Raw genomic sequence first — 72,089 nt, 5'->3', positions numbered from 1 at the left:
ATCTACACACATTGGCTTATCATTGCTGGGCAAAAAAAAAAAAATATATATATATTTATATATTAGTATGTTTGGTGCATGATGTAATACTTAGATGGGATTATTTCAAGGAAGATTTAGCTTGTTTATTTTTGATTTAAAGCCTTTTACAGTTTTACATTCATTTCTTATAGTAGGGGGAAGCTTGTTCCAAACTGTTGGCCCCATGTACCGTATTGATTGTTTGCAAGTGTTAATTCTGCAATATATCGGAATATAAGGAGAATTACTTCTTGTTGTTAGGCTACTTGATTGTTTACACATAAGTATATCATTGAATGTTGTGGGAAGCAGCTTTTTTGAATATTTAAACATGAAAGTTGCAATCTCTGTAGTTTTCATGTGGTTAATTGATTTTAAATTATTGAGTTCCATTACACCTTTTATGCTTTCTCTGCGGTCAATGTCAAATACAGTACGAAGAAAGTTATTGCATGTACGTTGTAGCTTTTGCAATATAGTTTTGTTATCATGACACCACGTTGAGATGCAATATAATATCTGACTCTCAACTAGAGTATGGAATTCGTTTAATTCTAGTAATTCTAGTATGGAATTCGTTGCGATCAAACGGACTATTACGAAGTGGATCGTTAAAGCGGTTTCAATTATCCGATTTCATATGCATTTTGAAACCGGTTAGACTCTACAACCGGTTATTCTATATTCGGTATTCTATTTTGCCCATCCCTAATACCAATGTAATTTTTGTACCAGCAAAGGTTGTTTAACTCAATAATAGAGTACCATTAGTGATTTATCCATTAGCTATACTTAATCATTGTAAAAGTGGAGCAAAGAAAAAAAGGATTTAAAAAAAGAGTTGTTGAGCAATTATACAAAGCATTCTTCAATTTCTAAGTTTTTAAAATATACTAGTTGCAGTAAATGCAGTAATGACACCAGTGAATCTACTTCTTCGACAACATCTTCAAACTCCAGCTGCTTGCAATGATGTTAGATCAATAGCAGAAATGCTCGATTTCCTCTAAATGTGATGTGCTGGCTAATTTTTACCCAAATGACCTAAACGCCAAGTCTTTGCTCGAAGAGCTAGTGTGCGTACAAAATGTCTATTCAGTTAAATTTGGTGTTGATGATAAGAAATCCCAGATAAGTGTTTTCTCAAACGGCCCTGGCCATAGCATTTTTGCATGTATTTTACATCATTCACTATATGGCCCTAATGAACTACATGGCATGCTTAGTGTGCGCTATACCATAACCTTAAAATTGTTTTACAACATGTCTTTACTCTGAGCTACTAGATGTGGCATGCAAATAGCAAGTGCAGTGGTTTTCATTTTTTTATTATGTTATATATGATACTTCATATTTAACTTATTGAGATATACATCTCAATGTGCTTTTTTCCTTGGATTGAGTAGCTGTATTTATTTTTCAATATGTTTGTATAACATGACTGAGGTATTTCACCGCAAAGTATTAAGATGCATGATTGCATGGTTTACGTACTTGATGCATGATGTCTTCAATAATAACACCTTCACTTGTTTTCAAAATTTCCCCTTGTTGTCTTGCCTGTTGTGGCTTAGTTTCATGTACGAATCCATTTCTAGCCTGCTTGATTATGTTTTAACTTGCATTTGCAGGAATGAGGCAAACAATTTAATTAAATGCTGTTCTGCCACTGTATAGAAACTGACTCTGACAGAGAATATTGCCCATCTTCAGTTGCAGGGTTACTTTGAGTTTGGCAGCCAGCAGTTTTAGTAAAAACTTTTTCTGAAGTGAACCTGCTGGACATTTTGCAAGCATTTCAAACAACTTCAATCTAGGTACCTACTTCTGAGTTCAGATGGATTCCGACCAATTTAAGCATAATAAGGAGTCCTTGCTGGTTGCTGCACAGGTACATTTGGTTGGGTTTGTTTCTTTTGCATTGTTATATTTCATGCTTAAATATTCCCATAAAACAATATGCATACATTTCATGAAAGTTGAGCATTGTGTTTTTGATGTATTTTCATTCATGCTTTGTATGCATATTTATGCAACCAAGTAAAAGCAAACCGATTTTCTTAAATCAAATTAGATCAGTAGCGTAGCCAAGTGAGAGTTTGGGAGTTACACCTCCCCCCCCCCCTTGGAACGCGTGTGATGTCACGATATTGAAAATCATGCTTTCAGTCTTTTGTGTTTTCTAATCAACACTAAATTAGTATGGTATAGGATCTTAATGCTCTACAGCTGTTTAGTATCCATAGCAGTCTGCAGCTAACTCGTACAGTCCATGGAAACACTGCAATATCCACAGCTGTGAAAAATTGCACTGATCTTTTATATATAGCTGATTACATTGGTTCGTTATACAAAACTTGAATATATCAGAAATGAAGTAAGTTCACTGTCTTAATGCCTTTTGTCTGATACCGTACTCATCGAGATGTATGGCGTCTGTTTACATTTTCTAAACTTTGGGTTAACTTTAAAGCATAAAACTTGGTGGCTTACCGGAATAAGATTGTTTTTTGATCAACCCAGGACAAAATTAATCAATAATAAAACTGTAATAATCTGGCAAAAAAGCGATCAACCTATGTCTCTAAAACAAAATTTGCCTAATTTTAAATGAAACTACATTAAAAGAGCTAGTTACCAAACATTCAAATATCTCAGCCAGGAATTAGCAACAAGAAAACATAGAGACTTAGCTTTATTTCTGAAAAATGCTCAAGAAAACATGATCTTATCCTTTTGCTATGCCACCGGACAGCACCATTTTACAGTAATATTCATACCCAAATTTTTGTTGAACATGCTCTCAGAATGCACCAAATTCAAAGTAATTTTTCAAAATTTTCTGGGGGAGGCCCCCAGACCCCCCGCCGCTGGGTGTAGCCTTCGGCGAGCACGCCCTCAGGCTTCGCCTGCCGGCCGTCAACACCCCCCTCCCGTTTCTAAATACGTTACTGAATTGGATCATTGTCCTTGGGGCCCGCAAAACATATTCCGCACAGGGCCCGCAATACCCTAAGACCGGCACTGAAGTGAGCCAGATGATTTAGTTGTTATTGCGAAAGTGCTGAAATAAATAAAGAAAAGGCTACAAAGAAAGCTTAAAGTTAGATTCAGATCACCGTTCTGTCGTGCTACTGCGAATAACTGGATGCTTAGTTCCAAATCTCAGTCAAGAAAAGAAAGAATTTAAAGAAAAAGTGAGTTGTTCTGAAAACCCCCCCCTTTTTTTTTATCCCCACCCCCATCCTAGTTAACTATTTCCACCCCAATCAAACCCTGGGATCTGCAATTCCAGCCCGGGCTTGGTATCCCTATCTTTTCCCCCGAAGAACAAGGTTTAAGAAGAAAAGGAAAAACATTTCACAAGAAAGGAATCATATAAAACTGTAATTATCTATGTCGTGTTAATTGTGTACTACAGTAATTGCTATATGTTCATTGTTTAACCTAAATTTAGCTTTATCGAGTTTTAAATTAATTCCTAGCCTATTTTTCCATTTCACTTTGTTGTTTCATTTTTTAACCTTAATTCTAATCAGTTAGTATCTTGCTACTTAAATTAATTAATTCGTAGACTTGTGCCTCTATTGCAATAATAAATCCATCCGAAAATCCTTTTTTTTTACCCAAATTAAACACCCTTGTTCAATTAATTTTCGAAATCTCGGCATTCAAACTCCTGCATTGGTAATCTAGTGTTGCCAGTTGTCTGCCAAATCTTCCTTTTCTTGCATCTGAAACACGCATCTTCCATAACTTCCTTTCTCCTTGAAGTGTTCACTTGAATCATAACCTTATCTTGTTAAAATTCTATACCGTATAATTTGAACAATAATCCTCTCTTTAGCTTTAAAGTCTTTTGAACAATTGTTTATATCGATCCTAACTAATCGTACTTCAAATCAAAGGGTCACCCTATTTTTTGGTTTAAGTTTTCAGTAGTGACGTCACAATTGACTTTTTAGTCAATTGTTCTCAAAGCATTTTTTTAACCTAGCTCATCAAACTTATTTGCAGTACCGTAATTAACTGATATTCAAAGCCTAATTGCATTTAGTAACGTTGAGTCTATGTAAAAAAAATAATTATCAAATTTTAAGTAGTAACCTCTGATTCAACCCTCTTGTAATCCGTCAGTAGTTCTTTGTTTTTGTAATCCGTTACCTTTAATTTCTAAACTTTGAGCTGTCGCTGTAAACTCCGAAACATCTTAAACTTAACCAACTTTTTATATATTATATTTATACATTTTCTACTGATTATGTCACGCCCTTTAAGTCGCACAGGTTCAAAGACTTTTCAAGATAACCTGGCCGGTGTTGATTTTACCTCCCCGTCTGCTGAGTCCACTAGTTTAGGCTGGCCGACGAGGAAGCAGGTTCCTGTGAGTGGGCACTCAGTCCCACTCAACCCAGATGGTGAAGCCTCACCGGTAGACTCTATTGCTTTCACGAACTCGTTGCTTCGTCGTGGCGACGAGTGTCCGATCCGTGATCCCACACCACACAGTGGCTTACCTGTCGCATGCTACGAGTCAGCTCCACTATATCTGAGGTCGAATAGACTGCAGTCCGTCTGCCCTATTCGCCTCACCCTCCCCAATCTATTCCCCCTTCTCTGTCCTTTCTCCACTTGCAGGAGGGCATCTCGACCTTACCGAGATGTGCAGGCGTATCAGGACCATATGCGAGTATTCCATGGTTCGCGCGCCGAGTTCCTGATCACCTGTAGCAGGTGCTGCCGTGTTCTCCCTCGAGCTTACAAGCTGGATGGGGCCTTAGAGCACTGGCGATCCTGCCCCAAGGGCCTTCAATTGCCAACCTGCCTTCCCTGGCCGAGCAATGACCCGACGCCGTCGGAGAGCCAAAACAGGCCCCCTATGATGACCAAGCCTGGGCCTTCCTACGTCTCTGTTGTTAGGCATGGAAGGCGCCGGCCCTCGACTGCAGGCGCATCGGTCGAGGGGTCATCCCTTCCTTCCTCTTCCTCTGTCATCCGCTCTCAAGTCTTCTGGCGCCAAGGCCTGGATAGCACTTCCACTTTGCCCCCCCCCACCTGACTTTATACCAGAACTTTTCCGTACTGTTCTATCCCATTCAGGCAAGACTTCGCTCAGCCCAGCTGATGCTGACAGCTTGCCTGATCTAGATGTGCTGTTTCTTCCTCGCCTGTCTTCGGCCGGACCTGGGTCGGAAAGTGGGGACTCTTCCGACTCGTCGAACAGCAAATCTCTTTCCTCTTCCTCCACTTCCTCGCCTGATAGCCCAACCACGGACGGTTACAGCCCTACTGTCAGTGCGAATCCTTTTCTATATGCACCTCTGCGCAAGCCGACCTCCACCGGAGCCGTGGCAGTGGACTCGCTCGGTTTATCCAAGCCGGCTTCGCGCCCATCTTCCCTGCCTCGGACGGCTACCACCGGAGCTGAAGCTGGGGACTCAATCAGCTCTTCCAAGCCGCCCATGCAGACCTCTTCTTCCAAGTCTCTCCAACACTACCCATCTCAATCCTCCTTATCTTTTAATCCTGTTTCCATCTGTCCTATACAATCTTGTACCTCGACGCTGTCTGCCGAAGCCCGACCCTTTACCCCACCTACCCAAACCACCCACAATGAATTCCATTTAACTATCTCTTCCCAAACCTTGACTCGACCCCGAAGCGACACCATGGCATGCAACCAAGCCACGCATGACCCCGGACTCCCACAGACTACCCCAGGGATGTCCATCACACCCAACACTCAACGATCCATCCAAGACCCTGTTGAACCGGTCAGGGAAAGTAAGACGAAGAGCTCCAGGCGGGCTCTTTGCAGTTTAGTGAACCTTACTTTAGCGGGTGGCATAAATTTCGACCAGTTCTGCATTGAATTGGAAGAGTGGACCGCTGGCACTTCGCCGCCCAAGAGGACACGTCCTCGCAAACCACGCTTCAATCGTGGCGCCCGGGCTCGCGCGGCTCGCCGTCGTTCGAACGGGGGTTCTCCTCGGTCGGACGGCGGGGGTTCGCGCGGGAACGGAGCCCGATATCGTAGGGGAGTGGAGTTGCGAGCCGCCTTCTCGCGGGACGCGAAGGGAACGGTCCGTCGGATTGTTGAAGGAAAAAACTGCGACCTTCACTGCGAAATTCCCCCTCAAGAAATTGAGGAGAGATTTCGACGTGACATGACCGCTCCTAAAGCTGGGAGTTGCTCGCGGATGCCTGAGTGGATGAACGCCCACCGTTACGAGTATGGCAATGTAAACCTCTCCCTCATCGATGACGGTGAAGGTCCCATTACGGCCCGGGAGGTGGAGGCGGTCCTCCAGTCGCTTGATGTCGGTTCCGCCCCTGGTTCTGACGGATTGTCTTACGGTTTCTGGAAGACCCTGGACCCAAGAGGGGGACTCTTGGCCAGCCTTTTCGAGACCTGCCGGATCAACCGTCGTGTACCGGACCAGTGGAGAACCAGCAGGATCACACTCATATGCAAAGACCCTGAGGGTGATCTGCACGACGTCAGCAACTGGCGGCCCATCTCCATCTGCCGAAACATATATAAGATTTACGCCGCCGTATTGGCCCGACGCCTGCAGCGATGGGCGGTGGAGGGGAATGTTATCAGCCGAGAGCAAAAGGGATTCATGCCCACGGAGGGCGTCTACGAGCATGTGTTCATGCTCGACACCATCCTCTCGGATGCACAGTCACGCAAAAGGCCTGTGTCGGTTGCGTTTCTGGACATTCGAAACGCCTTTGGCAGTGTCCGGCACGAATGCATAGCCGAGGTCCTGCGTCATTTCGACGCCCCCACAGACCTTATTGAGTGCATCTCCGACATATACGTCGCTAACACCTGCACCGTCCGCTGTGGCAATGGTGAAACCGACCGTATCCCTGTGGGGCGGGGAGTCCGTCAGGGCTGCCCGTTGTCTGGGCTGCTATTCAATTTGGTCATCGAGGTGCTCCTCAGGGGCGTCCGTGACAAAACGGATTGCGGCTACAACCTTCCTGCTAAAGAAGACATCAAAGTACGTTGTATGGCATATGCAGACGACATCTGTCTCGTCTCTTCCGATCGCGAGCAGATGATCTCCCTCTTATCTACTACTGATCCCTTCTCTTCCTGGTCCGGGCTACGGTTCAACCCACGCAAGTGTGGCACCTTATCCTATAGGAAAGCGTCGGCGTCCCGTCTGCGGGTCGACCCGGAACCTTTCTCCCTAGCCGGGGAGGAAATCCGAGTCATCCCCAAAGGCGAAACGTACAAATATCTTGGCGCTCGAACCGGTTACGCCTCGGATGCGTCCCTTACCCAACCTTTCATCTCCACCCTGGAGAAACACATTTCCTCTTTAATGAAATCTTTCCTTACTCCAAGCCAGAAACTTCTGGCACTTAATTCTATCATTCTTCCGTCCGCGTCATACCATCTGCGAGTGCGGCGCTTCAGACAGTATGAGCTTCTGAAGCTCGATCGACTGGTATTGCAGTGTTTGAAGGTGGCGTGGCGCCTTCCCAGGTGGGCGTGCAGCGCTTTCTTTTACTGTAAGCCTGCATTGGGGGGCTTTGTTGTGTTGAATCTGTGTCGCGAAAGCGACACGCTTTCGATAGCCCAGGCCTTCAAGATGCTGACGTCTCCTGACGACCGTGTCTCTGCCATCGCTTTCGGGCAGCTTAGGCGTTGTGCCAGTCTGAGGTTCGGCACTCCAGATCCTACCCCGTGCCAGCTAGCCAGTTACTTGAATAAGGACCCCCCTCCTGAAGGTGCCCGTTCTCGACCGTGCCCAACTGGCGAAAGCTTGTGGGGCCGCGTCCCGGCGGCTACCCGTCGTCTAAATGTACGTTGGTCCGCACGCCCGGATGGCGGTCTCGAGTTGACCGCGGGGAGCTCCAAAATCACCCCTCCCCTAAGAAAAAAAGTGGTTCCGACCCTCCACCAACACAATGATTTGTGGTGGAGGAGACAGTGGGAATCCAAACCTGACCAAGGCAAGACGGTCAGTGCCCACTGTCTGTCCGGATTTTCGAACTCTTGGACTCGGCGACCGGAGCTCCTGGATCACGCGAACCGTGCATTTGCTTATAAAGCCCGCCTAAACCTACTTCCCTTGAAATCAAAACCAAGCCATGGCCACCCATATAAACCTGCCATATGTCGCGCGTGTGGGAAAGCGGAAGAGACTCTCCCTCATATATTGAACCACTGCCCTACCGTGATGCCTGTTGTCACGGAACGACACAATTCAGTATTGTGGGAGATCGTGAAGCATGTACCTGCCGAATGGCAACCCTTGCTTACCATAGATAGTACGGTTCCACAACACGTGGAAGCGGGCGGTGCTGATCTGCGCCCTGACATTGTCCTGCAACGCCCTGACGGTGTCACGGTTGTATGTGACGTCACTTGCCCGTTCGATTACGGCGCGGATTCCCTTCGAAAAGCCGCCGACAGGAAACACGACAAGTACGGCGAGTTATGTGTAAACATATTGGAAGACAGGAAGCGCCCTTGCAGGGACGTCCTGTCACTTCCGTTCGTCGTAGGCTCCCTCGGGAGCTATGCTCCGTTGAGCTCTCGGGCTTTGGCGGCCTTGGGTGTTCCTGCTCGTGGGGTAGCAGAGGTGGCTAGAAAAGTGGCCTCTCTCTCAATCGAAGGTTCCCTCCGTGTCTGGAAAGCTTGGAACGCCGGGCTCACTCGTGGAGGGGCTACGTCATAGAAAAGACGATTCCAGCGATCAGAAGCTCAATTCCCCAACAACAGAAGCTCTGCAGTAAGCATCCGAGCGCGCAAGACAGCAAACCTCAAAACCCGCCAGTAATTGTGTGACGTCATAGTATGTTAAATCCATTGTTTCATTATCAATTTACCTGTAAACAATTGTTGTTTCATCAGCATGCTGCAGCTCAATGAAGAATACAATCATCATCAATAAAATAAAAAAGCAATATATGAATTAAGTATATATTGCATATCGTGAATGGACTCATATCATCTATCAATGACGTAATATCATTAACAACACTGGATCTGTATTTTCATATTTCAATATTTTAGACTATCACACACTACCTTCTCCCGATACGCTGCTCTTTCCCACTCGGATCAACCTCGCGTTGCTTTTAACTCATCGATAAACATGATTTCCTGATCAACTCGATGCAACCTCCAAAGTTTCATCCCACTATTCTATATTTTTCCTGGTAACGTAGCCTAGTCATATCTACGCTTCGATCGCTAGTCCCCCCGACCCATCTGGGCGAACCTGCCTCAACGTCTGGCCAGTGCACATCCGTGCTCGTTGGTTCAACGTCAACACTTTTTCGGTAGGTAAAGCATACAATATATTCCCACTTACCATCTTTTTTTTTTTTACACCAATTAATTGAGCCTTTGCTCCAGATTTTATATAATTTTCGTCTCCCACGAGTATTCAAATCGTCCTTGTAGCTAAGCATCTCTTCCTCGTGGGAGACCCCAAAGTTTATCCGGTCTGCCTACGGGCAGACCGGGTATAGGAGTTAAACGTACCTGTGTTACGGTCACGTGATGGAGACGTGGGCGCTGCCTGGCTTTATAAAACTTCTGTCGGCCGGCCCGTCGTGAGCTGACCTTTTTGCGTTTGCAGAAAGCAAAGCCCGTCTCCCTGGCCCGTTCCGCCATTCTAACTTTTGCGGACGAGTCGCACAAAATTCTCGATCCACACTTTCCTTCCACAGGTACCTAGACTCCCCAGCCTGGCCCCCGCGACCTAAGCTGGTGGACTTCCCTTCCGGGTGCATCGCTACCCCATAATCACGCCGCTCCCCGCCTCCACGGGGCGTGGCAGGCCGGTTCTTTAAAGTCTCTGACCTGGCTATGTTTATTGTGTTCTTCTCGTCGTGTCAATTATTTTGTACTCGTGCGTCGTTGATCGAAATAAAACAGTTCATTATCGTCTCTGACCTGGCTATGTTTATTGTGTTCTTCTCGCCGTGTCAATTATTTTGTACTCGTGCGTCGTTGATCAAAATAAAACAGTTCATCATCAATAGAAACACCTTGCGCGGAAAAAAAAAATAGAAACAACTGTGTGCAAGAAGCAGCTCTTAATGATGACTTTTGTCTCCATTTCGTTGTTGATGAAAAAAAACTGAAAAGTACACACAACTACTTCTATCAAATTCAGGAGAAAATAGCCCTCAGTGGTCTGCCTTGGTGTGACTTAGTCAGAGATGGGCAAGATCACCAGTATGGGTGATCTTGAAGATCAAGATCACCAAGAATAGGTGATCTTGAAGATCAAGATCACCAAACTATGTGATCAAGATCGTGATCTTGAAGATCAAGATCACTTTCAAGATCACTTTTTGTGTACTTGAAAAAAATGAAGTTTTTGATCAATGATGTTGCAAAAAATAATTACTATAAGCAACCTGGGTAAAGATATATAGTTGGTATTGCTAACTTTTACTTTTAACTACTCGATCGCTGGCCAAAGAATTGTAATAAGTTAGTGACTGTTGCTATTAAGCCTATCAATTGTTGACGTAGTTTGCGTAGAATCGCAACGTCACACCCAAGGCCGAGGTTAATTACAGCAGTAGGCTACTGAAAAAGTCGCAAAATTTGCAATTAGTTTTATACTTTTTATTTATAATAAATAAATAAAAATAAACTTTGAACTGCATCATTTTTTACCAAATTTTTGTCTGATTCATGTGACAGTTTTTATACGTGTTACTAAGTAGTTTTAACTTTCACTGTATTATGTTAAAGTTTATTGCACCATTTATCCATCTGGCAACGTTGATACTGTTGTCTGCTATCAAAAAAGTTCAGAGGTTTGCGGTCAGACAAACCGCTCCATACTCAGACCCTAAACAAGTCTTGGTCTGGTTGATTTGCTGCAATACACCACTTTACATGACTAAAATCGGCTAGATTCTAAATTTTTTAACACCGCCATTCTAGACTTTTGAAACATCTAAAATTGGGTCAAAGAAAGCAAACATTTCTTTAAAATTCACACATGGAAATTGTGAACAAAGTTAAATCATATTTATTATACGTCAACATAAAGTAGTACACGGAAGTTGACTTCTTTATTATCGTGCGCGGACATTTTGCCGAAAGACATTTTGCGGAAAGACATTTTGCCGAAACCCATTTTGCCGAAAGACATTTTGCCGAAAGGACATTATGCCGAAAGACATTTTGCCGAATGGACAAATTGCCGAAAGGACTAATTGCCGAACGGACTAATTGCCGAAAGGACTAATTGCCGAATGGACAAATTGCCGAAACAATTTGGAAAAAAATTACTTTGAAGTGACACAAAGTCTCGTTACTATGCAAGCAGTGCTTTTGAAATAGAATTATTTTGCTGCTGTTGTTTGCTTAAAAATTACTTTGAAGCAACACCAAGTCTCGTTACTATGCAAGCAGTGCCTTTGAGCTGGTAATTATTTTGAAGTGACACCAAGTCTCGTTACCATGCAAGCAGTGGCTTTGAAGTAGTAATTACTTTGCTACTGTTGTTTGCCTAAAAATTGCTTTATATACAGTCCCCACAGTTTTGGAAATCAGTATTAGTTTAAGTGACACCAAGTCCCATCTATAAGTATATATGCACTATGCAGTCTCCACAGGTTTTGGAGATCAGTATTAGACGTTTGCTTATATAACACTTCTGTCGGATACTTACGCGCTGTCGCACATAATTTGTGAGTGAAATCTGTTTGTGAATGACATTTATGTGTTATTAGGTTATGATAATACATTATAATGCATTTGTATAATTTCGGCAATTTGTCCATTCGGCATTTAGTCCTTTCGGCAAAATGAGTTTCGGCAAAATGTCCATTCGGCAAAATGTCTTTCGGCAAAATGAGTTTAGGCAAAATGGGTTTCGGCAAAATGTCTTTCGGCAAAATGTCTTTCGGCAAAATGTCCGGGTACCTTTATTATGACCAACACAGAAAACTTTTTCAATTTTGAAATGGCAACACTGACCAGATCAGATGGAGACTTTAAATCGTCTTTTGTTGGACACATATCACATTAACAGTGGCTTAATGTTAGTATAGTTGCCACTAACTACTTTGTACAGTAGGCCTACGAGTTCTAAAAAAATGCCTCTATCTAGTAAGTAAACTTCAATTTTAAAGTGATCTTGATCTTATTGTTCTTCAAGATCAAGATCACACAAAAAAAAGTGATCTTAGATCAAGATCAAGATCACCAAAAAAATAGTGATCTTGAAGATCAAGATTAAGATCACGCCCATCTCTGGACTTAGTTGCCTATACTTCAAAGTCTTTATTTATTGAGCGAATACACTTCGATATAATGTTCTGGACTGCAAAAATGGTACCTTCCCTTGCAAACTTTTATTTTAGTTTTGAGTTACCATATTTGGCTGAATAATTGCTTTTATGGTGATAATGTGATTATGTAACCTATTTTGTGTTCATGACTTAAAAATAAATCAGAAAGATGGTGTTAAACTGGTTTTAATATGAACGGAACAATCTGTGCAGTAGGCTACTGTAGTTTGTCTAGACTTTCAGCGCAAGCTTCAACCCGTCACGGTCTGTTGGTTCACCGTGGAATCCCTCTATTCTATGGGAGTGTTCCAGACAATTGTTCACCTAATCAAACGTCATATAAAAACCGTTCAGGTCTACTGAATCTTAGCGTATTACGTCATGGAATTTTTCCTAAAAATGAGCCAAAATTGCACCATCGTTCGTAAGACTTGTGTCAAACCTGTTTAAACATGAAACATTGGATCACCACCTTTGAACACCTGTTAGAATTGCGTGACAATGTCTTTCATTATTGCGTCACAGTTACTGTTTACGTGAGTTTGAGATATCGCAAATTATTCTAGTCATTTTAAAATTGTTGCTTGAAGAGGTTAGTCGCATGTTTAACTGTTTTGCTTAGTGCTTGTCAGCTGGACGAAAATTTCCGTCTTTTATCCAAGTAATCTGTTCTGTAGTGACAAGTTTTTAGTGGTGTATCGCGTTGCACCCCATTTTCGACAGCTTTGAGGCTATTTTTACAGAAATACAATTCTCGAATAGACGTTTCCTGAAGAGTGTTTCTTTTCGGTCATTACATGCAGACGAACGGATCTGGGAATGTTATGTTACAATTTTCCCACGAAGAGATTATGGTTTACCGCTGTGACCATAAAAAATAAAAGACGTGACTTGTTAGCTGGTAGGCCAAGAAGCACTAGAAGCACATAAAGAATAAAAGACGTTACTCTGTCTAGTGTTTGGTGCAGAAGCAAAAGAAAATTAAAGACATTTCTTCTCAGTTGGTACTGAAGAACTTCAAGCTAAAAATTAAAGGCGTTTCTTTGTTGGTTCTGAAGGAAAACAACTTTGACATTCATTATCAAGAAAGAAGATTAAAGACAATCCATCTGTGCTTGAAGATTCAAGTGAACGAATCCAAGCAAGTTTTGTGGAACTTTAGGACTTCATATACCCGTACAACTACGGTATTGTGCATTTAAGTTCTTTTTTGTATTTTTACGGTCTTTGCAGTTAAGTTTTTTATAACTACTGTAATAATTTTGTGTGTTTGTGCAACTTCATTTTTTAATTGGTAAATTTAGCCTCAACATTTAATATGTCTACACTCGGTGGCGACAGAGACTCGGCCGCCGTCGACTCGACTGAGTTTAAGCCTGATGATGTTCTTTGCGGTCGGGCAGGCCATTCTGGGGAGGGACCCAGTAACGATGAGGCTAAGTCAGTTCGAGAGGCCCGGCATCTTAGAAGGGATATTTTGACTCAAATTGGGGAACTTTCTGTAGCCCTAGGTTCTTTGAGTGATAAGCAGGAACTGTTAATTTTTCGATCTAACTTATCTACTCTAGAAGAGGAATTACGGCATTTCCATACTCTTTTGAGTAAAATTTTTAACTCTGCAATTTTGGCAGAACTTCGTGATAGGGTAGATCCCGAATTTAACTCGTTGAAAAATAACTTTGAACAAAAAGTAAGTGAGTTCACAGATATGTTGGATGCTGACATACATCCTGAGGATAGCGCCTCAAATGTAAGCACTAGGATGTCTAAGAGTTCGTCTCGGATAGTTGCACAAATTAACCTACAGCTAAGACGAGAGGAGCTCCAGATCCAAGCTGAGGCCGAAGCAAGAGCTGCTGAGGCCATCGCGAGAGCTGAGGCCATACGAGCTGAGGCCGCCGCGAGAGCTGCTGAGGCCGCCGCGAAAGCCGAAGCGAGAGCTGCTGAGTTCGCACTCAAAGACGCTCAGTTGAGGGCTGAACAACGTAAAGAGGTAGTTTTAGCTGAATATCGATCAGAGTTTGGCTCCCGGCGTAGTTCTAAGAAGGGCTCTTCTAGCCATTCCAGAAATGAACATCAATCGCAGTTTAATTTACATAACCTTTTCCAGACGCCTGTTCAATCTGTAAGTGGACCAGTACAATCCACATGTTTTCAAACTGTTTCAGGAGGTCTCGGGGCCGCAGCTAAGGATCTTCCGAAGGATCTAAAGCCAAAGCCTGCGAATTTTAGCCGAACTCTTCCCCCAGAGCGTACAGGTCACGGGCCCGCCATTAGCAGTAATGCTTTGCCCCCTTCACAGTTTTCTGCGCCGCTAGGTTTTGATCGCCCAGCTACACGTAATTTGGGTGGTTGTGAGAGGCGTATCGCGTCTCCTGATTTTAACGTTTCTGAGGATCGTGATCGGGCTGTGCATGTGACTGAGCCCCCTCAGCCCCTTAAGGGATATAGCTTGCCTTCTCCCGCTAAATGGAGTTCTCAACAACAGAATAGCTTTTTTGAATACCAAAATAGTAGGACGTTTTTCGATAAGGCGGCCTTGATTGGTTACGATGGTACTAATATGCCATTTATCTTCTTTAAAAATCGTGTCACGGCCTTAATGGCAGCTTCGCCCTTTAAAGGAACTCGTTTGACTTTGTTACAAGCAGCTTGTGTTAGAACAGCTGCGCAAACGATTGCTAATTTGGTTTCCGACACTCCTGGCTTGTCAGAGGAAGACAGGATAGAAATGTCATTAGCTCGCTTGTTTCAACGTTTTGGAGTTCGTGGAGGTCTTTTCGCCGAACCGGAAATTAGGAAGTACCGCTATGGTAGCAAATTGACTTCGATCTCTTCCAGTGATTTGAAAGAGTTTAAAGATGAATTGTCGCAGTGTCTGCTTTACGCGCAAGCTTATGGTCAGCGTGACAAATTGGAAGGATGTTTTGTTTTGGATTTGGCTAAGCGACTCCCGTTTGACGCTAAGCAGCGTTATCTTGACTTTTTAGGTGATCAGTATGGTGGTACTGATGAGCCTACTTTTCAGAGTTTGTTTGAATTTGTAGTACGGGAGGAAACGCGCAAGTCGACTGATTTTAGCATTATGCTATAATGGGCGATTCTGGTGAGTCGCAGCATTTTAAAAAGTTTGGCAAAGGAAAATTGCCTTCTTGTCCGGTTAGGCAGACGTCGGTAAAACCCCATGATAATGTGATTTCAGGGAGTTCGCAGTACTCGACTGCTGTTGGCGCACCGCGCGGTGGTGTGGCCAGACGCAGTGACATACCGGCATGTTTTTATTGTTCGTCACGTGGTCAAGTTGAATATCATTTTTTTGTCTAATTGTAAAGAATTTTTGCGCTTGACACCTAAAGATCGGAGAGATGTCATTGTGAAAGCTGGCAAATGCTTGAATTGTTTGCGCCAGCATATGGTTAGGGGTTGCGTTCATGCAAACAACTGTCGTAAGTGTGGGCCTAACAACGATAGGAAACACTATTTTCTTCTGCATGATTTTTATGTGACGTCACGTGATTCTCTGGATTCGATTGGCAAAGGTAATGCTGGTGCCAGAGTTCCAGTGCGTAATGTTAAGATTGGAAATGTTAAAGCAGCCTTTAATCGCGTTACTGCTGCTCGTGTTTTGAATCCAATGACTGGCAAATCGAAGTTGGTGTATTGTCAGCATGATCCTGGTTCGCAGTTGACTTTTGTTTCGAGTGATTTGGCGTGTGAACTTGGCCTTAAACCGTATGATAAAGCGTCGTTTAAAATGGATACTCTGGCTGGTCAGAAACCTACTTGTGCTAACCTTGTTAAACTCAACATCCAGTCGTTAGAGACGGATGAATTGTTTTGTGATGTATCCTCGGTTGTTCACCCAGCTTGGGCTGACGATGTTAAAACTTTACCGCATAAACAGGATTTAAGTGGTTTCCGTCATTTTCATGACGTGAATATGTTTCATTTGAATGATTGTAGTACTGTAGATGTACTGATTGGCAACGACAACGCTTATTTGATGTGGGCAAAAGAAGAACGTGTTGGTGAAAATCGTAGTGAACCGCATGCTTTACTCACTCCTCTCGGTTGGTTGGCTTGTGGTGGTAAGTCACCCTTAGATGAAAGCGTTGCAAATGTGTGCAGAGTGCAGACGTCTTCAGAGTCGGATGTCATCTCTGGCTTTCAGCGTAAAATTGAGTCTCGTGATATGGAAACAGCAGACCTGAACAAAGTCATTCAGGATTTAACCTTGCAAAATGAAACCTGTGAATTGTCTCGCAACGACATTTTGGCTAGAGAACTTGTTGAACCGAATATTGAGTTGAAAGATGGTCGATTCGAGATACCTGTTCCGTTGAAGGAAGATATTGATCTACCTAACAATTTTGTGTTGGCGTCAGATAGAGCTGCTGCTTTAAGGAAGAAGGCTTTAAAACAACCTGAACTTTGTGATTTCCTTACTGACACCATGAAGGATCTTAAATCTAATGGCTATATTGAGCGTGCTGGTGAAGCAGAAAATGTAAAGGGATTTGAATGGTATTTACCATACTTTGTGACGTCACAATTAAAAAAGCGTATTGTTTACGATGGCAAGTCTGAATTTCGAGGAACTTGTGTTAATGATGTAATGTTTTCGTGTCCTGATTTGTTAAACCTTCTGGCAGATCTCTTGGCTAGATTTCGGCTGAGTAGATTTGGTTTCGTGGCTGATATGACCAAGTACTTTTTTCACATTTTGGACTCTTCAATACGTAAGCCCAATTTTATTGAACTGCTTACGTACACCAGCAGTGCTGTTCGGATCGTGAACGAACGCCCTTTGGTACCTTTGAGTGACGACCCTAGGGATTTTACTGTCATCACCCCTGCCTCACTTTTGACCCCATACTTAGACCCATACTGTGCTGTTTGGCAACCACATGATCGTGACCAACTAAGAAGGGATTATCGGTTCAATTTGTCACTTTCTCAGCAGTTTTGGAGTAAATGGATCGATTTTTACTTGCCAGGGCTTCAGGGCCGGAAAAAATGGTTAAAAATGGCCGAGAATTTGGAGCCTGGTCAACTTGTAGTGGTGGGTTCTCTCCAAGACATTGGTAAACGTGGGAAGTATCAACTTGGGAGGGTGTATGAGGTAGTTCCACAAATTAGGAAAGGGAAGCCTGTGGTTCGTAGAGCTAAAGTTGCCGTCTGCAACTATGATGAGAGTACAGGGAAAGTGAAAGTAGACTACGTGTTGAGGGATATTTCGTGCCTCGCCCCCGTAAAGAACACCTAAGTGTTAGGGTTTGAGCCTGGTTTTGTCTGCGGTGGCCGATACTTGTCTGAGCCCAGAACAGTCGGTTATTATCGCAACCATTGTACATAGCGTCATTTTAGCGTGTAGCCTACCTATGGTACCAATTTCATGTATCGTCGCGTATTCTTATTGTTGTTCATTCGTTGCATGCCCTTTGTATTTACGTATTAACTTAAATGTGAGTGATTCAAATAATTTGTGTATCGTGTGTTTTTATTCCTTGGCTCCACAATTGTCGTCAATTCTTTTTTAGTTATGCCATGTTAGACTGTCATAACTAGGGGCCGCTATGTTCCAGACAATTGTTCACCAAATCAAACGTCATATAAAAACCGTTCAGGTCTACTGAGTCTTAGCGTATTACATCATGGAATTTTTCCTAAAAAATGAGCCAAAATTGCACCATCGTTCGTAAGACTTGTGTCAAACCTGTTTAAACATGAAACATTGCATCACCAATTTTGAATACCTGTTAGAATTGCGTGACAATGTCTTTCATTATTGCGTCACAGTTACTGTTTACGTGAGTTTGAGATATCGCAAATTATTCTAGTAATTTTAAAATTGTTGCTTGAAGAGGTTGGTCGCATGCAGTGGCGTACGCAGGATTTTCTTAAGGGGGGGGGCCATTGAGAGTAGCGTAGCCAAGAATTTTGAAAGGGGGGGTTTTGACGACCGGCGGGCGAAGCCCGACGGCGTTTTCGCTTATTTAATTTTGAAAAATTACTTTGAATTTGGCGCATTCTGAGAGCATTTTCAACAAAAATGTGGGTATGAATATTCCTGTAAAATGGTGCTGTCAGGTGGCATAGCAAAAGGATAAGATCATGTTTTCTTCGGCATTTTTCGGAAATAAAGCTAAGTCTCTATGTTTTCTTGTTGTTAATTCCTGGCTGAGATGTTTGGTATTGGCAAAACTCGCTCTTTTAATGCAATTTTGTTTAAAATTAGGCAAGTTTTTTTTAGACTGAAACCATCATTCCCAAGCATAAACCATCATTCCCAAGCATCATCATGACAAACGATATTGGCAATTGTGAAAACAACAGAATGTTCCAGAACTACGTCACATAACAACGATTCGCGATCAAAGGTTACTTCAGGTCATAACCGATAATAACGCATCGCACCAGAATTTTACAATCAAAACAACACGCTCGTTGAAGACACAAAGCAGTCCATCGCGAGGCCTTGCACGTTGATTGTGACAATAATATTTACGGCGCAAAATTTTGCAACACAGTACAGGCCTTAAAAACTCGTTTTTTTTCCGGCAGCCATCGTGGCCTACCGGGTGCTCCTTCTCGGCGGCCAAATCTGCGTGCTTGGAGACCAAAATACAAAATAACGATAGCACAAGTAAATAGAATTAAACTTGCAACAATGCTAAAATGATCACTTAGCGTTGTTGAAGTCTGGGCCTGGGCGACGTCCTACAATAGAATCGTTGCACCACGCAATAACTGCTTAATCGGGATTGTAATCCAGTACTGCGGGACTATCTAACGACACTCTCACGAGTGTCTCCAATGTGGCTGATTTTAAAGAAGTTCGCAACTCCCATAGAATTCTTTTTAGCAACGAAAAACAACTTTTGACATGTGTTGACGATGACGGCAAGGTAATAAAATAAGTATTTCAATGATGTGAAGGACATTACGAAAAGAAGCATAATTTTTGCATAATATGATCAAAAAATGTTTTCCCCTTGGATGTCAACTAACCTAGTTCTCCTTTTTAACAACGATTCAATGTCCGACAACATCGAATCGACATAAAAACGACAATATTGCCAGCCGATGTAAATTAGCACTTCGGATTAAGACTTTGTTAAAATAAACGTCGAGAATTACAAACAAGACTTACAGCGCTGGTGATCGCAGATGGATATATTCCATTAATATTCCCGCACAATGCAACAGTGGCGATTATAACGCGTTGACCTAATTTTACGCCACTCTTTGATACTACATATTTTCGACAGTTAATCCACGATCATTCTACTGCGAAATTAAATAATTGGCTAGAAGAGACCGGCGGCCAAACTTGCTTGACAGTAGGCTACATCATGATAACATAGCATAATGCCCTTCTTTGTATACCGGACACAAGTAGGCTATCATTACTCAATACACAGTGAGCTAATAGATTAGCATTATCGCTATGTCTTATCTTAAAACTTGAAAAAAAATTGGCCTTTTAGTAAACAAAAGTGCCCTTTTTTCGTAATCTTGCCCCCCCAGTCAAAAATCATTTCGGTGCCCCTGAGCCAGACCGCAGAGCAAGGTGGGCCAACTTTTTTTTAGGAGGGGCCGAAAAAATTGAATCAATATAATTGTAGCAGTGGCTCGAGAATGTTGGGATTTTGCCAAGGGGGGGCAAAATTTTTTTCAGGGGGGGGGCGAGCCCCCTGGCCCCCGGCTGGCTACGGGCCTGCCTATATCTACAAATGCAGATTTGCCAGAAACTTAAAAGTAGCCCATAGCTAGGCTACATCTAGTTATTGTGGCATAACGTCACCCATTTGATTGGGGGAAAAGCACTCGAGAAGCACAAACATATTTAATTTTACATGAAAATTTTGCCTTTGGCAATTTTGTGAATAAATTTGATATTTTGCAAATTATTCAATAAACGCATTTGTAATATAACCTGGCCATTATCACCTTTCCAATTTTGCTATTTGCAATAATAATAACTTACGGTAGGCATAGGCCTATGCACAATAGTAATAGCTTATAGGTAGGGGAGACTGGGGACAAGTGGGACAAAATTTTAAGGGTTCAGAAAAACGAAAATTACGATTTTTTGCTTCCCGAGATTTTATTACTAGCGCTTGTATTTTGTGGAGTTTGATGCCCTACATCAATTTTGGATTGCATGAAATCATAGGTTTAAAGAAAAATAAATGGTTTGAATTTGAAAGCATTGAGTCAAATGGGTATATATGGGACACGTCAGTAGCGTAGCCAGGAATTTTGAAAGGGGCGGTTTGACGAGCCAGCGGCGGGGGGTCTGGGGGGCCGCCCCCATAAATTTTGAAAGATTACTTTGATTTTGGTGCATTCTGAGAGCATTTTCAACAAAAATGTGGGTATGAATATTCCTGTAAAATGGTGCTTTCCGGTGGCATAGCAAAAGGATAAGATCATGTTTTCTTCGGCATTTTTCGGAAATAAAGCTAAGTCTCTATGTTTTCTTGTTGCTAATTCCCGGCTGAGATGTTTGGTATTGGCAAAACTCACTCTTTTAATGCAGTTTTGTTTAAAATTAGGCAATTTTGTTTAGACTGAAAGCATCATTCTCAATATCGTGACGTCACACGCGTGCCAAAAGGGGGGTTGTAACCCCCAAAACCCCCCTTTGGCTACGCCACTGGGACACGTGCAGGAGAACTGGGACACAGTGTTAGGAGAAGTGGGACACCTTGGGGTAAAATGGGCAGTACAAAAAATGCACACAAATTTTGCTGTTGAAGCTTGTCTTTTAGTTTTATTACAATAATAACAAACTCAAATAACGAAAATGATGTTAACAGTCAGCACACTATAGAAATTCAATGTTTCAAACATGTTTGTGAAAAAATATCTTTGATCTTTTAGCGAATATCAAGATCTCCAAACTTGACGGCAAATATTATGCTGTCCTTGGTATGAAGTGTTGTTCCTTTCGAAGATGACTTTGGAAGAATGGAGAAATATAATAATACCAAGTGGAAAAACAAGGTGGGAGTCAGGGACTTGCGCACGAACAAATTTGTTGTTGAATTTACTAGTTGTCCTTAAAAAGTTAACCATCACCTCTTTATCTTCAATAGATGTTTCCTCAACTTGATCCACATATAATACAGGATTGGGAGTCTTCTCAATCTGGCAATTCTCCACTCCACAAAGTCGTGGGAAAATCTAGAAGATACCTTGAGCCAGGACATGCAAACCATCTCAGCTTATCTCCAGAACTGGCGACTGAAACTCAGCGAAACCAAAACTGTGGCGGCAGCTTTCCACCTACACAATCGGGAAGCTGATCGTGAGCTACATGTCCACAACAACGGAAAACCTCTGTCCTTCTGTCCCGAGCCAAGGTACCTTGGGGTGACACTAGACAGATCGCTCACATACCGCCACCATTTGGTGTCACTGCGCAAGAAACTGACATCTCGCGCTGCATTACTGAAGCGCCTGGCAGGCTCTAGCTGGGGGGCGAGGGCTGACACTTTGCGAATAGCAGCCTTAGCCCTTGTCTACTCTTCAGCAGAGTACTGTGCACCTGTCTGGTGCCGCAGTGCTCACCGCCACAACATCGACACTGCCATAAACAGCGCCCTGCGCACAGTGACCGGATGCCTGCGTCCCACACCATTGGACAATCTCCCCATTCTCGCTGGCATCCAACCTGCTGAGCTTCGTCGCGAAGAAGCCACTCTGTCCCTCGGTCGACGGGCACTGGAGCCTAATCATCTTCTCCACCACAAGATCTCTGCCTTCCCAAACGGGCACCCCCGCCGACTGAAATCAAGACACCCATTCGTGCCAGCCGCTCGGCTTCTGATCAACGAAGCTGATGAACAAGACATCTCTGCGGCTACTTGGGCGGACCATAAATGGAATTCTGAATGGAGGTCAAGCACCACCAGACTCCATTCATTCATCCCCGACGCCGACACACGCCCAATCGGCCTGACACTACAGAGACAGGCGTGGGTGCGCCTCAACCGTCTCCGTACGGGCGTCGGCCTTTTCCGCTCAACCATGCACCAATGGGGAATGGCTTCTTCCTCCTCCTGTGAATGTGGTGCCGAGGAACAGACCGCAGACCACATCATCAATGACTGTACCATCTTCAAGCCACCTAACGGAGTGGAAGGTCTGCGCGTCATGGATGATGAAACTAAAGACTGGCTGCTCTCTAGCAGCCTTCCAGTGTAGTCCGGGAACATCGTGAATCTGGGGTGGTAAAAGGATAGACCCTCGGCCCCAGAAGCTCAGACGACGACGACGACGACGACGACCCCACTTGCAAGGCATTTGGATCCACATCTCCTAAATAAATTGGATCTAAAGGTTCATCTTCACATTCCTCAAGCTCGTCATCTTCCCTATCCACCATGATCATCACAGCGTCGTCATCATCTGAGCTTTCATCATCAGCGACGTGTTTCTTCTTTTGCAGACGTTTAGGCTAAGCGACACTGCAAAGTTAGACTTCTGGTGTCTTTTCTCAAGATCTAACCCTACGATGAGAACTAGCACTACTATTGGGGAGAACTGGGACAGCCTGTCCCAGGTCTCCTCGCAAGATGTTTTGACGGCATTTTGTAGTTCTACCATTTGTCTTGCAAAAGTATGACTTCTTTACTACCATCAATGCAAGCTGATACCTGAAGCAACACAGCCAATTCACTAAAATTAATATACCTTTCTACTTATACCTTTCTACTTATACCTATACCTACTATATACCTTTCTAATTCGAGCACAATTACAAAATAAGGCCAAGCCTAAAAAATAACTTTTTCCACTCAAAAACTACTTAGGCTACAGCGACTTTTTTACAGCCGGATTTAGCTGATGGGGGGCCCGGGGCACATTTAGATCGGGGGGGTCCCGTGCAAAAATTTTTTTCAAGCCTACGGCGCGAAAAACCATCTCTACGTCTGCAGTAGCATCAGTCCAGTACTGCACAGCATTTTGCAGAAACTTTAAAGGCCAATAGGAAAAAATAACACAAAATCACATTTTTTCCACATAGGGGGGCCCTTCAAAAGTGGGGGGCCCGGGGCAACTGCCTCCTCTGCCCCCCCCTAAATCCGGGCCTGGCTACACTGCATCTTTGAAATAAATCACAACGGGAAGCTGCGAAGTGACCATGACGGTCTTCGAGTCAAGCAGCCACCCTCAGCCAAGTCGATGATAAACATCTAATAAACATTACACTAAATTATCTACACTTGTAACAAAGAGTCAAGACAGAAACAAACTTGCATCCATAAAATGTCAAAATGTCAAGTTCCAATATTAGGTGTTTGTTTGTCGTATCCAGGCTTACACCCCCCATAAACATTGGCTCGTGAAAAACACGTGAAATTCTGGGGGAACTCGTGTAATACTGGGGTACGTTCTTTTTACACCACTTTAACACGTGATTAACACGAGTTTTTTTACACATGTCATCAATTGCAATAATGCTTTATATCATATTTGAAGCAAGTTTTTCAACTCTAGAATATCAATTGATACGTTTTATGTTAATATCTTTAAAAAAATCTCTGTAGTTACATATTCTCTTTTTTCTGTATACTCACGTGTTTTTAACGTGTTATACACGTGTTTTTTACACGCCAGTAGCAAGTTTGTTTCATCTTATTTTTCTCGTTTAAAATATTTTTTCAACTCTAGTAGGCTATTTGATGCGTTTTATGTTAATATCTTCAAAAAATCTCTGCAGTTGCATATTCACTTTTTTCTGTATACTCACGTGTTTTTAACGTGTTATACACGTGTTTTTTTACACGCCAGTAGCAATTTTGTTTTATGTTATTCTTCTCGTTTAAAATATTTTTTCAACTCTAGTAGGCTATTTGATGCGTTTTATGTTAATATTTTCAAAAAATCTCTGTAGTTGCATATTCACTTTTTTCTGTATACTCACGTGTTTTTAACGTGTTATACACGTGTTTTTTACACGCCTGTAGCAATTTTGTTTTAAGTTATTTTTCTCGTTTAAAATATTTTTTCAACTCTAGTAGGCTATTTCATGCGTTTTATGTTAATATCTTCAAAAAATCTCTGCAGTTGCATATTCACCTTTTTCTGTATACTCACGTGTTTTTAACGTGTTATACACGTGTTTTTTTTATACGCCAGTAGCTAAAAATAAAAGTTTTGTTTCATCTTGTTTTTCTCGTTTGAAATAATCGATAATCTTTGGGCTGATAATCCCTGGCCCCACAACGCAAATTCTGTTTTGGGGAAGCACATGTACGATAACTGGTTTATATTTTATTCAGCACTGCTTATTCTTCGACAGTTGTTACGTTGAGAATTGGCATTAAATAATCGTTTTCGTTTGGTCATTGGCTACAGTAGGAATTGTGAAAGTTAGGAATACTATATCTAATTTTCAATGTTACGACCGAATTTTCCCCCTTTTTTTTTTGTAAATATTTATCACGGTTACCAGCGGTCACCTGATTTAAATCTGCCTAAAAGCGCAGGAGAGTAAAAGTTCTTTCATTTTACCAGAAGATTTTGCACAATTTGCACGAATCACTGTGAACATACCGAAACGTGCAGTGCAAGGATGCCAGAGCTTGGTTTTTCCACTAGATTTGGGTTTTTTTGACCACGTCTGGGTTTTAAGTTTTTTTTTCAAATTTAGGTAAATCTAGGTTTTTTGGTTTTTAACTTTGTACAGAGCTTGCACGGTATTAAGGCACTGGGATCCTCGGTAACTGGTCCACACTGCAACACAAAAATGATTTTAACTTTAAGGTAGGCTAATGTTTTTTGCATCAGCTACTGTAGTCAGTGAGGTACAGCTGGTATACAGTAGTCTAGTAAGTTGTTGTGAGCAGGTTTTAATTGATACATATATTTGTCATCATTTATTACGCTTCTCAGGAGTATTGGTATTAGGCTGCCTAAGCTATAAGACTCAAATACAACTGTTAGTGTAGATCTAATGTTATAAACTTAACTGAACTCTTCTACAGTACCGGTATACAAAAACGAGTGATGAAAATGAAAAACCCAAAAAGAAGCAAAAATTGTGGTATGAACAATCATTCAAAAAGGACTGGCTAAAAGTTCCTGAATTCAAAGATTGGTTGCAAATGAAAGAAGACGCTTCAAATAAAAACAACAGCTATTATAAATGTTGAAAAGCCATACTGAAAAATGTTAATAAATCAATGTTGTTAGCTCACAGCAAGACTGAAAAACACAAACAAAACTACAGTGCTGCTAAGTCTCATGTGAAAATCAATACCTTTTTAACACAAAATTTAGCCACGCAGTCAGATCAAATTACCAAAGCAGAAGCATTGCTTGCTGGTTATTTTTCTGAGCATCATGTACCATTCACTCACATTAATCATCTTGTTGATGTTTATAGGAAAGCATTTCCTGATAGTGCGATGTGAGCGAAAGTGAATTTTCCTTGGGTCTTTTCTTTCTTACTGTAATACCAAAACTTAACAAATTTTGTTGCATCTTGCTGTAATAGCCTACTCATATAATCTAATTTAGTAACCAACCTTGCCTCAATTAACTCAGTTAACCAACCAACCTCATTATTACTCGGAGATCAAAGCCAGACATTGTGACGTAAACTTGAACTAAATTGCGCGTGATTAGTGTAGAAGTACCTGTACTCCCATCGATTCTTAGCGAAGAATTCACCTTTGTTACGCTGATTCAATGTCATCAATCGTTGAAGCAACGTAAAAATCGAACGTTTTCCTCCTTGTATGGAAGCTAAGGGATACAGTATTCACATTTTCTAGATGCGTGCTAGAATGCGCTGGAAAATATTTTATCGCAACAATTGTTCGTGCTATGCAATGACGATTTGTATCGCTAGTTCCTGTGTTATTTCTCGGCGGACAAATATGACCGATCTAGATGGTACTTCCCGCGGACATCACATGCTGTGACGGCGGACATGTACGCCATGCATTTCGAGGCCTGAGCCTACATTATAAAGCTTGGCGATATACAATGGCAGATAGACGCAAACAAACATCAACGCTGACAAACAAACATCAGCATTTTGAATGTAAGCAATCGGTCGGCTAGAAAGTTTGCCCCCCGGCAATTTTCAAACCCGGCACCTATGTAAATCATACTTATAAACCATAACATTGACCCAGTGCTACATAGCACACTTTTAACCTTTGAGTTTCATCACCTTTTCCTGCTCATTGACATGTTTATGTACCGTACCATTTATTGCAACTTGGCATTACTTCTTTTTGTCCTGGTACTTTTTGTAATTACAAAAAACAAAATGAATGCATTAAGGGAAGGTGTCTTACAAAATTTGTGGTACTTTTATGCTTGCTGTAGACAGTGCATTTATTTCAATTGTACGAATAGTTTTACTCGATTAGCCTATCATTTAATGTGCACCGTGCAGTCTTGAGTAATAATACTAATTGAAAATACTTTAGGTGTCTATGTTAAGTAATAAGTAAGTCCAGTCTATTTTGTGCTAGTGTAAATTAAAAATATGAAGACTACGAGAGCATTTGCGGTCGTTGACTTCATATCAAGAGGTGAAGTTGATCTTGTCCTAGAGAAATGGATATTTTATGAGAATGAAGTTTTGAAATGTTATTGGCCTGAGCTTCCCGACCACAAGGTTCGCCAGTTATGTCTACAAAATTCAGATATTAATCCAAATTGGAAAAAGTATCATGTACGAATTATGTACAAAACAGGTAAACATTAATAATACCATACTCAATTTATAATATCCATTAAGGTACACATAAACAAAAGTTGCAAACAATCACAGGTAGGACCTTGCCAGTAGAAGTACCCAATGGCTGACAGTATATCATATATAATTATGGTGACATAACTTTGTATTAGTTGGATTAGATAGTTGGAATTTACTTGCCTTATGATTTTCTCTTACCGATTTATGTTGCTAAGTGTTAAGTTTCATTCAACATGTAATATGTTTTCCAATATATGGAGTTTTGTGCAAAAAAGTTTATGCTTGCTCTATTGTTTCTGCTGCAGCACGACTGCTTGTCTTAGTTAGCTGTCAATTTTTTGGTGTGTAATTTCCATTTAACCGCTTTAGCAGATTGTTATTATTCCATAGAGAAATAAAACAAAGTAACTTCAGCCGGTTTAACATGATGTATTACATACACAAATATAACATAATTAAAAATAAACTCTAACGTTTTTGACACATACGTGTGTCATCAGGAATTACATATCTGCAATATATATACATGACATCTTATTCTCCAGCGTATTGTTTTTACTAAGCTTGATCGCTGTTATGGGAAGATGACCTGTTAATATTTTGCAACAGACGATTTGGCCAAAGCACTGTTAAAGTTACAACTTGCTGAAAATACTTCTGATTTGGCTTCAACAGCAGCTAGTGAAGAAGAAGTAAATGATAGTAGACAACCTAAATCGAAAAGAAAGCGGTATAACAATGCATTCATTTTTCCCTGATATTTGTTCATTTCATTTTGATTTTAACTGTTCAAAACCAATTTTACCCTTAACTTATTTATAATTCATGGGTGCATGCCAGTACTTCGCATTATAGTAACTTATTGCATTGAAGTCACGGTTACACTAACGTGGCAGTTGTATATAACGTTTTTGTAACATTGTTGTATAAATTGTATCTAATGTAAGTACATTTTGGCTTGTTACATTATACCTGACAACACCGCGATGCAAATAATAAGCTAATCTTTAAAGGTACCGTACACCCATGCATTTCTACATTTATTGCATGTTGATTGGTTGTGTATGCAAAATATGTTGATGTTGACAAGATATCAATATGTAATGTACTAACAAGCAAGGACAAGCATGACATCTAGCTAAAGTAACCGTTTTCAAATTACGAATGCAGGAATAGCCGGTTGCCTTTGAGGATTGCATCTACAGATGAAAGCGACTCACTGGAGTCAGAAAATACCATTACTGTAAGTAAACAAATACTTTAATCACTTATTAATTATGATAATCCCAAACTTTGACGATTTTAGGTGTTGTTTTATGGGAAATTGAGCGGTTTCTAAAAGTGGTATGATTTTTAAAAAGATATTGTAATCTCATTTTTATGGTTAAAAGCACGGATTAAGGTGTTCAATCAGAACTTTTCGAACGTTGCCTAAATATGCTGTCATCATCCAGGATTTTGAGACCAGCATGTGCCCCAGTTGGAGCGTGATAGATGGACAGTCCAGAATAGCATAGTCGTCAGTTTGTTTTCATGTGCGACACTTGAGGGTGTAGAGGGAGCCAAGCATATCACTAAATATATTTTGTTAATGTTCACTTTGACGGTCACTAAATCTTCCACAGGTTTCTACTCCTGTACGAGCAGCTGAGGTTGCTACAACCTTGCAGCAACTGTCGCAAGTTCCGAATTTTCCACAATCTCCCTCTGTGAGGGCACCACAGCATTCAAGTCCACAGCGCGAACAATCAATCCTTGATTTTCACTTGGATGACAATCTGTTAAATGTTGCAATCGACACTATGCCTGAAGTAACCAAGAACATATCTCGTGACGAATTTGTTATGCTGCAGAGTGAAGGTTTGCACATGGTTAAATTAAAATCTTGAAACTTGTTCGATTAACTTTGCTCAACAATTGCTCAGCTGCATCGGTGTGGTGATATAGTTTTAGTTATAATTCTTCACTTCGTCTAGTTATGTTTACTCTTTTTTTATCCTTCGTAACTCCCATCTTTACTCAAGAGCAGCGCGTTTTGAAAATTCAGTTTCTCTAATTTGGGAAGATCTGTTGAGTCTCTCACTTGAGCGCCTCTACAAGAGCATTGTTCTTAATTGGCAGTATTATTTACCACTCGCTTTTCTTGTTTGGCAGCTGCTTAAATCACAACTGCCCTAGCGTGGGAGCTATTCTTTCTGTATTGTCAAAGCAAAGCATCTTTGCTAACACCAAATCATTATAAAGCAACTATATATTTTTCACGCAGTTCGACGAATTCGAATTGCTCAACTGGAAATTAAGGGAATTTTAAATTCTGTCAATGAAAAATTGGATATAATAATGAAAAACGAAAGAAGTGCCCCAGCTCAACAAATAGAGGAACCCCCTTCGGAAATTCCATCTTTTCCCATCAACAGCCTGGAGGATTTTGATAAGCTTGAACTCAACCTGGGAAACAGCACTGTTCAAAATAAATTGGTAATTATTATTTTTTTACTGTTAACATGGCTGTGCAATCGGTATTACAACTCCGATTCTCCTCATAGAATAGACATACAAGAAATACTGGTTATTTTCACCCTCTTTAAAACAGTTTTGCAATGTCGGTACTGCTGCAAATTTCTTGAAAGTTTTAACAAGCATTGATTGCAGCAAAACAACGATTTGTTTGGAAATGGTCAAAATTATACATTTCCCAAAGTTTTTGACACTTTGACAATGGATAATTTTAAAATTCCGTGCAATGTAGAGCATTCCTCAATTTTATATAGGGGTCGGAGTGAGTCAGTGCAATTTTTAAAACTCCAACTCCTTTGGCTAAACAATAAACATTGTTACGGCTCTGACTCCACGGCCCTGGCTGTTTACAATGAAATTTAACAGCTTGCAGTATGAGTGCGCTCTACTTTTATTCTATGGAATATAATATAACCGTGAAGTCTAAATTTTATATGATAAATATTGTTTTGCAGATTTCTTATTTTAGTCGGTATTTTTCGACGGACTACAAAAAGAGCGTAAAGCAAATTCTTTCTGGAGTATTTAAGGATACGCTTATGACGAAGTTTAATTGGATGGGTCAACGCGGTTCCAAGCGCCCAATTAAAGATTGCAAACTTATTTTTGTAATTTATGGTATGTAGCCTAAACTTTAGATTTTGCACGTATACCCTGCTTAATGAACGTATGTTGCAATCTATTTTTAATATATTTGAGCCCTGAAGAATTTTGTAAATCTATTGCTAGCCTATTGCTTTTGTGACTAAGCACTAACTCTTTTTTGCTTACAGCATCAGTTCGAACATACAGTTACACAAAAGACACAACCATGGGCGATGTTAAAGCTGTTGTGCAAGAATTCCTCAAATCAGCTGAAAAGAGAATAAGAAGACAGTCAGTCGCAAGGACATCTTCATCCAGCACGGTTCGCCCAACTGATGATGTGTGAGACAGCTGTACTGTCTTCAGTTATATCTGTATTTTTTGCATGTATGATTTTGGTACTAAATAAATTGCCATATTAAACACGGGTTTGATGTGTAAAAACACAGGTTTGATGTGTAAGACACGGGTTAGAAGTCGTGTAAAAACACTGGTTAGATGTCGTGTAAAACACGGGTTAGAAGTCGTGTAAAAACACGGGTTGCGTTTGTGCAAACACCCGTGTAAAACACGGGTTTAGAAGTCGTGTAAAACACGGGTTTAGAAGTTGTGTAAAACACGAGTTTAGAAGTCGTGTAAAACACGGGTTTAGAAGTTGTGTAAAACACGGGTTTAGAAGTTGTGTAAAACACGGGTTTAGAAGTCGTGTAAAACACGGGTTTAGAAGTCGTGTAAAACACGGGTTAGATCTTTCTCGTGTTTTTCACGAGCCAATGTTTATGGGGCCCGGTAGTTGAAGATTTAGATTAAGTGGACGGGAAGGCAAGGAAGCCAATCTTCGTGTCCACCTTCAGGCACGCCTTTAAGTGTCCTGCCAAAGACACAGCCACATGCTCTTGAGCGGTGTCGAACCGGCGACCTTTCGATTGCCGTTCCAGGGCTCTCACCACTCGGCTATGCAGCCGACGTATTAGGTGTTGATAGTCATAACGATTAAAAGCTTAAAGAGTATCTGTCCACATTAGTAAATTACACTGCATTCAACTTTAATATTCTGCAATTAGATAGTTTTTGTAAAGTTTTTTAAATACAAGTCAAAAGATTTTTTTTTTAATATCTAGTGAGATTGAGTTCCATATTTTTACTCCACTATACTTGATGCTTCGTTGAAGTTTTGTAGTAGCATACAGAGGTACGAAGTAATTATCATTTTTGATTGAACATCTAGTTGAGCGATTATGAACGTTTGATGTTTTTTTGAAGTAATTCGAAAAAGTACAGGGTAAAGCATTATGGTTATATTTAAACATTAATTTAGCAATCTCTAGTTTGTGAATGTCTTTTATTTTTAGAACTTTTACCTGCTTGAAGTATGGCGTAACGTGTTCTGACCACAACCCTCCAGCAACTATTTTTATTGCTTTGTTTTGCAACTTTTGTAGTTTCTCGATATATGCTTTGTATGTAGAGCCCCAAATGGCTATTCCATTCATAATATGTGGGTGTATGAGCGAATAAAATACAACTGCAGTCTAGCAATGAAAGGAAAAAAGTGTTCAAGTTTCGACAAAATACCAACAGATCTAGCAAGTTTAGATCTAAGAGCATCAATGTGAGGTTCGAATGAGAGCTGTTTATCAATTATTATTCCAAGATACTTAGCGTGGTCGACGGTTTCTAGCTCAACAGCCCTATAGAGAACATGGAATTCATCGAATTTGTTGTAGCCTTTTTTAGGAGGAATTACTAATAGATTGGATTTAGAGGCATTAATGGTCAATTTGTTGGCATTAATCCAACCTTCTACAGCAGCTAATTCAGCATTAAGTTTGGTTTGCAATAAATTTAAGTTATCAGCTTTAACTATGAGACATGTATCGTCGGCAAACAACCTTGGCATTGTCGACATGCTGTTTGGTACGTCATTTATGTAAATTAAAAACAAGAGTGGACCTAGAGTTGAACCTTGAGGAACACCATACTGGATAGATTGCTGTGTGGAAGTATCTTGATCAATCGCAACATATTGTTTACGGCCATTTAAGAAAGACGAGAGAGATATTTTTCAATTCCCGAATAGCAAATTTGTAACTTTGATTTAATAAAAAATGATTAATTCTATTTAATTCGTTTGTTTTTTTGTAGGAAGTCATACCCCTAGACTAGACAGCCAGAAGCCTAAATTATCCTTCTTTATTATCCTTTTTTAATTAGAGACTTAGAGTCACTCAATATTCCCTAAATTATCCTTTTTATTTTCCTTTTATAAAAAATAATGCCACAATTAGATAGCCAAAACCCTGCACTAGAGGATTAGAATAAGGAAAACCCTACACTGGGGGCTTCAGACACGTAAAATCCCTACAATCGTTTGCAACTCCATGGACACCATAGTGGTCAAGCTTCCGCAAGAGCCGTTTATGGCAGAAGTTGGCTGAAGTGGCTGAAGTTGAAGTTGAATAGTTGGCTGAAGTTGAATAGTTGCTACAACAATGATCTCAACTGCGCACAAGTGAAAGGAAACTGATGTTTACGTGAACACGTGGTCGTTAGCATGACTGGATGTAAAACGCGGGAAATATTGCAGGTGTCCCAGTTGTAACGCGTCCCAATTATACCCACTCTCTCCTATATAAAAAAAGATATAACTGACAACAGAAATGAAGAAATATGCGCAATTCCGCCAGTGATTCTTGGTTTTTAACAGTAACAATTAAAAAATACTGTGACAATAACAAAATAATGCAACTTTAAAATTATTGGGGGGCATTATATGCCTCCAGTGGCCCTCAGATGCTACACTTCTATCTAGTTTAGGGTTGCCATACCGTCCGGAAAATTCCGGACATGTCCGGAATTTAGGGTTAAATTTTGCGTCCGGGAGGAATTTTAAAAAATGCTCAAATGTCCGGAATTCTATGATGGGCGTTTTGGGGGAATTAAACTTGCGGGAATAATCCTGTAAATTAGGGGTGTCCTAGAAAATTTGCTCAGCCAGCTCATTTTACTGCATCTGCAATCGTACTGTGCACACTGCCAATGCAGAACATTGTTATTTCGTACCGTGTGCATTTTTTTTACTACGAGGTTGTACGGAATTATGATGTAACAGAGCGTTTTCCTTATCAATGATGTTTACCACTTAGAAGTCAGTGTTACCATTTTAGTCTTTTTAAAACCAAATCTGGTTTATTTTGCAACCGTTTGGTTTATTTTTTTTCGATGTGGTTTATTATTTTTTTTATTTTTTTGGTTTATAATTTGTTATTATTATATTGAAGAGAATTAGATCTTCAGAAAAATATGCATGGTCAGAAGAGTAAACTTGTAGTGACTTGACTTACAAGCGTGTCTTTAATTTGTTTTAAGCATGTAATTGCTGTTCTTCCTTTTTCGGCACAACCTACTTCTCATTATTATTTTTCACTCTGAAGTTGAGATTTTTTTCAGTGACGGTCCGTAGCTATATTTAGAGAGTGCTTACCCTGCCTGGTGTGAGATTCTGCTCGTGACAGAAGACAATACTTTTCATTTCGGTAACTGGCGCTTTAGCATGAGTATCGTACAACGTTTGCAGCTTTAGCATTTCGGTAGCGCATATATAATTGTCTCATGAAAATAGTCATGCACTGTCCGGAATTTTGCTTTTTCAAATATGGTAACCCTAATCTAGTTACTCCATGTAACCGACTATTCTCTCCAGCAACTACAACGAAACAGACATAAATAACCCCTCGAAAAAATGTTTTTCCTATAGCCTAGTAGGCTAGGTACCGTATCCTATTCTTAATATATTTTTCTTATAGGCCATTAGGCCTACCTGATCTATTAATGAAATCGTTAGCTTATACTTCAGTGTTACGGCCAATCTCTATACAAATCAAACGTCATATAAAACCGTTCAGGTCTACTGAATCTTACGTCATGGAATTTTTCCTAAAAATGAGCCAAAATTGCACCATCGTTCGTAAGACTTGTGTCAAACCTGTTTAAACATGAAATATTGCATCATCACCTTTGAACACCTGTTTGAATTGCGTGACAATGTCTTTCACTATTACGTCACAGTACTGCGTACGTGAGTTTGAGATATTGATATCTATTCTGGTCATTCATTTAAAATTGTTGCTTGAAGAGGTTGGTCGCATGTTTAACTGGTTTGCTTAGTGCTTGTCAGCTGAACGAAAATTTCCGTCTTTTATCCAAGTAATCTGTTCTGTAGTGACAAGTTTTAGTGGTGTACGGCGTTGCATTCCATTTTCGACAGCCAGGTGGCTAATTTTACAGAAATACAATTTTGAATAGACGTTTCAAAGGAGTGTTTCTTTTTCGGTCATTACATGCAGACGAACGGATTCGGGAATCTTATGTTACAATTTTCCCACGAAGAGATTATGGTTTACCGCTGTGACCATAAAAAATAAAAGACGTGACTTGTTAGCTGGTAGGCCAAGAAGCACTAGAAGCACATAAAAAATAAAAGACGTGACTTGTTAGCTGGTAGGCCAAGAAGCACTAGAAGCACATAAAAAAATAAAAGACGTGGCTTGTATGCTGGTAGGCCAAGAAGCACTCAGAAGCAAATGAAAATTAAAGACATTTCTTCTCAGTTGGTACTGAAGAACTTCAAGCTAAAAACTAAAGGCGTTTCTTTGTCGGTTCTGAAGAAAAAACTACATTGACATTCATTGGCAAGATAAAAGATTAAAGACAATCGATCTGTGCTTGAAGATTCAAGACGAAGAATCCAAGCAAGTTTTGTGGAACTTTAGGACTTCATATACCCGTACAACTACGGTATTGTGCATTTTAATTCTTTTTTGTATTTTTTACGGTCTTTGCAGTTAAGTTTTTTATAACTACTGTAATAATTTTGTGTGTTTGTGTAACTTCATTTTTTAATTGGTAAATTTAGCCTCAACATTTAATATGTCTACACTCGGTGACGACAGGGACTCGGCCCAGGGGCGCCGGAAGCGGGGGGGCAGGGGGGGCGAATGCCCCCCTGCCCTCAAATTTTCTGCAGATGGAGGGGCAGGGGGGGCAATGGTGCCTTTTTAAAGTCATGTAAGCTACTGCACATTTTGCAATATAACAATTTCTGCTATTCGCTTTTAGCCTAATTATAATCTTTCATTTTTGCCTCAAAATAATATTTACGGCACAAAATTTTGCAACACAGTACAGGCCTTAAAACTCGTTTTTTTTCGACAGCCATCGTGGCCTAACGGGAGCTCCTTCTCGGCGGCCAAATCTGCGTGCTTGGAGGCCAAAATACAAAATAACGATAGCACAAGTAAATAGAATTAAACTTGCAACAATGCTAAAATGATCACTTAGCGTTGTTGAAGTCTGGGCCTGGGCGACGTCCTACAATAGAATCGTTGCACCACGCAATAACTGCTTTATCGGGATTGTAATCCAGTACTATTCAAACGACACTCGCACGAGTGTCTCCAATGTGGCTGATTTTATAAAAGTTCGCTACTCCCCTAGAATTCTTTTTAGCAACGAAAAACAACGTTCGACATGTGTTGACGATGACGGCAAGGTAATAAAATAAGTATTTCAATGATTAAAACATTACTTGTAGGCTATAACTGCCCTTTATCAGAACTGACGATGCACTAGCAAGTGCGAAATATTTTTTCTGTTACATCTACTGACATCTGATCCTGTTGCCTTAGCAATTGAGGTTTTAGCTATTTCAATGATGTACATTACTAAAAGACATTACTAAAAGAAGCATAATTTTTTCAAAATATGATCAAAAAATGTTTTCCCATTGATGTCAACTAACTTTGTTCTCCTTTTTAACAACGATTCAATGTCCGACAACATCGAATCGACATAAAAACGACAATATTGCCAGCCGATGTAAATTAGCAATTCGGATTAAGACTTTGTTAAAATAAACGTCGGGAATTACAAACAAGACTTACAGCGCTGGCGATCGCAGATGGATATTCCATCAATAACAAATATTCCCCACACAATGCAACAGTGGCGATTATGACGCGCTGACCTAACTTTGCGTCACTCTTTGATACTGCATGTTTTCGACAGTTAATCCACGATCATTGTATTGCGAAATTAAATAATTGGCTAGAAGAGACCGGCGGCCAAACTTGGCCGATTGAGGAGGTAGCACCGGCGGTTCATTCAAGCACTACTTAGCGGCCATGGCCGCAGGCTGCTTTAAGGCTTGACAGTAGGTTACATCATTATAAAATAGCATGATGCCCTTCTTTGTATACCGGACACTTGTAGGCTATCATTACTCAATACATAGTGAGCTGATAGATTAGCATTATCGCTATGTCTTATCTTAAAACTTGAAAAAAAATTGGCCTTTTAGTAAACAAAAGTGCCTTTTTTCGTAATCTTGACCCCCAGTCAAAAATCGTTCCGGCGCCCCTGACTCGGCCGCCGTCGACTCGACTGAGTTTAGGCCTGATGATGTTCTTTGCGGTCGGGCAGGCCATTCTGGGGAGGGACCCAGTAACGATGAGGCTAAGTCAGTTCGAGAGGCCCGGCATCTTAGAAGGGATATTTTGACTCAAATTGGGGAACTTTCTGTAACCCTAGGTTCTTTGAGTGATAAGCAGGAACTGCTAATTTTTAGATCTAAGTTCTCTAATCTGGAAGAGGATTTACGGCATTTCCATGCTCTTTTGATTAAAATTTTTAACTCTGCAATCTTGACAGAACTTCGTGATAGGGTAGATCCTGAATTTAACTCATTAAAAAATAACTTTGAACAAAAAGTAAGTGAGTTCTCAGATATGTTGGATGCTGACATACATCCTGAGGATAGCGCCTCAAATGTAAGCACTAGGATGTCTAGGAGTTCGTCTCGGATAGTTGCACAAATTAACCTACAGCTAAGACGAGAGGAGCTCCAGATACAAGCTGAGGCCGAAGCAAGAGCTGTTGAGGCCATGGCGAGAGCTGAGGCCAAACGAGCTGAGGCTGCCGTGAGAGCTGAGGCCATGGCGAGAGCTGAGGCCATACGAGCTGAGGCTGCCGTGAGAGCTGAGGCCGACGCGAGAGCTGCTGAGGCTGCACGAGCAGAGGCTGCCGCGAGAGCTGAGGCCGAAGCGAGAGCTGCTGAGGCCGCCGCGAGAGCCGAAGCTAGAGCTGCTGAGTTCGCACTCAAAGACGCTCAGTTAAGGGCTGAACAACGTAAAGAGGTAGTTTTAGCTGAATATCGTTCAGAGTTTGGCTCCCGGCGTAGTTCTAAGAAGGGCTCTTCTAGCTATTCCAGAAGTGAACATCAATCTCAGTTTAATTTAGGCTACATAACCTTTTCCAGGCGCCTGTTCAGTCCGTGAGTGGACCTGGGCAATCCACACGTTTTCCAGCTGTTTCAGAAGGTCTCGGGGCCGCGGCTAAGGGTCTTCCGAAGGCTGTAGAGCCAAGGCCTGTGAATTATAACCTAACTCCTCCCCCAGAGCGTACAGGTCACGGGGCCGCCATTAGCAGTAATGCTTTGCCCCCTTCACAGTTTTCTGCGCCGCTAGTTTTTGATCACCCAGCTACACGTAATTTGGATGGTTGTGAGAGGCGTGTCGCGTCTCCTGATTTTAACATGTGTGAGGATCGTGATCAGGCTGTGCATGTGACTGAGCCCCCTCAGCCCCTTAAGGGATATAGCTTGTCTTCTCCCGCTAAATCGAGTTCTCAACAACAGGATTGCTTTTTTGAATACCAAAATAGTAGGACGTTTTTCGATAAGGCGGCCTTGATTGGTTACGATGGTAATAATATGCCATTTATCTTCTTTAAAAATCGTGTCACGGCCTTAATGGCAGCTTCGCCCTTTAAAGGAACTCGTTTGACTTTGTTACAATCAGCTTGTGTTAGAACAGCTGCGCAAACGATTGCTAATTTGGTTTCCGACACTCCTGGCTTGTCAGAGGAAGACAGGATAGAAATGTCGTTAGCTCGCTTGTCCCTGCGTTTTGGGGTTCGTGGAGGTCTTTTCGCCGAACCGGAAATTAGAAAGTATCGCTATGGTAGCAAATTGACTTCGATCTCTTCCAGTGATTTGAAAGAGTTTAAAGATGAATTGTCGCAGTGTCTGCTTTACGCGCAAGCTTATGGTCAGCGTGACAAATTGGAAGGACGTTTTGTTTTGGATTTGGCTAAGCGACTCCCGTTTGACGCTAAGCAGCGTTATCTTGACTTTTTAGGTGATCAGTATGGTGGCACTGATGAGCCTACTTTTCAGAGTTTGTTTGAATTTGTAGTACGGGAGGAAACGCGCAAGGACTGATTTTAGCATTATGCTAATGGGCGATTCTGGTGAGTCGCAGCATTTTAAAAAGTTTGGCAAAGGAAAATTGCCTTCATGTCCGGTTAGGCAGACGTCGGTAAAACCCCATGATGATGTGATTTCAGGGAGTTCGCAGTACTCGACTGCTGTTGGCGCACCGCGCGGTGGTGTGGCCAGACGTAGAGACATGCCAGCATGCATTTGTTGTTCGTCACGTGGTCAAGTTGAATATCATTTTTTGTCTAATTGTAAAGAATTATTGAGCTTGACACCTAAAGATCGGAGAGATGTTATTGTGAAAGCTGGCAAATGCTTGAATTGTTTGCGCCAGCATATGGTTAGGGATTGCGTTCATGCAAACAACTGTCGTAAGCGTGGCCCTAACAACGATAGGAAACACTATTTTCTTCTGCATGATTTTTATGTGACGTCACGTGATTCTCTGGATTCGATTGGCAAAGATGATGCTGGTGCCAGAATTCCAGTGCGTAATGTTAAGATTGGAAATGTTAAAGCAGCTTTTAACCGCATCACTGCTGCTCGTGTTTTGAATCCAATGACTGGCAAATCGAAGTTGGTGTATTGTCAGCATGATCCTGGTTCGCAGTTGACGTTTGTTTCGAGTGATTTGGTGTGCGAACTTGGTCTTCAACCGTACGATAAAGCGTCGTTTAAAATGGATACCCTGGCTGGTCAGAAAGCAACTTGTGCTGACCTTGTCAAACTCAACATCCAGTCGTTAGAGACAGATGAACTGTTTTGTGATATAACTTCGGTGGTTAACCCAGCTTGGGCTGACGATGTTAAAACTTGTTGGTGAAAATCGTAGTGAACCACATGCTTTACTCACTCCTCTCGGTTGGTTGGCTTGTGGTGGTAAGTCACCCTTAGATGAAAGCGTTGCTAACGTATGCAGAGTACAGACGTCTTCAGAGTCGGATGTCATCTCTGGCTTTCAGCGTAAAATTGAGTCTCGTGATATGGAAATAGCAGACCTGAATAAAGTCATTCAGGATTTGACCTTGCAAAATGAAACCTGTGAATTGTCTCGCAATAACATTTTGGCTAGAGAACTTGTTGAACCGAATATTGAGTTGAAAGATGGTCGATTTGAGATACCTGTACCGTTGAAGGAATTAGATATTGGTTTACCTAACAATTTTGTGTTGGCGTCAGATAGAGCTGCTGCTTTAAGGAAAAAGGCTTTAAAACAACCTGAACTTCGTGATTTCCTTACTGACACCATGAAGGATCTTAAATCTAATGGCTATATTGAGCGTACTGGTGAAGCAGAAAATGTAAAGGGATTTGAATGGTATTTACCATACTTTGTGACGTCACAATTAAAAAAGCGTATTGTTTACGATGGCAAGTCTGAATTTCGAGGAACTTGTGTTAATGATGTAATGTTTTCGTGTCCTGATTTGTTAAACCCTCTGGCAGATCTCTTGGCTAGATTTCGGCTGAGTAGATTTGGTTTCGTGGCCGATATGACCAAGTACTTTTTTCACATTTTGGACTCTTCAATACGTAAGCCCAATTTTATTGAACTGCTTACGTACACCAGCAGTGCTGTTCGGATCGTGAACGAACGCCCTTTGGTACCTTTGAGTGACGACCCTAGGGATTTTACTGTCATCACCCCTGCCTCACTTTTGACCCCATACTTAGACCCATACTGTGCTGTTGGGCAACCACATGATCGTGACCAACTAAGAAGGGATTATCGGTTCAATTTGTCACTTTCTCAGCAGTTTTGGAGTAAATGGATCGATTTTTACTTGCCAGGGCTTCAGGGCCGGAAAAAATGGTTAAAAATGGCCGAGAATTTGGAGCCTGGTCAACTTGTAGTGGTGGGTTCTCTCCAAGACATTGGTAAACGTGGGAAGTATCAACTTGGGAGGGTGTATGAGGTAGTTCCACAAATTAGGAAAGGGAAGCCTGTGGTTCGTAGAGCTAAAGTTTCCGTCTGCAACTATGATGAGAGTACAGGGAAAGTGAAAGTAGACTACGTGTTGAGGGATATTTCGTGCCTTGCCCCCGTAAAGAACACCTAAGTGTTAAGGTTTGAGCCTGGTTTTGTCTGCGGTGGCCGACACTTGTCTGAGCCCAGAACAGTCGGTTATTATCGCAACTATTGTATGTATATAGCGTTATTTTAGCGTGTACCTATGGTACCAATTTTGTGTATCGTGTGTTTTATTCATTGGCTCACGATTGTCCTTAAATTCCTTTTTAGTTATCCCAGCTAGAAATTTCACGTGTATTACACGTAGATTCTACGTACCTTGGGTCGTGTATTATACGTTAATTTTCACGCATAATACACGCATATGTGTCGACACTATTTCACGTGTATTACACGTATATTTGGTGGTGGATTTTACGTGTTTTACGCCCACATTACACCTAATTTCCTCGTATCTGACAACACTAATACACGTGTTTTCCACGTATATTTGGTGGTGGATTTTACGTGTTTTACACCCGCATTACACCTAATTTCCTCGTATCTGACACGTAGATTCTATGTACCTTGGGTCGTGTATTATACGTTAATTTTCACGTATAATACACGCATATGTGTCGACACTATTTCACGTGTATTACACGTATATTTAGTGGTGGATTTTACGTGTTTTACACCCGCATTACACCTAATTTCCTCGTATCTGACACGTAGATTCTACGTTCCTTGGGTCGTGTATTATAGGTTAACTTTTACGTATAATACACGTATAAGTGTCGACACTATTTCACGTGTATTACACGTATATTTGGTGGTGGATTTTACGTGTTTTTACACCCACATTCTACCTAATTTCCGCGTACCGTATCTGAAATCAACAATTTAACACATTTGTATTTATTTAACACATTTGTATAACACATATTGTTATAAGAGGCTACTGTCCAATTGTGACCCTTCTAGCACTCATTCGGAGAGTTAATGCTTGTTTTGAACTTTATTTGGAATTAGAGAAGAAAAAGAGAAATAGCAGTGGTGGGAATCGAACCCGCGTCAATGAAATGACTACTTTCTAGCCCTAACCTTAACCCCTAAGCCAACCAGCTGACAAAAAAACCATTAATTAATTTGCTTTCTATCATCTTCTTTTCGCCATTTTTACGTCACTTAAACCGGAGCTTATGGTTGGTTGGCGGTTTCATTCTAGTCATTTTTAGTGGCAGAATTTCGACTTGTTAAAGTGGCTACCGTACCAAACCTTAGTAAGTAATTGTTTAATATCAGTAAGCGAGACCACTTAAGTTTACACCATCCCTGGTTTACACTAAGAACTATCGTTAAAAGATCACATTAATTTGCGACTAAAAAATGTCATGAAGTTTCCTTTTTACATAACGTAATAAAAACGTGTAAAGACACCTACAAAAACACATAATCTAACTTATATCCTAAAAAATGCGGAGGAGCGTGGTTGACACCAATCCACTTGAGTGGAGAATTCTTTCTGTTTATACCGTCCTTGGGAGGTAGTTTTACCTAACACAGATTAAAAATTGCTCAAATGAACGAAAGAACTTCAACACGTTTAATATACGTGGAAAACACGTGTTACTTTTCAACAGATGGAAACGTGCAATACACGTGGAAACAACATATAATCAACATACAAAAATTCCGGTAAAACATCCTTCTGCTGGGGTAAACATTTTTTCTCTTTTGTATGCCCTCTTCTGGATGTGATTTTACCTTATCTACCTTAAAAATTAGTCAAATAGGGGAGAGTGGGGAGGTTTGAGCCACTGGGAGGTTTGAACCATGGCTGTTATTGCGGATACCATAAAAGTAGAAATGACGTAACTATGTCTGTAGACAGAGGAAGTAAAGTGATTCCAAAGCATGTCTACGTTAGAGCGATAGCAGCAGCGATTTTAGCGCAAGCAGGTTAGAACTTGTTTTCCTTGCAAAAAGTAAATTTTAGGAATTTCAGTTTGTAGCTGCATGCCATCTTCGCTGTTTTACTTAGGCAATAGTTAATACTACCATGAGTAGTCCTATCTAAAAGGTGTTTAATGATGCTGGCAAATGCTCTGTAAGTGAAAGATTTAATAGCTGATTAGACAAGTTTCTTAAAATGGTGGCAACAGGGAGGTTTGAACCAGTTGATTCGGGAGGTTTGAACCGGTGGCTCAAACCTCCCAGAAGAAAATAAGTTTTAGTAGCTTCTTCTGAAATAGTTTGCGGTCTGTAGTAGTCAATGTATTGTAAGTCTAGTGCTTTAGTATGCATTTGGCTACTTATAAATAGGCTATACAGTCTATGTTAACTGTAGTAATATTGCGAATTGCTTACACAGGGTATTCCTATTGGCCACAGTAAATTACAAGCATTAGTTGAATTTAAGTTTTTATTTCCATCACTATGCCTCGCAAACATGTTAGAACTACAAGCCACGCATCAGCCACTCGTGAGGAGATGTTGCTTGCTTTGGAGGAAATAAAGAATGGAATGTCGATCAGAGAAGTTGCCAAAAGAAGACATATTAACAGGACCACTTTAGGTCGCTATTACAAAGAGTGCAATCGTCCTGGATCTGATAATGGTAGACTCTCAGAAAACATTGGCTATAATAGAACGAAGGTAAAAAGTCTGGTGTTTCCTTGGGAGTTGGAAAGTCTGCTCGCACAGCACATAAAAGACCTGGACGATAGATTTCACGGACTCACACGCACCAAATGCCGTGAGTTGGCTTTCAGTTTGGCTGACAAGAACAACATTCAGATGCCAAGTAACTGGGTGGTTTCTAAGATGGCAGGTTTGTTTTATTTTAAGCCTATGTTGTTTAAAAATTGAATGAGACTGTTCACCAGGCATTTAATTCAATAACATGATACGCTCTTCTGGTGTAAAATAAGCAAAACTATCACAAGGTGTTTTTAGTGATAATCTGCATTTATTTTCCGACGTTTCGTTAATCAGACACGATTAACTTGTTTATTAATTCTGTGTGGAAAATTGTGTACGGTAGCACATTGTAGATCACATTGGTTTGTTTTTTCGACATTACTCAACACACACCACCTCTCAATTCTTTCCCATAAACTTTTGCAGGAATTGACTGGTTTGAAGGTTTCAAGGAGAGACACCATCTGACATGTCGTAAACCAGAAGCGACGTCTTTAGGAAGAGCGACAGCTTTCAACAAAACAACTGTTGGGGAGTTTTTCGACAACCTTGGAAGAGTTATGGACAGGTCTCGTAACAATAGCCTAACATTGCTTTGTACTTAGCAATTCTTATGATCTGAAAAAGGCTTCATTGTATCGTTTTGTGTTTTAGGTACAACTTTGCTGCAAGTAGAATATACAACCTTGATGAAACAGGTGTCACAACCGTGCAAAGACCAAATCATATCGTGACAACGAAAGGAAAAAAACAAGTTGGTTCTGTGACATCTGCAGAGAGAGGAGAACTTGTAACAGTTGTATGTGCTGTCAGTGCTTCAGGTGTTGCCATTCCCCCCATGTTTATCTTTCCAAGAGTAAGATATAAGGAGGAATTTGTTAGACATGGACCAGCAGAATCCATTGGAGAAGGTACCAAATCTGGGTGGATTAACGAAGAAAAATTTTTGGTCTACTTGAAACATTTTGTGAAGCATAGTGGTTGTTCCCCCTCTCAACCTGTCCTCTTAATTCTCGACAACCATGAGTCTCACGTTTCTTGGGAGGCTGTGGAGTTTGCTGATAAAAGTGGCATTGAATTGCTGACTTTGCCTCCTCACACTTCTCACAAACTTCAACCGCTTGATAAATCAGTGTTTGGGCCATTTAAAGGCTATTACAACCAGGCTGTAGATGGATGGATGCGAACCTACAACAACAAAACTTTTCGGATTTATGACATTCCACAATGCGTTAAGGAGGCTTTTTTAAACGCTATGACGCCAAGGAACATCACTTCTGGCTTTGCCTCTACAGGAATATATCCTTTTAACAAAAGTATATTCACAGACACAGATTTTGCCCCATCACTTCTGAGTGATAGACCAAATCCCCAAACAAGTACCTCCCATCAACCTGAAGTGAATGAAGCTAATGTTATGGCCGCAGTTCCCAACACTATTGCTAACCGATCAACTGATAATGCTTATTTCTTTGAAGGTGCGACACATTTACCCGTATCTTCATTGCAAGATCTCGAGGAATATCACGCCTCAGAAAGCTTCATACCACCCAACGAAGTTATTCCATTACCATCAAGCAAAACCCCAAGAGTTCAACGCAAAAGGAAACGAGTAAAAAGTCGGGTTCTCACAGAGACTCCAGAAAAACAGGCAATAAAAATTCAGCACGAAGAAAGACGTGCAAAGCAGGAAAAATTGCTCAGAAGAAAACAAAAAATTATTAGACCAAAGCCAAAGAAACCCCCCACAAAACGTGTGCTAGCTCTTAATGAAAGCTCAAGTTCTGATGAGGATGATGCAGTTCCTTTGGACGATATGTCAGACACAGCATCAGAGAGTGGAAGTAGTGTAAATGAAGAGCAAAATCCCAAAGAACTTGCTGTAGGAGATTTTGTTGTTGTTAAATTTAATACCAAAGAGAACACACGTCATTACATTGGCAAGATAGATGACGTGGGCACAATCGACGAGGAGCCTGAAGCTCGCTTCTTGCAAAAGGTTCCATCTACAAATAAGAGTGGAAAGCCATCATTTACATTCAAAGAAAATGATGAAGGGTCTTTTCCACGAAGCGACATAGTAAAAGTTTTACCCAATCCACAAAAAGCGGGAGGAACTGCAAGAAGGGAGAGCCATTTTATATTCAATTGTTGCCTGAAAGAGTTCAATTTGGAATGATAACATATTGATGTTGACAATGCTTAATTACTCTTACGAGACAGTTGATTGACAGTTACTGGTCGTTGTTTGTGTTGCATGTTTTTTATTATTTTTGTACTTATACCGCTGTAAATGTTTGAGACATCTTTTTCATTGATTATTTGTGAAACAATGTGTATTTATCCAACTTTGAAAAGGTGGGTTAAATTACCCCAGTGTGGTTCAAATCACCCTTTTGAGTGGTTCAAATCACCCCAACCCAAGGGTGATTTGAACCACTTGAGAACTTTCTGAAAATACTTTATATTTTTCGTTGTAATAAATTTCATTTGCAAATTCACTTTGGGCTTGCTCAAGTACATCCTAGACTTGGATGTCATGCAAAAAAATTGCTGAAAAATTGAATCCTGAAGCAGACATTAGGAATATTGAGAAAAGTGGTTCAAACCACCCCACCCTCCCCTAATCATAGGATTTTGAACACGTGTAATATACGTGGAAAACACGTGTTATTTTTGCAAGAGTTATATTCACAAAATAATCCCTGATAAAACTTCTAGAATCATATTTACACACTAGTCATACTAAATGATAGCTAAAATATGTCTCTAAAAAAATGTTTTTTAAACAAGTGAATTTTTGTTGGTGTACACAAACTCCTTAATAACACCTGAATTCTACCTAAGATACCATACTACCTAAAATCAACCAAAAATCAACGTGTAATATACGTAGCTTTCTAGCTGGGATGCCATGTTAGACTGTCATAACTAGGGGCCGCTATGTTACGGCCAATCTCTATACAAATCAAACGTCATATAAAACCGTTCAGGTCTACTGAATCTTACGTCATGGAATTTTTCCTAAAAATGAGCCAAAATTGCACCATCGTTCGTAAGACTTGTGTCAAACCTGTTTAAACATGAAATATTGCATCATCACCTTTGAACACCTGTTTGAATTGCGTGACAATGTCTTTCACTATTACGTCACAGTACTGCGTACGTGAGTTTGAGATATTGATATCTATTCTGGTCATTCATTTAAAATTGTTGCTTGAAGAGGTTGGTCGCATGTTTAACTGGTTTGCTTAGTGCTTGTCAGCTGAACGAAAATTTCCGTCTTTTATCCAAGTAATCTGTTCTGTAGTGACAAGTTTTAGTGGTGTACGGCGTTGCATTCCATTTTCGACAGCCAGGTGGCTAATTTTACAGAAATACAATTCTCGAATAGACGTTTCCTGAAGAGTGTTTCTTTTCGGTCATTACATGCAGACGAACGGATTCGGGAATCTTATGTTACCATTTTCCCACGAAGAGATTATGGTTTACCGCTGTGACCACTCAGATATCTGCATATGGAAGCCCCACCACACTATAATCCGCAGTCTATATAGGCCGTAGCCTACTTGCTTAATTTATTTGTAACAAATTTGTTTGTAACTTTCCATCTTTATGCGTGGTTGGGGCGATGATACGGAGAGATTTCTGCAAGGGAGCAACAGTGGTTTCACAAAGTTGGAGAACCACTGGGTGGCAGATGGGTTGAAGTGTTTTGGTTGTGAATAACAACCTTGACAGGATTTTACGATTAAAATGCCCAACTTTACACACAAAAAAACTCAAAAACAAGCAGCGCTGGTTCTGCTTTTGGAACGTGCGCTTGAGCAACCCAGTTTAAATGAATGCGTTCTCCTTTCAGCGGAAACTAGTACCGTAGATGAAATAGTTCACACACAACACTTACCCCCAAAGTACCCCCTGGACTCCTCTGTCAACGTTAGGCTACTGCATAGATGTCTAACATGTATGCATGTTTTGAGCAAATAAATCCTAGCTCCCCTTTAGAATCGTCTTTCCTAGTCAAGTCAAGTCAAGTCAAGTCAATTTATTTTGTTTTAACAGCGCCATATATTAACAAATAATCAGAGTAAAATGTAATTGTCAAAACAATGCATTGTACAACTGTTGGTTAGATTATGGCGCAATCAGGATGGTAGCGAAAGACCATAAGCAGTCATCTAGTCAGCCACCACCCCATCACAGTAAATCTAACTACACATTCATACACACTAGTGTGCAGAGGCAGGCACACTACTTCATTGAATAAAAAGGGTTCGCCACTGAGATTGAAAAACAACTACTGTTGGTTTGAATCTGCATTCTCAGACTGAGTAAGCCGAGGATGAAGATTCAAACCAACGACCAAGAATTGACCAACCACCAATAATTAGTGATTGTGTGCTATAATAGGCTACAGCACTTGCGAAAGTTTTCCTGAAATAACGAAGAAAAACGTGGATACCACCACCGAATTGCAACAATTTTTATGTGAAGCATACAAAAACAGGGCAATTTGATACTAATAACTGTAGAGAACAAAGATTAATAAGTACGATATGATGATATAGGCCTACTGTAAAGGTAAGTTATCCTTTGTATTGAGCACTTAAGGTACGCATGTATATTCATGTAACAGTTGGTTTTTGAGATTTTTTTTAAAGCAATGGAACGGTAAATCTTTTATATCGTGAGAAATTTCACTCCACACTTGCACACACAAGAAATGGAGTGTTTTTTTGCCAAAGTTTGTTTCAAACCTGGGAAGAAAAAATCTGGTTTTAGCCTTATGTCTTGTATCATGTTGATGTATGTCGTCTAATTTAACAAAGTAGCCAGAGAAACATGCTGGCAAAAAATTATTTTCGTACTTGAACATGAACTGTGCATATGCCAGCTTTGCAAGGTCACTCACTTTTAATACCTGAAATTTGCTGTACATGTAGGTCGTCGAAGTTTTCCTTTCACCAAACAAACACGCTCTAATAAATTTGTTCTGAATCACTTCCACCTTGTGTACTAACGTTTTGTTGGCCCTACCCCAATTAATTATCGAATATTGAAGATTTGATTTAAATAATGAAAAGTAAATTAATCGTAATGTGGATAATGGGACATAGTATCTGATTTTGTAAGCAATGCCACATACTTTACTCAATTTTGTGCAAAGGTCAGAGATATGGGCGTTCCAGTTCAATCTGTGGTCCATCGTTACTCCAAGATATTTTACTTGATCAGTTTTGTTAATGCTTTGGCCGTTTAAGGTGAGAGAGAACGATTTTGCAACAGGAGGATTTCTACAAATGATCATAAAATTAGTTTTAGTGTAATTAATCGATAATTTATTGGTTCTCATCCATACATCAATCTTTTTTATTTCTTCATTGGCTTGTTGTTCTAGGCAAGTCAAATTATGGTGTGTCATGTTTAGGCTGGTGTCATCCGCAATGTTTCCTAGTTTTACATAACTTGCTTTATTAAAACCGTCAAAAGCTATTCCAAGCATTTTTTCGTTGAAAACAATAAAATCTAAAAAATTGTACTTTGTATTGTGCTCGTAATGACCCTACTACAGTGTTAATTTAATTTTGATCAAAAACAAGTGAGCATATGTTAAGTTGTCAACTAAGCCAAACCAAACTTTACTTTTCAACCATTTGCGGCGTTGTTCGCAGAGAGTCGCCATGGCAACGTCTCGATCTGTTTTTGAATCCAAGTGATTCATAGCTGAGGTTTTGCCGGTCTGATCAGTTTGGACTTAGGTTAACCTGAGCTAACGTGCAACATTGGTAGGAAGAAGCTGAAATACGATTGGTTAGGTTTCATCTTAGATGTTAAAATCCCATCAAAGGCTTGATGGTTAGCTTACCTACCTCAGCTACATCATCATGTAGTGCCCCATATGACATAGGCTAGCCTATGGTACCCTGTTTAAAAATCTAAACTGTAAAATATTTTATTTTCAGTACAGCTATATTGACTTTCAGAGAAGAATATTGTCACTCTAAATTCATTATCACCATGCTAAGTACTGAGCAGTAATGAGATAACTTTCAGTATTGACCCAACATGCTATCAAACTCAAATCTACTTGCAAGCCTATATCTCAAACTACTATCTACTCAGTTGCAAAAAAAACATCCACTTGGCCAGTTCCGTTTATTTGTTTTGTTGGAAAAAAAACAAAATTATACAAAACAGAATAAACACAAATAATTTGATATTGAGTTCTGATTATTCTTTATGAAGTTTGGCTATTGATCTAAGCTTGCGTTTGAAGGTTAGTGAATATCCCAATTGCATATTAATATCCCAATTGGATATTCACTAGGGCTGTTGAAGACAATGATACACACACAAGGCTGTAGCAAACGTTTTTAAGTGTGTAGTAAGGTCTACAAGATTTCTAACATTGTAATTACTTACCTTTACTGGCTTACTCACTCTGCGCTTGAATGAGAGCTGTTAATGTCTTCTTTCCTTGCGTATTGTGAAGGTTGGATACAAATGAATGTGTTTTTTCTGATGGCACTTCTTCTTTCCAAACAGGCCCACGGTGGATTTTATTTTGCCACCCACCTTTTTCATGTGTTACATGTGCCTGTAGCAATGCTATTGGCAATTCGTTCTCTGCTTCGCTGTCTTAGAAGATAACTAACCAGTGGTAAAGACTTATTTGATGCAGGCTAAACAAATAATTTTGCATTACTTTTTGCCTCTTTCATCCTCATATATGTGCTGGTTTGTTGTATATTCCACCATACAGGGCCATGATGTTAATGATGAACCAGAAAATAAACTAATGTGCTTTGGCATGGTTCAACTGTGGATTGCAGTATTTTATAGGTCAAAACGTCTTCAACTTTGCTTTATTGTTGTGTATAAAACGTCCCTCTATCAGGGGTTCCTAACCTTTTTTGTTCGTACCCCTTTGTCAGGTCAGAGCATTCTTGTACCCCCAAAAAATTCTGATTGAATGTTTCAGGTATATATTGCTAAATTAAATTGCTTTATAGCTCAATTAAACGTTAAACCGATATTTCACACAAAATTGCAAAAAATACCAAAGGAAATTAAATGTCAGAACTTATTTTGTTTGTCACTTGTTGCTGCTTCGTTGATAAAATTCGCTCAAACGGTGGTTCAAATTTACTCAAGACAACACGAAAATCATCTTCCAGTTGCAGACGATTTCTGTACTTATTCTTGATATACATCATGGTCAAAAAGCCATTTTTACAATGATAAGTTGTTGAGAAGGGAATTAACACTGTCATGGCTTCCATAGCAAGACTAGGAAGGTTTCATAGTAACACACCAAAAATCTTCTAACTTTGATTTATCAAATAGCCTAGCAGTTTCAAGTTTGGCAGCTTTTAATTTCGATGATGTTCTTCAAATTATCCTCATCCGACATTTTTGTTAAATCAAAAAGAAATGGGTTTATAATCCAACGCTGGAAATAATTCAAATCACCAGCAAAAAAGTAACCATCGAAAGAATCATCCAGCATCTTTAACTGGGAAATAATTTCATTTTTGACATTTTCGCAGCAAAGAGTTATTAGGAATTTGATCAAGACAAGGACAATTAGCAAGGGGTTTCCATTTTCATTTTGAGCAGCAACAAGTAAAAAAACATATTGTTATGAGACAAAGAGGCTACTTAGCCAACTAAATAACAACAATTATTTGTAAATAATTGTTTTTTTTTTCAAAGCAAAGACCGTAATGGCATAATATCATTTACAATTCCAAAATAAAACTGTACTGTGAAATCTGCTTGAAAAGCTGCTCTGTGGCCCAAGGATCTTCATACCCCTTGGTGTTTAATCTCGTACCCCAAGGGGTACGAGTACCCTCGGTTGGGAGCCCCTGTCTAATTGCTCATGGCATGAACAGTAAAGAGTTTGGGTGTTCATCAGGATCATTAACCTAATAGCCTATCGCTTCTAGCACTAGTTGCAACATTCATTTGATGAAAGTGAAACCAATGACATGCAAATTGTTTTATTGCTTTATGATGTGCTAGAAAAGGTGATCATTGCAGCATTGGTTAAACACATGTCATACATGATAAATACTTATTTCACTATCGCAAGCGAAGTTAATATTGTAGGACTGACTTGTATTTACAACTCCAATTTTTACTGCCCGCAAAACTTGGCATGTACGTGTTTTCTAATTGATGTCTGATAATGAACTTTGGAATAGTAACTTGCATGAAGCTGACTTCCTTTCAGTGTTCGCAAGAAACTTATGCAATTCGCGAATCACTTCATTCATGCAACAATCAATTTGGAACTTTTTATTTGACACAGTATGATTTTAGATCTTGGCAAGAATGTTGCTGACATTTTACTATGAAATGACTCTATTGTGATAATTTTATAAAATTTGCTTTTTTGCTTAGTAAATATAGTTAGATGTATTCAGTAACTTTTATAAAATATCTACATAAAACTTTCACCATCATAAAAGTGGCTTCCTTGGTGTGTTATTCAAATAGAAAGTCTTGTAAATTTATGCATATAACTTACTGTATCATGCAATTTCTATTGTTTGATTTTATTTGAATAAGATGCTGAAAAAGCTGGTTTTATAGTGACAAAAGATTTATCGACTTATTTATGTACTAAGTATTCAATCATATGGTTGCATCATAAATTCACAAATCCTTGTATCATTCAAGGTTTAATACCAAGGTTTAATTCATATCGTTTACTGTTTCTGACCTAAGTGAGTAAAATCAAATAAATTTATTTTCATACTGTATCTTTACTTTTATCGTAAACCATATTGTATCAAATGGTTTCAGTATATAGCCTGTGGCTCTTAATAAGAATCTGAGTGTGATGCAAAACAATATTCATTAGGCTGTCATTTATTACTACATGTGTGCTTCTCTTCATTTTTGTTTTATTTTTTTGCTGTTTGTTTTTTGGGTTTTGTGGCCGTGCTGACTACAGACAAATAGCCTACTATATGATCTACTATTCAGGCACGTTTTAAACCTTTCAAGGTTATGCCGCCTTTTCCCGTTCATTGACGTGCTGGTAGGTCTATCCTATATGGACTATTGTAGTTAGTAGTCTCTTTTTCGTCATGGATGAAATTCTAATACAATGACAATTGACAACAAATTGTGTTATTTCTTGTGTGATGTCTCATTTTGTGGTTCATATTTGCTACAAAGTAACCGGCTGCATGTCTGAGTACTCAGAACGCGACGTTCGAAAGGATGTGCGTTCGACACCGCTCCAGAGCACACAGTTGTGTCTCGGCTAAGACTTTTAATGGCATACCAAAATAAGGGAAGCAGCTGACTCAACGACTAATATGTCCCTTTGCTGCTTCCTATTGTCTTTTGCATTGCATGTGTGATCGCAGTGTACTGCAATGGATGCAAAATAAAAAAAAATACTATTAACCACGACTTTTGTCAAAATTGATTTTACATGTTTTTGCAATACCAAGTCATGTTGTGATTCTTCGTTTCAAGAGATTTATTTTCCGCAGCTATCAGATGTTTTTTTAAATAGGTTGCATTATTAATTTTCATTTATCATAGCTTAGTTGTTTAACTTTTTTGTGAGATTTGCTCATATAGCTGCAACTATGGCGATAGCTGTGGCACAGTCGCATCATATATTTGGTCTGCGTTCGAATGTGAATGGAAATATCAACTATCTTGATGAGCAGACGGTCATCTTTCCATCTGGGAACCAGGTTGTTCGCTTCAACATCGACCAAAAGCAGCAACGATTCATACCTGGATCTGACAAAAGTCAAGGTTTCTATCATTTTCTATTCTAAACTTTCACAGAATAGAAACTATTCTAGAATAGATTCGAATCCTCCACTATTCAAAAATGTCCATCTTTAAGTGTTGGTGTCACACTTGTCGGTATCAACGTGGCTTGATGGTTCCCGCAATAATCGAAGGATTTCTACTTTGATTTTTTCACGCATTATTTCTATAAAAAATCTCTATAAACGAGTCATTCTGTCACTTTAAATTGGAAAGTAGGGGGAAGTGGAAGTGCGACTAAAAACATGTAGCGCCTCTCCCCTACCGCTACATTGAAAAAACAGTAGCGCCACTGCTCCACCAAAAAAGTAGCGCGCTACTGCCGATCTCTGTTTACATGCAAGTATCATTCAGGTATGACTGCGTTGGCTTTAAGTCCGAACCGACGATACATAGCCATCGCCGAGAAAGGAGAGAAACCGTCCATCACTGTGTACGATCTCCTGCATGATCAGTCTAAGAAACGGAAGGTATTTCTTATCTAACGGACCACCATCTTGTGGTTGACCAAAGTGCTGGCGAATATTGGTTTGCTTGGCCACATCACATCAGTTCAAGAGTGTATCCTAACTAGGTTTTAGTTTTTCGGCTTATTGAGCAAAATTTGGGAACTTCAAGCCTTGGTCCGAAATGAAATCTCAGCCCTAGTTTTCATTTCGAGATCTGGAAAATAAACATTGGAGCTAAGAGAAGAATTTTGCGTTTGAAGTAACATTTGGGAATAGGCTGTTAATTTGACTCTCTAAAACTTGGTTTTGGTGCTTCATTTCTATAGAAAAGCAATTCTTTGTGCATTCGAAACTATTTAGCAGTTATTAAGCTTATGAGTGTTCAGCTCAAACATGCTTCGTTTCGATACAAAATTACATGTTACTCCCCCCTCCCCCCTAAACATGTGGCATTCATTTGTGGTCTGTCATGCCTTCACATTTGCTTCACTAACACGATCACCAATTACAGACGCTTCCTGCTCCGGACTTGCAAACTCATGAGTTTGTCAGTCTCGCTTTCTCACCAGACTCCAAGTACCTGATCGCACAGGGCGGAAGACCGGATTGGATGCTGGTTTATTGGGCCTGGGAGAAGTCGTCTGTGTTGGCCACAATGAAGACAACCAATCAGACAGGGCAGCCCGTGTACCAGGTGCAACAATTAAGTCTAACTAATGATTAAAGCGTTTATGGGGAGATTGCCTTCCAGGGGTATGACGAATTACTATCAGCGCTGTGCTTCCCGACAACAACAATGTAGCATTTCTGTACATCATCAAACTTGATAATATTCTAAACTTGTGATGTGAAAAACACTTTTAGGGCGCCAAAAATTGTCATAAGTTATTTTCGTTCCATTATATATTTTAACGGATCGTCTGTTGGAGGGAGATTAACAACAAACATCACGTTGTCCTCGTTTATTGACGTAATCCAGTTTTGACTTGGTTGTGTTCATGAGTTCATGACCACCTTCATGGTCTGGTTCACGAATCAGGCCTTTGCGGTTCACATCGAAATGTACGTTGCCTCAGATCAGCTTCAACCCTCAAGACAACACACAAATATGCGTCGTGGGAAATCACATCTTCAAACTCTTCCGGTACGCTGAAGGGAATCTAAAGCAATTTGGATTTCAAAAGATGGAGCCGCAGAACTACCTCTCGCATGCCTGGGTAACCACCTTTGTTCAATTTCATTCATGATTACGTTGCTTCAACGTTGTATAGTGTACTTATCGTGTTCATGTTAATGAGACGGCATTTTGCAGGTGTCGGACGAGCGCGTGGTTGTCGGCAGCGACACCGGGCGGTTGCTTTTATTTGAGAACGGAGAGTTGAAGGCGGAGTTCCATGCAGCGCTCCCGACCGGATCGAACGCTGAAAACAACAGCATGAGGTAGGTACCTGTCATATATTCAGATTCGATTCCCTCCTCGGTTGCTCTTGTGTTTTAGCGATTGCTTATCCCGTTGACTAGACAGCTCTCTTGCGTCTCTGGTTGGTTGTGCAACATGTCTCCATCAATCATTTGAGACTTCAGTCACTCCAAAAATCATCAGGTTTGATATTCCGTTGCTCAGTTATGCGAAAAAATAACAAGGCCCAGCGTTCGTGGCGCAAGTCTACTATGCTTGTGCGGTTCAATGACAGCAACAGCTCTGCTCTCAGCGGTACCGTACTTGGGTAAAAAATGGTTCACTTGCACACTCATGCAACACTGGCACCGCTGACATCCTGGGTGTTCAACTGGGAAGTCCTGTGTCAGTGATCCTGACTCAAGTGTGCAGAAATTCTCAGAAGATTATATGTAATTATGTATTTCACAATCAATCTTTTTCATTTCTACGTGTAATCTAGGATTTAGTTTACATCATATTACAAAATCGCTTAACCCGACGTTCACTGGTTTGCCGTATTAGGGGAAGCACCAGCATTCTCCACGAAGAATCAATGAGCGCCACTGGTGGTGGGATGGCAACCACGCAAGTGACGTCAGTGGTTGCCCACTCGAAGGGTTTTGCGTGCTCCGGTGGACCAGGGATGGTTCATTTATTTGAAAAGACAGACGAGAAGGATTTCTATCACAAGACCAGGCTCGTCAAGGTTGGGAGGAGCTTGCTGATGCTTTTAATGACTTTGTAAAGTTTGCAACATGTAAAGCGCCAAAACATCTTCCATTGTTCACTGCTAATATTCCGCCCGTTCGTTTTGTAAGTAGTTAGACATAAGTTACTGTATCAAAAGATCCAAATGGTTGTTGTTGTTCTGGCCATGTTTGTCATATAATCGATGATGTCCATCACACTTTTCTCGTATCCATGATACCCGGTGGTTAAAGATTTAAATTAAGCAGAATAAAAGGCGAGGAAGCCAATCTTAGTGTCCATTCAGGCACGTCTTTAAGTGTCCTGCTACACAGTTGCATGCTCTTGAGCGGTGTCGAACCAGGCTTTCACTACTCGGCTATGCAGCCGTCCATCACATGATGATCCGAGTCAACGTGACAACAAAACCGCCATAGTGATCCAACAATGCCGTTAACGTGACGATGCTCGGCTTGCTTCGATTCAGAAAGTCAACCTACAATAAACAATGACTCTATTAGCTTGTCCCTGCACTGCGATGCATCATCATTTGCCGTCCATCGAACATTTTATTACCCCTCCCCCAGATCCCACCGGACCCCCACAGCACGGACCCCAGTCAGGCCGAGAATCAAACCATCCTGACGCTGACCATCAGCCCCAGTGAAGAGACACTGGTTGCCGCCACCGACAAGAGCCAGCTCTACAGCATCGCTCTATCCGCGACTGACCTCGGCAAAGGTAGGCAGCGATTGCAATCGTTATTATGATCTCACAGTTTCATTTGTTACAATATCGTTGCAAGCGCTATAATGACTAATGCTGGGCAGGTAATTGAGGATGGTAACATCAGAACTTTTAGTAAGGGCGAATGGGTTTCCTGGCCTATTCATTTAGTGAAAAAAAAATTGGACAATAGTCAGTCCAGCTGTGAGAAGCCCGTAAGAGACCAGGACGTTTTGCCACGTTGGCGAATTTAATATATCTACATGTGTTTATAGCACAGTACACTATTTAACTGTTACTACACAAAATGTTTGAAAATGAAATGCACTTTTTTGATTTCGTGACAACTACTTATCTTGGAGGGGTACAGAGCAGTTGGCTTTAGCACTTTTTATTCTGCACAGTGGTGAGTTGGTTGTTTGTGAAACCTCCAATTGTCTTCTGCAGGTGAGCAAGCCACTTTTGAAGCGTTGACTCACTCCTTCCATAGCAGCAGCATCACCGGACTGGACGTCTGCATACGGAAGCCTCTGATAGCCACCTGCTCCCTCGATCATTCCATCAGAATATGGAATTATGAAACAAAGTATATTTCTTTTTTATTTTTGGTCAAGTTACACGCGAGTTGGTTGACGTTAATTTCTTGTTGATATTTTTCAGCACGTTGGAATTATACAAAACCTTCCAGGAAGAGGCTTTTAGTGTTGCTCTTCATCCATCAGGACTCTACATCTTAGTCGGGTTCAGTGACAAACTTCGCCTCATGAACATCTTGATCGACGACATCCGTATTTTCAAAGAGCTCACCATCAGAGGATGCAGAGAGGTTGATTTCTACGTTTTTATTTTTAAAATTTTTAATTTTTTTTAATACCAAGCAACAACAGATCTTGACGTCATTCACGGTGGAAAGCGACGAGCAAACAATGAGATTTTTTTAAATTGTTTTGAGTCGTCCGAGAGTTGTATTGTTCTTTACACTTGAGGCTATTCAAGCTTTTCATTAAAACTAAGTTTTATATCTTGTGCTCGATACAAAAGCTCCCATGTTTCTCCTTGGTTCCACGAGACCCATGACCATGGAGGCTGGGATCAAGAGGAATCTACTGGGGGTGCAGGGATCGCCAATAGCCACTCCATTTGTGTGTTGTTCCATCTTAACATGAGCTTCTCTTGGATAGTCGGTTGGCAAGTGTTTTGTTGCATCTAGAACATTCGTGGTCTGTAAGTATCGCACCAGAACTCCCTGGCTGCCGATGAGACTGTGGTGTCTTGAACCATCCTTGTTAAAATCTTCATTCTTTAAATCAGTTGTCTTTAAAAGTAATGGGATTGCGTCATCACTTTGTCATAGCGACGCCATCGAACCTGCGTATTAGTTAGAAGCAAGTTCATCCTTTCTGACGTCATCACATCTGTGTTGTGTTTTCCAGTGCGCTTTCAGCAACGGTGGCCATCTGTTTGCAGCTGTGCATGGGAATGTCATACAAATCTATTCGGCGACCACCTTTGAGAATGTATCAAACCTAAAGGGCCACAACGGGAAGGTGAATGTTTGCATTGCGCACCTGACCCTGCTCTGTCGATCATCTCACTGAAACTTTCCTTGGCCAGGTTCGTGCGATCGCTTGGAGTGCTGACGACAACAAGCTCATATCCAGTGGAATGGACGGCGCGGTCTATGAGTGGTCTGCCACCCAAGCCAAGCGGGTTAATGAAGTCGTCCTCAAAACCTGTGCCTACTCAGGCGTGACCGTGTCGCCGGCAGGGAAGCACACATACGCGGTCGGATCGGATAAGACAATTAAGGAAATCACTGAATCTCAGGTCGGACGATTGTTGTTTGCTGTGATTATTGCCTCTGCTTTGTAGCTCGTTTTCTTGTTAGAGCAGGTTTGCCGCCGTCTTTCTAGCATGTCTGCGGATGTTTAATGTGTACTTCTCTCTTTGCAGATCATGAGAACTGTAGATTCTGGAGGAACCACTCTGACACAAATAGCGATGTCTCACACTGGGAGGATGCTCTTCTGTGGCACCATCACCGGAGCGCTGCGATCGATCAAGTATCCGCTGACGGATAGTGGGGATTGGACGGAGCACCAGGCGCACTCGGCCCAGATAACTAAGGTTTGCTATACTATGTTGTTTCTAGCCTACACGAAGCAGACGTAGAGCAGATATGTGAATGTTGTTAATTAACTAGCTGAGCTGTATTTATTACTTTGCACAGGCAAACACCGTTTACCATCTGCACCAAATGACTGATGGATGTTGTTGTTGCAGATGAAGATGACCTACGATGACCAATACCTGATCACAGTGTCGGAGGACGGATGTCTGCTCATCTGGAGAGTTTCCGACAAAGAAGGAAGAGGAGTCAAGCATGACAGAGAAGTTCCCTATGCGGAAGAAATCCTCATCACAAAGTCAGACTTGGAGGAAAAGGTAAATGGCGAAGACGTCATAATTGCATCGATGCGTTCGAACGTCATAATGTTGTTTTATTTGTCGCGGTTGACGTTTGCTTTGAAAAATCCCCTTTAAAATTGATACAATGAGTGGCGATGTTGTCGCGGAGGACACTTGAAAACTTCATCGCAGCTTAATCTTAAACTACTTCTAAGCCAAATAATTTGTTTAGAATCAACTGATGTCGGAGCTGAAGACCCGCGTGGAGGAGCTGAAGATGGAGAATGAATACCAGCTCCGATTGAAGGACATGAATTATAACGAGAAGATCAAGGAGTTAACCGAGAAGTTCATACAGGTGGGCTCCTGGATTGGATGCTTGCCTGGGTTATAAGTTGCACATTAACAAAACTCTTAGAGATCAACCAGCATGTAAACGTGTGGTTGTGAAATGAGGTGATTATGGCGTCATTGAACGTATGACGTGGCTGGGGCTAAACGAATGCGACAAGTGTGCAGAGCGAAAGAAACTAAATAAGTGACTTTCCTATGACGCTAATGCAAATGTTTGGTTATTTTGCAAGAGCTTTTAGCCTTGGTTGCATTAGTTGCTTGACTTTCTGTGCAAGCATTCACTGACAATTCACAGACGAACCTTTATATTTTACACCGTCCAGGAAATGGAGAGTTTGAAAACAAAGAATCAGGTTTTGAAGACGGAGAAAGAGAAGGAAATCGCTAAACATGAAGATGAGTTGGCCGAAGTTGTGGACAAGCACTCCAAGGACATGCAAGACCTCGGTGGGTTGCTTGCTTTGTTGGTTTTGAACAACTAGAACACAGACAAATTAGCATCTCTGGAAGGGGGTACTACGACAGTTTATCGAACGACTATTGATCGAACGACTATTGATCGAACGACAGTTAATCGAAACGACAGTTTATCAAACGACAATTAATCGAACGACGGTTAATCGAAACGACTGTTCATCGAACGAAAATTAATCGAACGACTAACCCTAACCCTAGATAAAATTTGTTTCGGGAGATTCGTCGTCCGATAGACTGTCGTTTCGATGAATTGTCTTTCGCTAAATTGTCGCGTCACGTGGAGTGGATTGAATCGTTGCACTTGGCAAATACACATCAGTGTAACCACTATCTAAGCTAAACAGTTAAAATAAATTTACCCATTTATTGTACGTGCAATAACTGCTAAAAAAACATAATTTTGAAAGACAAGTTTAGTTTCATCAGCAAATGATTTGTAAGAAAGGAATTTGGAAATGGCTCCATCGACAATTGCAAACTTTCACTCCTCTCTTCATTTTTCTTCAACGAAACCCGGTCTTTATTCCGAAACATCAGGGTCGACCAGTTATCTGCAGTGACTCCTCCATTTCTTTGTCTTCGGCATCTTTAATTTTCAAGGCATCTCAAACGATATCCACGCAATGACTCCTCAATATATTCAGTATTCGTCCACTCTCTTCACATCATTTCCACATTATACGTTTCTATTCTCGTTTCTATTGTTTACCTTCGCTTGATATCTATCTTCTTTATAGCCTCCATTTACCTCCATAACACATCACGCCTCGTATAACTTTTATTTCAGTCTGCAAGAAAGCATTCTGCCACAAAGTGTGCCTGATATTTTTTGAACCTTATTCAACCCGCACGTATCCTTGCCGTCACTGTTCTACTGGTGCAATTATTTATTCTTAACTTCTCCAAGATATCAAAACTCTGTAAACTTGTATCTCATCATCTCCCAATTTTTTGTACGTTTCATCACCTACAATACCTTAACATCTTCTACATTCAAAACTCATCCTACTCATTAATCTTCCACGAATACCTGAGCATCTCCTGGGCACCCAATACTAGCATTTAATACACTGAAATAAATAGCATTACTCACTACTCTTTTGCCACATATGGCGCATATAGGTCCATAACATTGACTGCCAGTATCTTATTTGTTCATTTTATTCTTATTCTCATTGCTTTCGTTTTATTCACATTTACTTTTAAACCTTTGTTTTCCAATGCATTGTTCCATCTGACATACTTTTCTTCCATATCTTCCCAACTGAGTTCCATAAGCAAACCGCCGGTGTACAAAATTTCCTTCATTGTCCTTCCAGTTCATCTGTTAAAGCATCCATAACTATGACAAAAAGCAATGGACTAAGTACTGACCCTTGATGGACACTCACTTTCGCTTCAAACCATTTGACATTTTATTTTCCAGTTTCACTGTTGTCTCAACTTTCTTGTACAATTCCATCACAGCTCTTACATCTGGTTCCATCCAGGGATTCTATACATCTGCTTCCATCACACATTTCTTTTTTAATGCCTACCAAATCACCTCTCTCGGAACACGATCGAAGCTTTCTCTAAATCAATGAAAACAAAATACAGTTCTTTTCCGATTATTTCATATTCTTTTTGCATCTGTACAATTGTACATATGTACATCTTAATAGCAAATGTCGCATCTATTGTATCTTTTCGTGTCCGCTGCATGAAACCCATTTTACTCCGTAGCCTACATAATAAATGGGACTGCTACTATTCGGTGAGTCCGATTCGGTGAGTCCGATTCGGTGAGTTTCTAACCTCTAACCCCTAACCCTAACATCTAACCCCTAACCCTAAAACGGCAATGATAATTAGGCTACGGTACCCAATAATTAAAAAAAAAAAAATTAAAAAAATCACTGAATAGGGATCGGACTCACCAAATCGGACTCACCGAATTGGACTCACCGAAACGGGCCATTCCGATAATAAATGGTAGCCTAGCTCATTGATGGTAGCCTGGCTCATTGATGAACGCATCTTTTCCGCAAATAAGTCCAGTTCTAGTCACAGATTGCTCTTAAAACTGAAAAAATTATGTAAGTAGCGACTTGATGACGCTGTTGTGGAGACACCAAATTTTTTTAAAGGGAAAACTAAAATGTGAAAAGTTTTTAAATCTCTGAAACTCCGTAAACTGGGGTTCTGTGTTCACATTTTATGTGGTATTTTAGCAACATGTAGAAGCTTTTTACAGCTTTGTAAAGGATCATTGTTGTTTGCTAGGATCACTATATATTAGAATCGCTGGATTGAACTTCTTGCGGCTAAAAGCTTATGACGTCATCTGCACTGACCGTTGATTTGGAATTATTCAGTTTTCGCTCATCTTTGTTTTTCATCATGGCTTCCTCAGAATCAACAAACAACCAGAAACTGATGCTTGAGTACGAAAAGTACCAGGAGCTACAGGCCAAGTCCCAGAGGATGCAGGAGGACTACGAGAGGCAGCTCCAGGATGCGGATGAAGGGAAGGAGCAAGCTCTGGAAGAGCTCACCGAATATTATGAAACGAAGCTACAGGAGAAGAGCGCGCAATTGGAGCAGGTTTGTTGTTGTGGCAGCGGATGGGATGGGACCTCCTTCTGTCGCTAACAGTCGTCTTCAATTTAAATCATAGGCATACTGTTGGAAACCTGGTTCGCCTTCCACCAACTATCTAGCACAAATTCATCTCCAAAATGTCAATCCCTTGCGTACCGGGTTGCTGCAGGGTTATGGCTCGGTGCTGTGGTGAGGCCGTGTGATGAGGGAATGCTTCAGGCATATTTAAACCAAGCTGGTGTTGTTGTTTTAACAATGTATCTTGTGTTCCTACCTTGGAAACTTTCTGGCTTCACATCAATCACTTGAAAGACCCCAGAAATAATAGTCCTCCTCCCCAGGCTAACGATGAGGCTCGGCAGCAGCAGAGGGAGTATGAGGAGACAAAGCGACAGATCGAAGAAGATGCAGATCGGGAAATCCTGGACATTAAGAACAAGTACGAGAGGAGACTACGAGACGAGATCGAGACAAACATGCGGCTGAAAGGAGAATCTGGCATCATGAGAAAGAAGGTGAGTCCTCATCTCTCCACCGCATGTTCATTACTTGATGTCGAAGTATCGTTAAAAGTCTGTAGCTAACGGAACTCGATATCTTTTTATACTGATCATGTCATCAATGACGATTGTTTGCTGCAAGACTCCTCGACCTCACATCACTCCAAAATGTTTGCATGAAGATTAAACTAACAAATGCTTTTTCAACTATATTTTGACATTGAAACTAACAATTATGTTGTTGTTGGGATAGTTCAACAGCTTGAATAAAGAGATTGACAGCAAGAATGAGGAGATCAAGACAATGCAGTTGGAGAAGATGAAACTGGAAAACGTGATCAAATCCTTGGAGAAGGACATCCATGGATTGAAGAAGGAGATTCAAGAACGCGATGAGACCATTCAAGATAAAGTAACTTCTTCTTACCATGTTCTCTGCAGCGTGATTTAAGTCCTAGTGATTGTTGAAAGGCTCCACTTTGTTCAGTGATCGATGTCACATTGCCAAGCCTTTACTTAAGAAATGACTTGATCAATTGTCTCGTTTAAATGCAAGGATTTGAACATAATTGAAATCCTACTCATAGCGAAATAATGACGTTGCGAGTCCTGAATGTATCTCGGCACAATCAGGATGCTGTTTGTTGTTAATGACGGGAACGAAGAAAGGAAATAGTCTTCGAATTAACCTCCTAATAATCGCTTTGACATCCCAGGAGAAGCGAATTTACGATCTAAAGAAGAAGAACCAAGAGTTGGAGAAGTTCAAGTTTGTGCTTGACTACAAGATCAAGGAGCTCAAGAAACAGATCGAGCCACGTGAGAACGACATCAAAGCCATGAAGGAGCAGATCCAGGTAAGAAGAGCAGGAAGAGTCACGGTAACGTGTGTTATGAGAATGATCACCCCTACCACGATTGGTGGAATGACCACCCCTATCATGATTGGTGGAATGATCACCCCTACCACGATTGGTGGAATGACCACCCCTACCACGATTGGTGGAATGACCACCCCTATCATGATTAGTAGAATGACCACCCCTATCACGTCGCCAGCATCCACGGATCGCCAGTAGCTTACGATGACGCAACCGTCTTTGCGAACCACGGCGTTGCCCGAAGCATTGAAATGCTGAAGCAATGGTCGAGACGAGGTACTAGATGCGAGTAGTTTCTTAAAGTTTTCAAACTAAGTATAGGGATTATCGTGGGATCGTTTCATTGTGTGGGGGTTGTAGACATCGAACGTAGATAGTGATGACGTGTTGCTTAGGAAATGGAGAGCGAGCTGGAGAGATTCCACAAGCAGAACACCCAGCTGGAACTCAACATCACCGAACAGAAGCAGAAACTGAGAGCGACCGACAAGGAACTCCAGCACGAGAGACAGATGGTGAGAAACAACGTGGTGGATTAACTACGCTATTGGTTCTTGATTTAACAAAAATACATCGGGTTAATCTGCTCTTTCATCTTCGACGTTTTTGGCATGAAGGTGGTTGCTATTTTGCTGCACCCCTTGACAACAGGTTAAATTGTAAGTACAATTACTAAATTATAAAGCAATAAATAGAATCACGAGGCGCTTAAAAACTCCGTTTACTACGTCAGCAACAGCGGGAAACATCGCAGAGTGGTGACCGAACGATAAGTAGACTAAAAAGCACCTGTTTCAGGTTGTGTGGTCATTGGTCAATGATGTTTACCCGGGGCTTGGGTTTTACATTCGCAGGTTATTGTGGTGGAATGCCATTGATCCGGTGTCCTTCAGTAGCAATGCCATCGATGTATCCGAATAAGGAAGAATAGAAGTAAAACCAGCTCTCGGTGTTTTTCCTTTTTTTTTTGTGATATAACTTAGTAGCAGGGAGATGATCGATGCCCTTTTATTAAGTATGACATCACCATCGATGCAAGGGCGCTTGAAGCTATGGCCGCTCACAGAACCCGATGTTGCAGGTCCGAGATGCGGAGGCAGTGAGCAGGAGGATGAAGACGGACATCCATAACTGCGTCGGCTTCATCCAAGAACCTAAAAAACTGAAGGAATCAATCAAACAAGTGTACGAAACGTACGTGCACGATGACGTGGTGGGTGCCGGGTCGTTTCACGCTTGATTGATTGTGGTTTAATTTCTGTATTAAACAAATAAAATAATTTGTTCTCCGCAACTTCCGCACACTTGAAGATGCCTTGCTAATCCATTATTATTTCCCACCACTGATTGTTTTATAATGTTCACACGTACTCAGGCTGAGTCGACGAGTGTTGATACTGACATCCAGAAGGAGTACTCCAGACAACGTGAGCATTTGGAGCGGTCAGTGGCGTCTCTTCGGAAGAAGCTTGCCAAAGACACAGAGATCCACAGATCGGATAATGTCAGGATTATGCAGGTGAAACAATTATTGTGGGGCTTTTCGGACTGAAAAAGCCTCTTGCAGTCACATCAGCTTTAATTTTTGCACGGCTTTTCACATTTTCAGTGCAGGTTGTTTTGTTTTAACTTGTATTCATCGCGTTCCTTGCAAGCATGGCCGGAATTCTCCGTTTTTATTTAATTATGAACAACAAAGTCAACAATTTCGCTTTATGACGTGGCATGAATGTTCGAAAGAATTCCTTTGATTCAAACCGAAATACATGATGACGTAGGAGAACGTGACCCTGATAAAGGAGATCAATGACCTCCGTCGTGAACTGAAGTTAACCCGAGGCCAGGTCACTGTCCTCGAAGCGACGGTCGGAGCAGTGAGAGCTAAGAACGGCAACAAAGCAACGAAAAGGGCTGAAACATCGACGCCAGGTGAGGGATCCCGGATGTCATCCCTAGTTGAAGTCTTGCCTCGTCATAACAGGAGACGGCAGTTTACTTCATAGACTTCATGCTTTTCAAGCAATTCCCGGCAACCGGTTTTACCGCAGGTTCTATCAATTGACAATTACAAAAAAAAAGGAAGATGATCATTATTTTAGTGAAACTGCCATCGCTGTATCAGTCACAATGAGTCTTGATATGGATTGGCTGAGGTCATGACGTGTTGTGACGTCACCCTACTCGCACCATACGTCAATCAAATTACTTTCTGATTTGAAACGAGGACGAGCTGCGCTTTGCCAGCTTCGTAACAGAACACCCGATAGATAATGAAGGTTTCTTGAACAAACAGAAGTGACCTCATTGCCTTGAGCAAAAATGACAATGACAAAAATGAAATTTATGTGAATATAATCTGGGCATGATTAGAAGCGATGCTTTTGTAAACTTCTATGCCGTCGACAATAGTTTGATTGTTGGGCCGTCTTGAACTGACACATATCGTGTCTTTTCAGCGTCGACAGGCAGCGCCGTTCGAAGTGTGAACCGACACAACTTTGAGGAGGAAGCCACCAGGATCATCGACATGCAGAAGACCGAGATAAGGAAACTACGCAATCAGGTACCCGATAAAGCCATCGATGTCATCATCATCCACATCTTGTTTACAAATTGTGCATATGTTCCCCGGTTGCCACATTATAACTCTCCAAGTTTTAAAGTCCACTAAAATATTTATAATATAATTAAATTCTAATTAGCTAGCTGATCTATATAAGTATTTGTTATTGAACAATCCCATTTGTGAGGTGAAGATCAACCATTGTTTACACCAACCTAGCCGCGAAGAAGTCGGTTACGTTTGCTTGACATACTCACCAGCACAGTAGAGGTCTGAACGGTCACCGCCATACAAAGCAAACGATTCAAGTTTTGTGGTTTCACAATTATTAAGAAGAATATGGAAATTTGTGAAACTCATCAATTTTTAGCCTTTTGAAAACTTTAATTTTACTGGAGACCTTGCCATGTGAAAGATGTAAGCTAATAAATAGGAAACATGATGAAAATTTCGTGCTTTGTAGATAATGGACTTGGACGATCAGTTGGCTAGGCGGCCGCTCTCGGGGGGAAAGCTACCCCCTATGCTTCTCACACAGTAACCCCAAGCGTTGTCGCACACTCTTCCGAAATCCATTTTTCCTCCGATCCTAACGTTTCATCGTTGTGAATGCGCTTGCATCTTCATGAGACACTTGATGAAACTAACCACTTGGGAAATGAGATTTCGGAAAAGTTTTGCAGAGTTTTTGTTTTGTAATGGTATACCTTATTTTTCTTCGTTCTTTGTAATAAATTATACCGTGGTTGGCATTCACTTGATCACAAAGTACTTTTAATGTGTTGGCAGTTTTCATGAAAGGCTTCGGTGTCAGTAGACACTTTAATATAGGGCAGTTTGCCTTGCAAACCAGCTGATTGCAGTCCTATGACTCGGCACGTGACTTGCTCCATCGGCAGCGTGAGTGCAAGAAGGATCTCAGTGACTGCAATCAGATGGGTTCATAACGAAAATTTCCCTACATTTTCTAACCGATGCGCACTGGTGGCAACTGGTTTGCGCGGTAAACTGTCCTACGTTAGTGTCTACCTTCGGAATAATGCTGTACTAATCCATGAAGACGCCAATACAGCATCAAAATATGAAAGCAGGCAAAGATGATGACCATTGCATTTAAAGTCAGTCGGTCATTAGCCTAAGACAGTTATCGCTTTTGTTTTGTAAAGAACTGCGTCAAGAGCCTCTACAAATATGCAAAAGTACCAGGAATAACCATCAAGGTTTTGTCAGTCCGAGGATAAAGATTCAAAACTGACCAACCACGTAGAACAGAGGTCACCAAACTACGGCCCGCGAACTGATTTCATCCGGCCTGCCAGGTGCTGCAGAAATAACAGCTGCACTACAACTGTTAAGGAAAACAGTTACCAAAATTGTTCGTTCTTATAGTTCGTTGTTGGATGTTGAATTTGTACATCTTTCCACCAGGCAGCCTACAGGTTAGTGTTCTGTTTTCATGATTAGGCCACCACAAATGGGGACAGCCTAGGCCAAATTTGGAAAGATGTAGCTGAATGTTTTTTAAGAGCACGATGCCCTGTAGTGTATCATAGCAGGGGATAACTTTTCCAGCAACTTTTTGATTTTCATCACAACTTTTCTATTCCACCGCTGACTTTGTTATTTATTGTGCTCAAGTCAATGGAGATTCTAAATAGTTGTATATCTTTTCGGAATTTGCATCCGGCCGCAGCTGTTAATCTCGCAGCCATCCGGTCCTCAGAGAAAAAAGTGTGGTGACCCATGAACTAGAAAGTAGGTTACGGTACTGTAGCTTTTAAAGTTCGACTTTTATCCGACCTCAAATCTTCACACGTCCAACCAATAAAACCTCAGAAATCTTGGTTCCTCTCAGGGCTGAGTCTTCGAGTAGTTTTGGTCCCGCTCTTCAGCTGTCACCTATCGTACAATAATCAGTGGCGGATCTTCGGAAAGCGCCGCAAACATGCCTTTTTGGGGGGCTAAAGTAGGCCACAATGTAAACCTTTCCTTGTAGAAATACCCCTAGACTTCCTCAACTAAACCTTATTCTATTGTTTCTAACAATGTTTCAACGTATTTGTAAACAAGCAGTAGGCCTACTGCGTTTCAAAAAAGAATTCTGGACTCGATACTTGCCAAGGTAGCCAAATTCTGGCGCTCGTATGGGTTTCAAATAAAAATTGGTCGACTGTAGACTAAGTGTAATCAAGTTCTGTGATTCAAAGCCTCTCGACGGGCATGGAGCCCAACCGTTTTCATTACTCCAAGGGCTGTGTTCTTTCAAACGAGCACCCCCGTCGACTGAAATCAAGACACCCATTCATGCCAGCCGATGGACAAAACATCTGTGGCTAATTGGGAGGACCATAAATGAAAATATCAAGCAAATGAAATATCTTCTGACAGGCAGGGCCGTAGCAACAAAGAACGTGGCCCCTCCGAACATAAGTCCGGGGCCCCTTCCAACGCAGAAACTGGAATGTGGTATTTATTTTACACAACATGCAGGGTTTATATTATGTATACACAGTAGAGGGCACAGTTCCGCTAATTAGCGAAGCTAACGCTTTGGTTAGCGGATTAGCATTTTCGCTAATATTTAGAAATTTTAGCGGACTTGTTAGCGAAAGTAAGTTTATTGGAAATCCGCTGATTTCTTTGTTGAAAGCTAACTTTTACATTAGCTTCGCCCACCACTGTGTATACTATACATAGGTCTACAGTGACAGTGTGGACATAATATTCCATAATTACGCAAAGCGCTTCTTGCGAGGCTTGGTCTGCACAAATTGTAATGGGTCATTGTCCAGGGATCTGGCAATCTTGTTTTCGATGGTAATTGCAAGAGCAGATAGCTTGTCATCTGCCACGGTTAAGCGCAGGATATTCTTGATCAGTTTCATTCTGCTGATGGTCTTTTCAGCACTGGCGACAGTAACTGGTGTGGTCGGTCAGAAGAATTCTGGTGCAAATGCAAAGATTCGGATATATCTCCTGAAGGCTGTTCTTGTGAGTAGGGGAGACTCGGGTAAGTTGGCCCAGCAAAATGAAAATTTGAATTTGTGAGCTGATAACAAAACATATGTTAAAGCGAATGCTATTGAAGAGTAGAGAATTCATCACTCTAAAAGTGGACATATTCTTGCATCAAACAAACATTCTTAGGTATATAATTTTTCAAGTTTTCCGAAAAAAATAAAATGGACCATCTTGCCTTCATGTGCGGGTAATTTGGCCCACCATGGAAGGTAAGTTGGCCACGTGGGAAACATGTCCATCTACGGTATATTAAACAGTGGAAAAGTTCTCTTTCTCCCCAATTTGATTTTCTTTCTAATTATTTCTTGGTTTTATAGAGGCATACATACCGTACATAAATTATTCTATGTATGCATTCATGTATGGTTTATAATAAAATCTACTATTAGGCTATAATGCTGTATTTTACCTCAGTAAACTTTTTTTACATGAGTAGCCTACACCAAATAAGCTTTCGAAAATAACAAAGGTTGTATCAAACATCATGTAGTTGGAACGGCATGCCTTTATTCCTAACGATCTGGTCACCTTAACGATACTGATAGGTGGGACCTTGTTTGCAATAGGCTACAAACCCCATTTTTGCATGGGTACCAATATCGGAACATTTTTTAATGTATCTCCGAAACGAGGTACGTTTTAGACCGTCGCTTGAGAAGTGGTTGATACACATTTCCGCGATTGGTTTTCTTGATTAGGCTACTTAGCCTACTATTATTACCATATGGGTTAGGAATAATTTGTGGCATAAAAACGATGTTAGGAAGTGTATTATTGTTATTGATCGCTTAATGCTGATGTAAAGCCGCGATTTACTTACTTTGGATACTTGATGATAGGCTACTTCAATCTTGCAAAAATAAGTCATCGTATTAATTAGTCAATTATTATCATTCTATGTAATACCTCATGAAGGCAAGTTGGCCATGGTGGCCAACGTACCCACCCACGAAATGGGCCAACTTCCCTGCATGGCAACCACATTGCAAAAACTAAAATTTATGTCAAACTATCGAGCTTCTAACAACGGTTTCACAGTCAAAGTGAGCCTTAATAACCACTCTAGCGCTGCACTCACTAAATAATAACCTTTCTTATATAGTAAGAAAAAAATCACTCGACATCTAAAAAATTCTAAAATCCAAAAATTTCAAAAATTATAATTTTTCATACAAAAATCGTGCTCACATGTTTATACTGCTTGCTAGAGCCTCCCAACCTGGTGATAAGATAGTTTCAACAGCACTTTCTCAGTATGCGTACGATACGTAACAATAACTATTTTAGTTAAAAAATTATTTAGAGTGGGCCAACTTGCCTACTGGGCCAACTTACCTGAGCCTCCCCTACGTAAAAAAAATGCTTGCCGTGACAAGTCGTCTCTCTTTCACGATGATATACCGTAAATAAAATGATTCAATTCCATTATTAGTTCGTTTGCATCAATGTCTCCCATTTTATTTTTTTGCAGTGATTTTCCAGTTTTATTGTCCGCCCCATTAGCTCAGTGGTTACGCGCCCGACTCAATCCCACGCGGCGCAAGTTCGACTCTCGGGATGTGCGCTTGAGCAACGCATTTGAGGACTGCTCTTCATTCAGCGGCACCTATAGTGAATGGAATAATTTCCTGGCAACAACACTTCAATAATCGGAAAACTTCACTCTGCCAACCTCGGTTACCGGCCCTGCGTCAAGAGCCTCTACAAGTATGCGAAACTATCGCCTCTCGAAAAAACTATCCTCTTCTTCAGGCGTACTGAGCAAACTTAGAAAATTCACTACTAGAAAAGTTCTAATCAATATTTATTATAGCATTGTACACTCGCACCTACAATATGGAATTATCAACTGGGGATGCGCACCCACAAAATACTTGAATAGAATTCAGGTTAGACAAAATAAGATAATTAAAATCGTTACAGGAGCATTTGAAATGAAAACTAAATTACTGCCACTCTATCAAGAAAATAAAATACTAACTGTTAATTCTACTTATAAACTAGAAATAAGCAAATTTATGTACAAATTTTATAATAATAAACTACCGGAAAACTTCAAAACTTTCTTTACACATGTATCAGCTATTCATTCGTATAACACCCGACGTTCAAGCTCCAATTCGCTTTATACTAAACTGGCAAATACCCAATTATTTCAAAAAAGTTTAAAATGCATGGGAATCAAGGTATGGGACTGTTTACCTCAAAATATGAAAAAAAACATGAACAAAGGCTTCAAATATTTCAGTAAAATGTGCAAAAAACACTTCTTCAATAATCAAGAGCTATAAAAACGACATCCACTACCTGACTATGTTAATTGTTATTATTGTTTGTAGTATCTGTATTTGTTTTTTTCTGTTCTTCCTTCCTTCTTCTCTTTTGTGTCAATTTGCAACAATATTAACAACGCAATACTTTCTTTTGTATAACTATTTGAATGAGAGAGTGCAGACTCGACGACCTCCTACGCCTTCAGGGCTACGGTCTTTCGCACTCTCTCATTGGATGCACACTGTCAGTTTTTGTTTTATGTGTGTTTCGGCGTTTCGCATCCAAACAAAAATAAAAATGACCATCCATCCTATCAGGAATAACCAATCAAGGCTTTGTCAGTCCGACGATAAAGATTCAAAACCAACCAAGCCAACCATTTTCTCTGAGACACTTCTCCAGGCTGCTAGCGTTGTAGGCCTACAGAAATTCAAACAACTTGTACCACTCTACGAGTTGGTCAAAGCGCAAAGAAACAGAATACATGACCTGATCAGTGAGAACAAGAAAAAAATGCGATTTGAATTTTTCTTCAGCAGAAAGACGACTCGAATCATCAGCACAGTCGTAACCAAACATTCTCTTCCTACGTCGTACAGTATTTTTTGAAAACACCTGCTCAATACTAATAGCCTAAGCTCTGCTATTTCGCGTGCGTTTGTCTTCCAAACCACGTGGTTAGTCTTCCAAAAACTTCGGCGGAGGAGCCGTTATTCCTTGCGGGGCCCCCTCCGATCGGAGGGCGGTTGCAACGCCTCTGCTGACAGGTGTCAAACCCTTAACAATGCTTGATATGAACGACTCGGTTACATGTCTTGTGATGCAAAGAAATTTATTCTC

The 72,089-nt window shown here is 40.7% G+C and overlaps 3 protein-coding genes across 3 annotated transcripts; all 3 read left to right on the top strand.

The window, feature by feature from the left end:
• Positions 1 to 28,158: 28,158 nt before the first annotated feature.
• On the top strand, positions 28,159 to 30,491 carry LOC145779091 (uncharacterized). Its single transcript, XM_082590662.1, has 5 exons — positions 28,159 to 28,286; positions 28,669 to 28,903; positions 29,310 to 29,521; positions 30,016 to 30,178; positions 30,334 to 30,491. Exons 2-5 carry the CDS (start codon positions 28,846 to 28,848, stop codon positions 30,489 to 30,491), a joined length of 591 nt encoding a protein of 196 aa, XP_082446788.1. The 5' UTR covers positions 28,159 to 28,286; positions 28,669 to 28,845.
• Positions 30,492 to 42,183: 11,692 nt separating this feature from the next.
• Positions 42,184 to 45,645, top strand: LOC145778323 (uncharacterized). The gene is made up of 3 exons (XM_082589787.1): positions 42,184 to 43,204; positions 43,501 to 43,642; positions 43,729 to 45,645. Exons 1-3 carry the CDS (start codon positions 42,811 to 42,813, stop codon positions 45,251 to 45,253), a joined length of 2,061 nt encoding a protein of 686 aa, XP_082445913.1. The 5' UTR covers positions 42,184 to 42,810; the 3' UTR covers positions 45,254 to 45,645.
• A 5,874-nt stretch (positions 45,646 to 51,519) lies between these two features.
• On the top strand, positions 51,520 to 66,715 carry LOC145778047 (cilia- and flagella-associated protein 57-like). The gene is made up of 25 exons (XM_082589448.1): positions 51,520 to 52,866; positions 53,239 to 53,354; positions 53,845 to 54,027; positions 54,410 to 54,550; positions 54,646 to 54,773; positions 55,297 to 55,480; positions 56,049 to 56,202; positions 56,635 to 56,773; positions 56,848 to 57,013; positions 57,621 to 57,734; positions 57,802 to 58,014; positions 58,141 to 58,314; positions 58,471 to 58,632; positions 58,829 to 58,954; positions 59,274 to 59,397; positions 61,823 to 62,013; positions 62,352 to 62,525; positions 62,764 to 62,922; positions 63,227 to 63,367; positions 63,787 to 63,906; positions 64,473 to 64,604; positions 64,767 to 64,910; positions 65,170 to 65,320; positions 65,848 to 65,954; positions 66,418 to 66,715. Exons 1-25 carry the CDS (start codon positions 52,692 to 52,694, stop codon positions 66,493 to 66,495), a joined length of 3,696 nt encoding a protein of 1,231 aa, XP_082445574.1. The 5' UTR covers positions 51,520 to 52,691; the 3' UTR covers positions 66,496 to 66,715.
• Positions 66,716 to 72,089: the final 5,374 nt, after the last annotated feature.

Source organism: Aplidium turbinatum, chromosome 10 (assembly GCF_918807975.1).
Source record: "Aplidium turbinatum chromosome 10, kaAplTurb1.1, whole genome shotgun sequence".
Lineage (NCBI taxonomy): Eukaryota > Metazoa > Chordata > Ascidiacea > Aplousobranchia > Polyclinidae > Aplidium > Aplidium turbinatum.
This window is presented reverse-complemented; position numbering and strand designations above follow the sequence as displayed.

What these genes read in the sequence shown, in the direction of transcription:
- LOC145778047 (XM_082589448.1), top strand. Translation starts at nt 52,692, where the DNA reads ATGGCGATAGCTGTGGCACAGTCGCATCATATATTTGGTCTGCGTTCG. An exon ending in AGTCAGACTTGGAGGAAAAG is followed by an intron (nt 58,633 to 58,828) that starts GTAAATGGCGAA and finishes TAATTTGTTTAG; the next exon opens with AATCAACTGATGTCGGAGCT. An exon ending in CAAGGACATGCAAGACCTCG is followed by an intron (nt 59,398 to 61,822) that starts GTGGGTTGCTTG and finishes TGGCTTCCTCAG; the next exon opens with AATCAACAAACAACCAGAAA.
- LOC145778323 (XM_082589787.1), top strand. Translation starts at nt 42,811, where the DNA reads ATGCCTCGCAAACATGTTAGAACTACAAGCCACGCATCAGCCACTCGT. An exon ending in GGTGGTTTCTAAGATGGCAG is followed by an intron (nt 43,205 to 43,500) that starts GTTTGTTTTATT and finishes AAACTTTTGCAG; the next exon opens with GAATTGACTGGTTTGAAGGT. An exon ending in CTTGGAAGAGTTATGGACAG is followed by an intron (nt 43,643 to 43,728) that starts GTCTCGTAACAA and finishes TTTGTGTTTTAG; the next exon opens with GTACAACTTTGCTGCAAGTA.
- LOC145779091 (XM_082590662.1), top strand. Translation starts at nt 28,846, where the DNA reads ATGCCTGAAGTAACCAAGAACATATCTCGTGACGAATTTGTTATGCTG. An exon ending in TGTTATGCTGCAGAGTGAAG is followed by an intron (nt 28,904 to 29,309) that starts GTTTGCACATGG and finishes TTTTTCACGCAG; the next exon opens with TTCGACGAATTCGAATTGCT. An exon ending in ACTTATTTTTGTAATTTATG is followed by an intron (nt 30,179 to 30,333) that starts GTATGTAGCCTA and finishes TTTTGCTTACAG; the next exon opens with CATCAGTTCGAACATACAGT.